Raw genomic sequence first — 72089 nt, forward strand, 5'->3', positions numbered from 1 at the left:
ACTGAACTGAACAATGAACCTCAGATCTTGGGATATGCTTTGTGGACTTACGTGACAAATACAACTTCTCCCTAACATCAGTTTTGTAGGAGCATTTGTTTCTGATTCTAAAGATGTCAAAGTCCAGGGAGGAAAATATGGATCTGTATCAGGCAATCTACCATCAAAATGAGGAATAAATTGTAGCAAAGTTCTGCATTTTAGAAGCACAGTAATGATATGCTCGGTCTCTGGGATCTAAATGTCAGATTCTTTGCAAAAAGAATTAAGATAGAAACATTCCAGTTTATAGCTGGCAAATCAGCAGGAAAGCCACAACTTTCCAGGATCTGTAATAAATGTGAATCTGGGATAAAACTTGGTATCTAAAATGTCTAATGTGGAAGATGCTCTTTTAAAGCAGGCATTTCTGATTATACAGCAAACAGAGTATATAGATTCAACATAATTTTAAAATGACCCATCTGTGATAAAACAAGACCTTAGGCAGAAACTAGGGATACAAGATTCTATCCTTCCAACCAGCCAGAACCAAATGATAAGCAGCATATATGGTTAAGCACAATTAAAGAAAAATATTGTCAGTGTCATGACTCTTGCTTCTAAGAGCTGCCATACCCCCTGCCAGAATCCCAACAATGAGAAATCCAGCTAAATACATATTCTTTTACTAGAATATCACCCCCAAATGCCTATTAATTCTCCTTAACTGGTAATGTGCATCAAAGAATGCTAGCCAAGTACCACTCTTAAACTGGGTCCACCTTGATTTCTGCATGATCTTCTACGTAAATCTTGTCTTTAAATAGCAAACATCTTCAAATCTCAAAATGAGAAATATTTCCTCCCTTGTGAAATGGGGCCATCAATAAAACCTTAAACCCTATTGAGGTTGTTTCTATGGCCTTGAGAACTGCATTTTGCCTTATACTCACGGGAGAACTCTCACTTACAAGTGCCTTGAAGGGTATGTACTGAGGAGAAAACCTACTGGCTCTTCTGAGGACAAAGTTTCTGAATCTGATGGTGAGCTTCAAGCAGGCCACATCACATCACCCTGAAAATGTATAAAAAATATTCAGTTTTTATACATACATGCTTTTACTTGTGAAAATCAAATTTAAAGACTTTGTGATCTGAAAAGATTAAAAGCTTCTGGTTAGAGATTAAGTACTATATAAGGTAAGAAATAGATTTCTGGATGGAGACTGGAAGCTTCCCAGGTGGCTCAGATGGTAAAGAGTCTGCCTGCAGTGTGGGAGGCCCGGGTTCGATCCCTGGGTTGGGAAGATCCCCTGGAGAAAGAAATGGCAAGCCACTCCAGTATTCTTGCCTGGAAAATCCCATGGACGGAAGAACCTGGCAGGCTATAGTCCATGAGTCACAAAGAGTCGGACAGGACTGAGCGACTTCAACTTGAAATACCTTCAGACTTTTTATTTTCATTTAACTTATTCCCATCAGAATGTTTTCTCATACTGTATGTAATGGAAAATATTATGCATTTCAAAATTATGTGAGCCTCTATTAAAAAAAAAATTGCTATGAAATTGTGGAAATCCCACTTTTATCACAGGCTTCCTGGGTACTTCATATGGTAAAGAATCTGCCTGCAATGCAGGAGAACTGGGTTTGATCCCTGGGTTGGGAAGATCCCCTGAAAAAGGGAATGGCTACACACTCCAGTATTCTTGTCTGGAGAATTCAATGGAAAGAGTAGCCTGGCAGGGCTATAGCATATGGGATCACAAAGAGATGGACACTACTGAGTGACTAACACTTTCACTTTTATCATATACACACATAGACAAACACAAACACACACACGTACACTGTTTCCCTCAGTTTATTTATTGAGTTTTCTAATTCTGCTATAGTTCTAAGTTGAATTTTGTGTCAGCTCTTAGTAGCATGGTAAATGAGTAACACCAGGGCCATTGAAGAAGTGGGAAATCCTAGTGTTATTCAGGTCTGGCCAGGCTGGGACACAGGACTCTACTAAGTTGCTGAAAATCTTATCTAATCTTTTTGGAGAGAAATGCCTGGCTGCATATGCCAAAAGGCTGATGCTTTTTCCTTCCTCTTCCAAAAATTAAAGAACAAAATATACTCTCGTCCTTCAGAACACATTATTTTGTGACGACATAATGTTCTGAACCCAAATGAAAAAAAAAAAAAATCAGATGCTACACAATGTTACATACAATTCTTTCCAGGTGAAATGTACATGATCTAGATAGTGGACTGATTTCAGAGTCTATAGCATCCATATATATATATATACACACATACATACACACACACACACACACACATAATGGGGATAATATAAATTTTGGCTTAACACAATGATGATGAGACACAGTGAAAATGAGAAGTCTTCCAGATCTTTGCTAATCATGTAATAAATTAATGGCCCCCATAGGACCATTGTTGCATTACTTGTTCTACAGAGGCACCAGAAAGTCCTGCATTTGGGGTTAAGGTCTTTGGCTCAGACTGTTGATGAGGCACCAACCTGAAGACCCCCAAAGCAACCTATAATAAAGCAGTCATCATGATTCATCACTGAGGAAAATAACAAAAACAAGACGTGAATGCCAGGATAAGAATTCTAAAGGATGAGAAAAGCACCAAGAGGCAGAATGTGAGACAGATTAAAATATGGATCTCAGGCAATGAGGTGTAATTGACATCAGGATGTCTGCAGCTTATCCTATGCTGAGTCCTGACCTACTGGTTCACAAGGATAAAGATACTGGGTTGAGCCAAGTATTATCAATAAATACAGATCACTATACCCTGTATTGTCAATAGTACCACCATATATCATGACTAACCTTCAGAAGGTTATTCAAAGTATGGGCTTATCTTATCTCATTTACTTCATGAATTCGGTGAGCCCCATATTATATGTGTAAATCTTGTTGAAGATGAAGAATCTCTATCCACATATTTAGGAAGTTATATATTCCAATGGATCTCATTTTTTTTTTTTAAGACAATAACCCAAGTAAAAGAAGAATTCAGGAATAAAGAGGTTTATATTTGATGATTCTTTTCAATATGCAAGTGAGTTTTCCCTGAGACATTTGAGATAAATTTACTTATTAACAACAACTATTGAACAAATACTTGGCACACATGAATTAATTCACGTTCTGTTCTGCATCATCTCAAAGTCTAATTCTTTAGCCAAGTCTATGCTAAAATTCAAAGTAATAATATGTTTTTTTAAAGCTATTTTGGAGTAGTGAGGAGATAAATACTGAGTGCTTGAGAGGTAAACTGTGTTATATATCATATCCTAAATATGCCAAGGACAAGTGATTTTAATTTGCTCACTTAGTAAGCTCTTTGGAATTTCAAATGTATTTTAAACAAGCTGGTGATTGAGAATATGCATTTTATTAGTGTGATTAAATATGACACTTTCATCTATTGCAGTTTCAGCCAGTCCTAGCTTCATGACTCATCTGTAAGAAATGGAATAATTGCATATACATATCATGTGCCCTGAACAATTTTTCCTATATCTCATTGAAATTCTGTCACAATTTATCAGTATTTAAATACCATATGGTAGTGGTACTCTATGAGATGTCTTCAAAGAAAAATAAAAAATGGGCTTAACAGCATGTATTCATCCTTGGGGAGCTCCACATCTCTTTGATTCAAGAAAGAAATACATAAATTTATGGAATGGACTAAAAATTCCATAATTTAAATCATTGGTTACATCATGTGGAAATAAAGTCTAAAGGTATTAAGCTGCTCACAAATCATAGGTATATATTTTATGTGGTCTGTCAATATGTTGGTAGTAAATCTTTACATGGAGAGGAAGTGATGAGGTGGAAATTAAAAGAAGGATAAAGATTTCTTGCTACTCTGCAAGTACCTTTGAAATTATGAAAGACATATTCTTTTGAATATCTCTTTTAAAAGCAGTTATCCACATCTAATCCACATTCTGAAAGCTATGATGGAATTTCTCAGAACAATCTAGATTCTAGTGTCTTTATCATTCCCATCTTTCACTGACGGTGGAGAATTTTGAATAGGAAAATCTGATTTTATTCATTAGTTAAAATTTTCCAGCACTAATTATTCAATTAATATTTAGTACTAGAAAAAGAATATTTCTGTTATAACAACTGAGATTATCTTACTGGAAAAAAGTTTTTAACTATTGAAATAATTACTTAAATTCATAATCTTTTAATATGCAGAAATTTGAAAAACAAAAGTCATCAAATCTGAAATGCATTACCAATTTCCTATAATATGGCATGTACTTTACAATGAACTATATAATGTGCTGTAACTTAATAAAAGAACTTTTGGACTTACATGTTGATCTAAATGCTTAAAACCATAATTTCCCTTTACAAAATAGGATTACTGATAAAGTGTGGATTTTTAAAGGCAAAAAAAGTAACTTCTTAATGAGATCCAATCTAATGAAATTACACCTATAGCAGAGGAAAAACATCGGTCTACATCTAGCATAATACCTAATTGAAGGTGATGTGCAGTTTTGCCAATAAATGTTGTTCCATTTACAAGCTTATGTAGAGAGAACACCCATTTTTCTCTCTCACCTATTTTTACAATAATAAAACCTCCTTTTATTTTCTGACAAAGAGTACTTTCTCCACTCTTGATTGGATCTCACCACTTATCCAAAGTCTCAAAGACCACTCAAAGTCTTCAAGTCTGTTAATCCTGCCTCTCTATATTACTATCATCATAATGTCATTGGACTGTTCCTAGATTATGGACATCAGCATTAAACTATGATCTGTTGTCCCAAACTAATCTCTTCTGTGAAAAACTGTGTGGCTTTGGATTTGGAAGGGATGGGAAGCATGATTTATATCACTGCTCCTGTTTTCCTCCTATTTCTCTGAATGTGTCTGTGTTGCTTACTGCTCTTTCTGCACAAAGCCTCCACATATCTGGGTTCCCCTGGATAACAACAGAAGTCTACTTCTTTCATCCCTGAACATTCTAGCCAGTGATATAAAAAGTTTCCCTGAATTTAGAGATCAACTCTCTGCTGATGTTACCCTAATTAATTTATCCATCCTGGAGTCCTCATATTGATGCTTCCTTTACATGTCTCCATGATCTTTCCAAAACAATCAATCTATTAGCAATTCTATTGATTTTATATTCAAAATATTTGTTTCACTCATCCTCTGTTACTCATCTTACATTCATAAATTTCATTCACACCACTATCATCTTTTACCTAAATTCTGCCAGTAGCATCCAAATTTCTTTCCCCAGCTCTCTTCATCTTACTTCCCAACATTTTTTTTTTTTTTCATCTTACTTCCTAACATTTCCCTCATTTCAGGCAGATTCTTTACTGTTTGAGCCACTAGGGAAACCCCGTACATACAGATTATCATTAGAACTAGTAGTGTTAGTGGCTCAGTCGTGTCTGACTCTGCGACCTCACAGATTGTAGTCTGCCAGGCTTCTCTGTTCCTGGGATTCTCCAGGCAAGAATACTGAAGTGGGTTGCCATTCCCTTCTCTAGGGGGTCTTCCTGACCTAGGGATGAAAAAATGGGTTTCCTGTATTGCAAACAGATTCTTTACCCCCTGAGCTACAGGGAAGTCCAACAATTTTTTATCCAGTTGCAAAAGCAAACTTAAGATATATATCTCACCATATTTTTTTTTGCAGGTTAAGTGTTTTAGTGATTGCCCATTATACTTAGAATCAAATCATACTACTTACTCTGGTCTAAAAATTCCTGCATAATTTCCCTATCATTCCAACTGTGCTTTAGGCACTCTAATGACTGTAGGTTTCTGAAATAAACAAAGTTCTTTCAACCTCAGGACACTTGCAAATGATGCATACCATAGCTGGAATGTTCTCTTCATTCCATCATCAAATCCATCTTCTAATTCACTTTCTGTCACACCTTATCTTTTAACTCTTTGAAAAGTTTGTCATGACCACTGTCTCTAAAATAGCAGTTCTTTCACCGTGATTATATTCTCTATTGAGTTTTGTTGTTGTTTTAGTTGCTGAGTTGTGTCTGACTCTTTTGTGACCCGTGGGACTTAGCCCACCAGGCTCCTCTGTCCATGGGATTTCCCAGGCAAGAACATTGGAGAACATTGGAGTGAGTTGCCATTTCCTTCCTGACCCAGGGATTGAACCTGTGTCTCTTGCACTGCAAGCAGATTCTTTAGCACTGAACCACCAGGGAAGCCTATATATACATATTTATCCCCCACTGGACTGTAAACTTTATTTTGCTGGGTACTAGATCTATTTCTGTTGGCTGTAAAAATCCCAGTCCCTAAGATAAAGAAAGCAGAAATTAAACTATACATAGAATATCAGCATTTCTTATTATTTATTTACATTATTATTGTTATGTTTGTTAATTCTAATGGACTATGTCAAAATAATCAATAAGCATTTAATACTTTGCATATTCTAGCCTATACTTTCATGGGGAAAGTATATGATTTTTAGGTATATAAGAAATATGAGTTGTCATATTTTAATAAATACATTTTGTGTGTTACATGTTTTGTTAGGATTTGATGTAAAAACCTGTCATTCTATAACTTGTTTAGCTAGAAAAGGTATATAGTGCTAGTTCTTTTCAAAAAGATATTCTGTATTAGCAAAAAATATTAACTAGGCTATTTTAAGAAGCAAAAGAATATTTTCATCTTTATTTCTAGAGTTGCATTTGGATTTTGGAAAATTGTTGAGTTTCAAGAACTAATATTTTAATTTCTACATTATAATAAAAGTGCTGAAGTGATGAATTTTGGTGCTTAAAAAACTCCCCTGTCTTTTAACCTCCTCATGTACCTTTTCATCTCTACCAACCTTGTACATCTAAGTTTAAAACACTCCCGTTTGGAATAACAATTTATGTGCAATATGTATGCAGTATTATGTGCAATATAATTATTATGCACAATACAATATTATATGTGTATTTTTGTTGTGTTTAGGATACAATAGACAAAGTAGTGGTTCCTGTCCTTGTGGATTTATAATCTTGGGGAAATCTGACAATAAAAAAACTAACTTTAGAAATGAATTAGTTGCATACTATGTTAGAAGCTAAGTGTTATGAAAAAATGTATATGTACAACAGGATAAGAGGAATCTGGAGAACTAGGCCTGGAGAAAGGTGGGCATAGCAATCCACTTTGAGAATAAAGATGTACTTTGAACAAATACTTGAAGGAGATAGGAAATTTAAAACTGGAAACATCTGTGGGAAGAGATGTTTATAGAGGTTAGGGAATAGCCAGGTCAAGGCTGAAAGGTGAGAACTAGCTAGATATTGACAGAACATGAAGGCCTGTGTGCTTGTGAGATGGGAATCTGAGTTCTTGTCCATGGAGCCAAAGAATGGAATCCCGGAACATGCAAACACTCTTAGTAACAAGCAAATAGGATTTATTAAAGAGGAGGAAAGTACAAAGCTCTCAGCATAGACACTGAGAGGGAATAAAGGGTCCCTGCAAGGTGGGGCTTACAGCAGTTTTTAAATCAGGTTAGCTTCCCTGGTGGCTCAGCTGATAAAGAATCCTCCTGCAATGCAGGAGATCCCAGCTCAATTCCTGGGTCAGGAAGGTCCCCTGGAGAAGGGAAAGGCTACCCACTCCAGTATTCTGGTCTGCAGAATTACATGGACTGTATAGCCCATGGGGTCACAAAAAGTTGGATATGACTGAGTGACTTTCACTTTCCCTTTAAATCAGGTTATTTCTAACCAATCAATTTAAAGGTCAAGATACTTAACATCTCTATGGCTTTTCTTGATCCTTGGATTAAGTCACCACCCCTTTTTCATGCCCCCTGGGCATTTTACCATGGACCAGATGTATGGGCTTAAGATTAATGACCACCAGTTGTTTTTCCCTCAGGCACATGGAACAGAAGTTAATTACTGCCCTTCCCTGGATCTGAATGCTGAAAATTTATCAGACCAAGGACACATCCCTGTAAGTCAGGACAATGGAGTGGGATGTTTACTGAAAACAAGACCCAGGTATCAGAGTTCTACACTGACTGCCTAGTAATTTCTACCTCACTTGGAATGCAGTGACTAAAAGAATTTCAGCAGATAATTTCAGAGAGAAGTTATAATCAAGGTTCTTAAACATTATTGTGGACTCTAGCTTTTACTCTGAGTAAATTTGAGAGCTTTTCCAAAAATTTATTGGAGGAGTGACGTGATTCTGTGCTGTGTGTACTTAGCTGCTGTCCCATCTGACTCTCTGTGATCCCATGCACTGTAGCCCGCCAGGCTCCTATGGCCATGGGGATTCTCCAGGCAGGAATCCTGGAGGGGATTGCCATGCCCTCCTCCAGGGGATCTTCCCAACCCAGGGACTGAACCCAGTTCTTCCACATTGCAGACAGATTCTTTACCATCTAATAATGTTTTAAAAATATCACTGAAGTGCCTAGTTGAGAATACAGTGGTTGGGGAAAATCAAATAGAATTGGCAGGCCAAATATAAAGTATAACTGTGATCCAGACAAGATAGAACTGTTTTTTACAATAGGGAGTTTATAGTGGATGTGAATAAAAGTGCTCAGGTTCTGAATATATTTTGTGGTTGTAATTAACAGCTTTCAACAGTATTTTCTGATACTAGCATGTTTCCTAATCTAGAATGTATAGTACCAGTGTATCAAGTTTCTTATCAAAATTTTGATCTGAGTAAGTGGAAAACTAGATTTGCAGTAAGTGAATTGTTATGGGAAAGGACGAAGGTGGAGAAGCTTTTGTCTGCTTGTGTTGGCAGGGAGAGTGACTTCATCTCATCTTTAGACATGTTGAGTTTGAGATGTCCTATTTGACTGCAGGCATGTGCGGGGGGCAACCTGCGAGCAGGACGTGCTTTGGGAAATTGCCTTGTTAATTCAAGGGTTAAGTCCAGGGCAACCTGGCAAGCAGGCTCTGCTCTGAGAGCTGGGGCTGCCTTTGTTAACTCAAGGGTCAAGTCCAGACATAGTTCTCTGTCCCGCCACCTCTTGCTGTTTATTAGGGAAACTTCTTGCAGCCTTCTAGAGCGCATCTGACGCAGGACAGATGGCTTTTATGACCTGAGTCCAGAGATACGACCTGAGTCCTAAGATACGGAGTCATGAGATCTTAATTGATAGCTTTGTGTTGCCTAGGTGTTACCTGAGTTTTGAGATACAAAATCATAAGATAATCATGGGATCTTGATTGATGGATTTATGTTACTAAGGTGATTTCTGATGCATGTTACTTAGGTGATTTTTGATGATGGTATAAGGGTATAAAATTCTGTGTGTAAAAATAAACGGGCATCACTGGCATTGCAGGTTGCAGTGATCCTCTCAACTCCCCGCTGTGTCTGTGTCTGTGTCTCTCTGTGTCTCTGTGTCTGTCTCTTTCTGCGCCGAAGAATCCCGCGTCCGTGCCTGCGTTGACTCGTCGGCTGGCTCCGACAGGCATGAAATTAAAAGATGCATGCTCCTTGGAAGAAAACCGATGACAAACCTAGACAGCTTATTAAAAAGGAGAGATATCACTTTGCTGACAAAGGTCCGTATAGTCAAAGCTATGGTTTTTCCAGTAGTCACATATGGATGTGAGAGTTGGACCGTAAAGAAGCCTAAACACCAAAGAACTGATGCTTTCAAACTGTGGTGCTCAACTCTTGAGAGTCCCTTGGACAGCAAAGATATCAAACCAGTCAATCCTAAAGGAAATCTACCCTGAATATTCACTGGGAGGACTGATGCTGAAGCTGAAGCTCCGATACATTGCATCTGATATGGAGAGCTGACTCATTGGAAAAGACCCTGATTCTGGGAAAGAAAGAAGACAGGAGGAGAAGGGGCTGACAGAGGATGAGATGGTTGGATGGCATTGTTCATTCAATGGACATGAGTTTGAGCAAACTCCAGGATACAGTGAAGGACATGGAAGCTTGATGTGCTGCAATCCATGGGGCTGCAAAGAGTCGGACACGAGTGAGCAACTGAACTGAATGAGCCTAAATCTATGCCTGACATATAATAAGCACTACATAAATGTTTATTACTTTTAACTTGAATTATTGGTTTCTAAACAATGAATGTCAACTAGCTATCAAATTGTTGCTGTTGTTCAGTTGCTCAGTCAAATTTAATTTGGAAATTTTCCAATTTGTTTTTGTTAGAATGAGAGCTTTATCCTCCTGCCAATTTCTATATCCTCTGCAGGAACCCTCTTTATTCTTAAAATATTGGATATTTTTCTAACTATGTAGGGAATCAAGTTCTATTTTAAATTCTGTTTTTTTATTTTTATTTACTTATTTTTTAATAAATTTGTTTATTTTAGTTGGGGGCTAATTACTTTACAATATTGTAGTGGTTTTTGTCATACATTGACATGAATCAGCCATCGGTTTGCATGTGTTCCCCATCCTGAACCCCCCTCCCACCTCCCTCCCTATCCCATCCCTGTGGGTCATCCCATCGCCCCAGCCCTGGGCATTTGTCTCATGCATCGAACCTGGAATGGTGTTCTGTTTCACATATGATAATATACGTGTTTCAATGCTATTCTCTCAGAACGTCCCACCCTCACCTTCTCCCTCAGAGTCCATAAGATTTCTATGCATCTGTGTCTCATATTCTGTCTCACATAGGGTTATCGTTACCATCTTTCAAATTCCATAGATATGCATTAGTATACTGTATTGGTGTTTTTCTTTCTGGCTTACTTCACTCTGTATAATGGGCTCCAATTTCATCCATCTCAATAGAACTGATTCAAATGTATTCTTTTTAATGGCTGAGTAATATTCCATTGTGTATATGTACCACAGCTTCCTTATCCATTCGTCTGCTGATGGACATCTAGGTTGCTTCCATGTCCTGGCTATTGTAAACAGTGCTGCGATGAACATTGGGGTACACGCGTCTCTTTCAATTCTGGTTTCCTCGGTGTGTATGCCCAGCAGTGGGATTGCTGGGTCGTATGGCAGTTCTATTCCCAGTTTTTAAAGGAATCTCCACACTGTTCTCCATAGTGGTTGTACTAGCTTGCATTCCCACCAACAGTGTAAGAGGGTTCCCTTTTCTCCACACCCTCTCCAGCATTTATTGCTTGTAGACTTTTGGATAGCAGCCATTCTGACTGGCATGAAATGATACCTCATTGTGGTTTTGATTTGCATTTCTCTAATAATGAGTGATGTTGAGCATCTTTTCATGTGTTTGTTAGCCATCTGTATGTCTTCTTTGGAGAAATGTCTGTTTAGTTCTTTGGCCCATTTTTTATTAGTTATCCATCATTCTGATTTTTTGTGTTTTATTCTCCCCCACTTCCAATAAAGGGTGAAAAAATATAGTCATCTTCATCTTTCCAAGCAAAGTCCACAAATATTGCCTCAAGAGAAAAGAATATTGGAGTTATGAGCTTAACTTTCAGAAGAACTTATACCCCAAATAGGCAAAAGTGATTACTTTGTGGAGTCCACTGAAATAATAGACTCTGTTTCACTTTTTATTTTTATTATTTTGTAGTGCTTGATTCTTTTAACATTGTGTATTATTACCACATGTTAGACTGACCAGGGGACCAAACTGAAAGTGTAAAACAATAAGTTAGAAGTGAGGTAAAGCAAAGTCTGAGGATTTACAGGAAAAAGAGACAACCTCTGAGTTTTTCCAGGGTTAAAATCCAATTATCAGAGGCAACAAGATAGAGTGATATCAATAATCATGAAATAGAGCTAAATAGGTTATTCAGGGATCAATCAGAGAAAACTTCAAATAGGAACATGAACTTAAAATGTACCATTTTATTATGTTTCTCATCTCTGTCTCCAATATAATACTGCATAATACTGTAAAAGCTATCTGCATAATGCAGGTTTGGGTACAAGTATTTTAGCATAAACTAGGGGAAAAAGTGTTGCTATTGATTTGTCATTTCATGATACTTAGCTAACCTTAAAATACATGAATTTTTGAACATGTATATAAAATATGCTGACAATAATAATTATCTTTGTCTTTCAAATCTATACAGAAAATTATTACCATGAGTATGTTACTATAGATTTAAGATGTTAGGCAATAAGACGTACTGTGTATCTATTTTGTATTATAAGTAGTCATGCTGGATCAATTGACCTAAAGTACTTATGAATAATGAACATGTATAGGAATAACTGAATCACTTTACTGTACAACTGAAACTAACACATTGTTAATCAACTATACACCATACAAAATAAAAAGTTTAAAAAAGAATAATGAACCAAGTTATTGTTTTTTTCCATCAACAATTTTAAATAGTACTATAAGATACTAGAGGTAATTATTGTTTCAGCCTTGAAAATTGCTAGCAAAACTAAATCAATGACACATCTCTACTTTTTAATAAACCAGAAATTAGTGCAGCCTCTATATAAATACTTTTTTATGATTACTTACACATTTAAGTAAGGGAAGGAACTATCAAATAATAAGCACAGATATGATAGATATTGCACAGGAAATTGAAATAACCATCAAATAATGTATTATATAGCAATTCTATTTATAACATTTTAGCATATACTAGAAACACTAATTCATCAATGTTGTACACTTTTTGAGAGCTCTGGCAGAGTCAGCAAATGATTAGAAAGCACATGTAATCTTACTGGATGAGAATTGAGAATGTGATATTTATGTTAAAATAAAGTATAACAGTTTATACTGTCTAGTTTTATAACATGTATGTTCATAATTATAGTAAAAGCTATTTGTTTGAGTCATTAGACTTCACATAAATTGATTGCAACCTGGGGACCAAAATTTTATGATTTGCTTGAATTATTATTCTATAGTTAGTACTGAGTGCTTAAATGAATCAGTGAGTCATAAAAATGTAGGGCTGGGAGCCATCTCAAAGTCACCTTTTCCAACCGTGCAGAAGCAATCGAAACAAATGGAGTCTATCTGATGGCTATCTGTCTTGTCATTAAAAATTTCCCTTAAGAGAAATTTACCAGTCTCCCTGGGTACATGGCTCTGAGGTCTGATTGGCCTGATTACCTTGAAACCAACTCTGCTTTTTGACTAAAAAAATAATGTCAAAAATATTTAAAAGCTTTCTGGAAAACTTGTTTCTTTACTCCTTTATATTTAGTATAACACTGGAAATAAAGAGAATGCAGCACACAAGATGGATGCACACAGGGCAGTGAAAATACTCTGTATGATACTGTAATCATGGGTGCATGTTATTAGAATTTTGTACAAACCCACAGAATGTACAACACTAAGAATGAGTCTTAAGGTAAACTACAGATTGTAGGTGGTTAGGATGTCAATGCAGGTTCATCAATTGTGACAAATATACTTCTCTGGTAAGTGATATTGATAACAGGAGGCTCTTCATGTGTGGAGGCTGGGGGTACAGAAACATCTGCAGCTTTTTTAAAATTTTGCCATGAACCTAAAACTGTTCTAAAAAATGTCTTTTAAAAAATGAGAGACTTTTTGTCTTTGCTTAAGGTCATCTCCACATATATATATACCGTAACCTCCATTCAACTCTTTCTTCTTTTCTCTCACACTGTATCTCTCCCCAAATTCCTTCCAATCACACTTTCTTCTCTGGCTATTTTATAGTCAAGTTTTTCTAGTCTCCAAAACAACTTTTCCTTAACCTATGGCAATCTTTAAAAGCTATAAGTCCTATCTATACTTCCCAGTTAATCACACCTTTATTTACTAAACTGTTCTAGAGATTGTATGTATTCAGCCATTCAGTCCTGGAGCCTGCCAGACTGGAACCACCTTTACCCATGGGATTTCCCCGGGCAAGAATACTGGAGTGGCCATTTCCTCCTCTAGGTGATCTTCCTGATCCAGGGATAGAACCCTCCTGCATTGGCAGGTTGCATTCATTTTCCTAATATCCAATCTAATTCTTAATTCTTTCTTATTTTGATCATTATTCACTCATTAAACAATCCTTTCTGAATTCTATTATGTTTCAAAAACCAACGGTGGCTGGAAGAACAATGAGATAATCACAGGTGGGAGGTAGCAAAAACAAGGTTTATCATGATTCTATTACAATTTTTTCTTTACAGGTCATTGATAATAGTATAATTGTTATGTCTAGCAGCCTTTATTCAGTGCACTGACTTGGTCTTTTTGGAACATGTGACCTAATTGACTCTTTCTTGACAATTTTTCCTGCCTTGATTTCCATCAATGTAAATCTTGTATGGACTGCAGGAAACATTTTGGCACATTGCATGCATAAGACAAAATAAAGTAGCTAATACAAAACACTTTGACTCAATTCCTTATCTGCACTGCTTTTGACATCTAGATTTTTTTACAAAATGACAACATCAAATGGTCTTTCTGTCTCTTGACACAACTCTACTGCCTGACAAGCTCTCAACTTGAATGCCAAATGATCCCCTTTATATTTTTATAATACTTCACAATCTAAACTTGTCTGCCATTCTCTGATCTTATAAATCTCTAGGACACATGGCCACAGGATTACCTTTAAGGACATTAGTGGTCATGTCATATACCTGCCTAACATTTAAATATTTTCCCAGTACCAAGAGGCTGTACTGCTGCCATTCTGTTCTGGATGAGACACTGGGAGATGCCAGACAAGCTGAAGCATTGACCCCACTGTTGTGTAAAAACTGAATAATCTTCAGTGTTTATTTATGTATTTTTATTCTTTATAACTTTAGGAGAATTTGTGAAGGCAAAAAGTAGTAAACAGAACCAGATTAAGAATGTGATTAATGAGCTCTTAATGAGAGGTCATAATAAAAACTTGCAAATAACAAAAAAAATGATTCTATATAATTTTTCCCTTTCTGACTTAAAATTACTTATTTTCACCTCTCTTCACACCCTCAATAAACAAAGAGAATGTTTGTTGGTATGCACAAACATATACATGCTAACACATACAAACAATAGCTCAGTGACAAAAAGGATGAAGTCTTGTTCACTCCTCTGTACCAAGACATAGCCCCATGGTTGGCATGTTAAATGATTAATAACTTTAGATTGCATGGATATACAAAGGAAACAAATGATGTTTTTGCATATATCTTCTCAGTACTTTAAGAAAAGTTGATAGTTTAGAAGAATGCTATCTATACAGCCCTGAGATTGTATAGAATATAGGATGCTATCTATGCAACTGAGTACTATTGATGTTGCTCATATGCGGGTCCAAACTAGAAGCAGAGCTCTTATTTAAATTCTCTTGGCTGAAGTAAAAATTCGGACTCAAGATCAGACAGTATTTCAAGTCTTTTGTTCAATGGCATTGATAAGTTTTATTTCCACATGAGATATCCACCCTCTCCTTTCCAGTCAAATTATTAGTTGTGATTTCTTTGGTGTTTTAAGTTCCAGCTCACATGTCCTCACACAATCGTCTCTTTAGATCACTCCTATGGAATTTTGTTTTTGCCTGTGTTGTAGAGAAATGAATAGATGCTTGAATTTGCAAAAGACATTTTTTTTTCATCACTTCTTAGTTGTGTTAATATAAAAAATACTTTTTTATATCATATTTTTACCTGCAAATTTGAATATTTCCTACTCTAGGTAAGAGTGATTGCAGGTGTTTTTGATTGACAGTCTGCATATGGACGCTTGGGGTGCTGTGCAGGGGAGAAAACTGTGCCATGTGGTTTCCAGATTATTATCAAAAATATATCTTCAAAATCTCTTCTTTCCAAAAACTATGAGAAATAGTATTGATAATGACATTCCTAAACTTATGCAAGTACTGTAGCTTTGAACACAAAAATGTATGCAAACAGATTTTGCACAGAAAGGTCTTTTTAGGGCATCTGCTCTCATCTCCAAGAGCTGACCCTTTTTCATTGATAAGGATGCATCAGTAGAAAACATACACAATATCTTAACAATGGCATCAAACATGTATTTAAGCTAAGTTTTTCCGTTACCAAATTGTGTCTTAAGAGTATGTGATAAGAATCAAGGGTGACTGTGAGAAAAGTTGAATAAATTCTTTTACTGCATTTATGCTCTAGAGTCTGTGATGGGGGTGTCTTTCCATGACTTCATATAATGTAGCACTTACATATCACATCAGAATAAGTTCCTCTCAAGCATACATTTGAAGAACAGGTCATAGATTCAGCAATATTTTTTTTTGAGGATGTTATGCACATCAATTTGAAGGCATTTCTAAAACAAGAAAACAGCTTTGAGCTCTTGCCTGCATGTTCAGTATGTCAGATCTACTTTCCAGCTAGGTGTTTGGACAGGTGTGTGTATGTGTGTGTTTGATATTATAATACTAGAGTATTATGTCAACATCTGAAAAGAGACTCAGAAGAGTAAACAAAATGTTATATATATATATATATATATATATACACATACATATATATGATATTATCAGTGAATGATGAAGGTAAAGTTATTTTATAGTTGCTTTATTATTAAAATATTGTAGTTTTAACTGAAAATTAATATGTATTCCATTAAAAAAATAAGTGGGATGATTTACAAATACTCCTTTGCAGTCTGGATTTTCAAAGAGGAACTAAGAAGAGAACAAGAAAAGAATGCATAGCAGAAGGGATCTTCCCAATCCAGGGACTGAACCTGGGTCTCCTGCATTTGAGGCTGATTCTTTACCATTTCAGCCACCAGGAAAGCCAACAGAAACAGACAAGAGGTAAAATTATGAAAGCAGAAAGAATATTCTCTCACATTTTTAATATTAACTGTAAGGTTTCTTTATTTATTTCTGTAAACCCTGGCCTTCTCCCCAAAGACTATAATTTATTTCTCTAAATTTTCATGGTATCGTTGTTAACCAAGTTAAAACATGAGGATTGACAAAGCAATTGTAAGCTTAAAGCTTTTGTGCTCTAAAAATTTAACTGCAAAAAAATTTGTGCATCAAAGTAAACACACATGCAATGCTATTTGTCCACATCTACTTAATTCCTTGTGCATCTTCCCAAGTGATTCTTTGAGACAATAACTTAAAGAAACCATGGAAGAGACTTCCCTGGTGGTCCAGAAGTTAAGAATCTGTTTTCCAATGCAGGAGACTTGAGTTAGATCCCTGGTCCAAGAACTAAGATCCCACATGCTGTGAGGCAACTAAGTGCTGCAACTACTGAGCCCTCAGACTGTAACTAGAGAGTCCATGCACCATAAAAAAGACCCTGTGTGCTGCAACTAAGACCCAACACAGCCGAAGATGAATATATTTTTAAAGCCATGGAAGGATATCTATTATCTATTATTTGTATGTTATGTGTGTGTATGTGCACACACATATGCATGTGTATCTCTATGTATGTATATAGATATGCAAGTATGTATGTGCATACGAATCTACATCCCAGAGAAGGAAACAGCAACCCACTCCAGTATTCTTGCCTGGAGAAGCTCATGGACAGGGGAGCCTGGTGGGCAACAGTCCATGGGGTCACAAAATGTCAGACACGACTGAATGACTGAGCACAAATCTATTTATATGGATATATATTGTTCAATTCAGTTCAGTCGCGCAGTCGTGTCCGACTCCTTGTGACCCCATGAACCACAGCATGCCAGGCCTCACTGTCCATCACCAACTCCCAGAGTTTACCCAAACTCATGTCCATTGAGTCGGTGATGCCATCTAACCATCTCATCCTCTGTTGTCCCCTTCTCCTCCGGCCTTCAATCTTTCCCAACATCGAGGTCTTTTCAAACGAGTCAGCTCTTCGCATCAGGTGGCCAAAGTATTGGAGTTTCAGCTTCAACATCAGTCCTTCCAATGAACACCCAGGACTGATCTCCTTTAGGATCAGCTGGTTTGATCCCCTTGCAGTCCAAGGGACTCTCAAGAGCCTTATCCAACACCACCGTTCAAAAGCATAAATTCTTTGGCACTCAGCTTTCTTTATAATCCAACTCTCACATCCATACACAACTACTAGAAAAATCATAGCTTTGACTAGATGGACCTTTGCTGGCAAAGTAATGTCTCTGCTTTTTAATATGCTGTCTAGGTTGGTTATGACTTTCCTTCCCAGGAGTAAGCATCTTTTAATTTCATGGCTGCAATCACCATCTGCAGTGATTTTGGAGCCCAAAAAATAAAGTCAGCCACTGTTTCCACTGTTTCCTCATCTATTTCCCGTGAAGTGATTGGACAAGATGCCATGATGTTAGTTTTCTGAACGTTGAGCTTTAAAACTTTTTCACTCTCCTCTTTCACTTTCATCAAGAGGCTCTTTAGTTCTTCTTCGCTTTCTGCCATAAGGGTGGTGTCATCTGCATATCTGAGGTGATTGATATTTTTCCCAGAAATCTTGATTCCAGCTTGTGCTTCCTCCAGCCCAGCATTTTTTTATTATGTACTCTGCATGCAAGTTAAATAAGCAGGGTGACAATATACAGCCTTGACCTATTCCTTTTCCTATTTGGAACCAATCTGTTGTTCCATGTCCAGTTCTAAATGTTGCTTCCTGACCTTCACACAGGTTTCTCAAGAGGCAGGTCAGGTGGTCTGGTATGCCCATCTGTTTCAGAATTTTCCACAGTTTATTGTGATCCACACAGTCAAAGGCTTTGGCATAGTCATTAAAGCAGAAATAGATGTTTTTCTGGAACTCTCTTGCTTTTTCGATGATCCAGCAAATGCTGGCAATTTGTAAAATCACTATATTTTTCTAAAATCTTATCTGAATTTTTTTAACTCTATTTAACTTTTGTTAAAGTTTTCCTTTTACCTTATCTACTACCATGTGTAATTTACATGCAGTCTCAGCTCACGAATAATTTTATTTTTTTCCACATTGAATAAATACAAACAAAATCTAACCAGTCAAGGAATAGGATTGTCAGTTTAGGAGGTAAGTGGGTATGTGGCTATGAAATGTCAATATGAGTTATCCTGTGGGGATGGAAATGTTTTGTATATGAATGTATCAAAGTCTATATCCTAGTTGTGGTTTTGGCAATACTTCTGCCAGATATTGCTTTAGGAGGATCTCCATAAAGTGTATAGGGATCTCTCCATACTTCTTCTTAACACTGCAAGTGAATCTACAAGAATTTTAAAAGTTTCCAAAAAATAAAAATAAAAAAAGATCTGCTCTAATACTATGATACTATCACATAGTCCCCCTCAAAACATAATTGGTTTGCATCATTCATTAACTGAGTCATCTTCTCCTTACCGTGTAGAAGCTAAATACATACACGCATACCCACATCCATTTATTGCTGGGTTTTCTAAGTGACCCCATAGATCTGCCTTTCTATCTTGTTATTGATGTCATATTTAGTTTTTCATTACAACTTACATATTTTGTTAAATGTAGGAGTAATGGAACTTGTTTCCAAATTTAAACTTTTGTTGTGTTTAATTGTATAAATACTTAATTATATAAATATTATAAATTATATACATTTGTAATATAAATTATATAAATAATTATACAAATACTTTAAACTATCTTTTAAAAATTGTTATTGGAATATAGTTGATTTATAATGTTGTGTTCAGAGAAGGAAATGACAACCCACTCCAGTACTCTTGCCTGGAGAATCCAGTGGATGGAGGAGCCTGGTAGGCTGTAGTCCATGGGATCGCAAAGAGTCAGACACAACTGAGTGACTTCACTTCACTCGCTTCACTCACTTCATATTTATCACTGGAGAAGGAAATGGCAACCCACTCCAGTATTCTTGCCTGGAGAATCTCATGGACAGAGGAGACTGGCTGGCCATGGTCCATCGGGTTGCAAAGAGTCGGACACAACTGAAGTGACTGAGCACGCATAATGTTGTGTTAGTTTCTGCTGTACAGCAAAGTGAGTCAGTTATGCATATACATATATATCCACTCTTTTAAAAATTCCATTCCCATATAGGGCATTACAGAATATTGAATAGAATCCTCTATACTATTCAGCAGGTTCTTACTAGTTATCTATTTTATATATAGTAATGTGTTTATTTCAATCCCATTCTCCCACTTTATCCCTCCTCTCCTTCCCCTTTGGTAACCATAAGTTTGTTTTCCACATGTACACACTTCAAAAATGATAACTAATATTTCTGATCCAGAACACCCATGCATATATTCTGAGTAAGGTTCAGTTCAATTCAGTCGCTCAGTAGTGTCTGACTCTTTGCGACCCCATGAACCGCTGAGTAAGGTTAATACAATAAATATTACAAAAAGCATTCATTCTATGTTGCCTGCAAATGCATCTGGGATCTGGATCATAAACACCTTTCCTGATTCTTTCTTTCCTTGAAAATTATTGTTCCCTTTTCCTGTAATTGGACTTCTGTTGAGAGAATAAAAATCAAGAATGATGCTGGGCACAAGTGATACAGAAATGATTGGTGTGTGGTTTCTATAAATAATTTAACATGTACTAGTGTGAGACAGCCATGCTAACAAATGAGTGCCAAAAAGTTCCTCAGACCCTGGTATTGATAGCAAGTATTTAGGAGGAAGTAAGAATACAGAGAGGTGGAAATTAAGTTAGACTTAATCTTGATGGGGATGAAAAGGCTTTATACAGGATGCCCATACACTGAACAAACATACTGTTAACTTGCTCAGTGTCGTGCACTGTTTTAGCTACTAGCTGTGCAAAGATAAAGGTGTATGTCTGCTTGCATTGCTTGGTAGAAGAGTCAAAAAGTAACATTAACTAAGTGCTGTGATAGGAGCAGACACAAGGCTATGTGTGAGAGATGGACAGATAAATATTTAGGAAGCAGAATTTTCAAGACTCAATATCAGCTAGAATGAAGGACATAGAGAAAAAAAAGGAGTTTAAGATGAGTATCTTTTCTGGTTTAGATGATAAGAAGAATGGCAAGTGTGCTAAGTTGCTGTCTGACTTAGTCGTACCCAACTTCTTTGTGATCATATAGACTGCAGCCCACCAGGTTCCTCTGTCCATGGGATTCTCCAGGCAAGAATATTGAAGTGGATTGCCATTTCCTTCTCCAGGGGATCTTCCTGACCCAGGGTTTGAACCCATGTCTCTTATGTCTCCTGAATTTGCAGGCAGGTTCTTCACCATTAGCGCCATATGAATAGCGGTGCCATTTAAAAGAAAAATATACAAGTAATTAGATCTAGGCGGCTGCAATGGCTCGGCGCAGAAGGGAGGTGGCTGCAATGGCTCAGCGCAGAAGTGAGGCAGCTGTGACGGCTCAACGCAGAAGCGAGGTGGCTGCACAAGAGAAGACTCTACACGTGGACATCACCAGATGGTCAACACCGAAATCAGATTGATTATATTCTTTGCAGCCAAAGATGGAGAAGCTCTAGACAGTCAGCAAAAACAAGACCAGGAGCAGACTGTGGCTCACATCATGAATTGCTTATTGCCACATTCAGACTTAAATTGAAGAAAGTAGGGAAAACCATTAGTCCATTCAGGTATGACCTAGATCAAATCCCTTATGATTATGCAGTGAAAGTGACAAATAGATTTAAGGGACTAGACCTGATAGACAGAGTGCCTGATGAACTATGGACAGAGGTTCATGACATCGTACAGGAGACAGGGATCAAGAAAATCCCCATGGAAAAGAAATGCAAAAAAGCAAAATGGCTGTCTGAGGAGGCCTTACAGATAGCTGGGAAGAGAAGAGAAGCGAAAAGCAAAGGAGAAAAGGAAAGATATTCCCATCTGAATGCAGAGTTCCAAAGAATAGCAAGGAGAGATAAGAAAGCCTTCCTCAGCGATCAGTGCAAAGAAATAGAGGAAAACAACAGATTGGGAAAGACTAGAGATCTCTTCAAGAAAATTAGAGATAGCAAAGGAACATTTCATGCAAAGATAGGCTCGATAAAGGACAGAAATGGTATGGACCTAACAGAAGCAGAAGATATTAAGAAGAGGTGGCAAGAATACACAGAAGAACTGTACAAAAAAGATCTTCACAACCCAGATAATCACGATGGTGTGATCACTCACCTAGAGCCAGACATCCTGGAATGTGAAGCCAAGTGGGCCTTAGAAAGCATCACTACGAACAAAGCTAGTGGAGGTGATGGAATTCCAGTTGAGCTATTTCAAATCCTGAAAGATGATGTTGTGAAAGTGCTGCACTTGATATGCCAGCAAATTTGGAAAACTCAGCAGTGGCCACAGGACTGGAAAAGGTCAGTTTTCGTTACAATCCCAAAGAAAGGCAATGCCAAAGAATGCTCAAACTACCGCACAATTGCACTCATCTCACACGCTAGTAAAGTAATGCTCAAAATTCTCCAAGCCAGGCTTCAGCAATACGTGAACCATGAACTTCCAGATGTTCAAGCTGGTTTTAGAAAAGGCAGAGGAACCAGAGATCAAATTGCCAGTATCTTCTGGATCATTGAAAAAGCAAGAGAGTTCCAGAAAAACATCTATTTCTGCTTTATTGACTATGCCAAAGCCTTTGACTGTGTGGATCAAAATAAACTGCGGAAAATTCTGAAAGAGATGGGAATACCAGACCATCTGACCTGTCTCTTGAGAAACCTGTATGCAGGTGAGGATGCAACAGTTCGAACTGGACATGGAACAACAGACTGGTTCCAAATAGGAAAAGAAGTCCGTCAAGGCTGTATATTGTCACCCTGCTTATTTAACTTATATGCAGAGTACATCATGAGAAACGCTGGGCTGGAAGAAACACAAGCTGGAATCAAGATTGCTGGGAGAAATATCAATAACCTCAGATATGCAGATGACACCACCCTTATGGCAGAAAGTGAAGAAGAACTAAAGAGCCTCTTGATGAAGGTGAAAGAGGAGAGTGAAAAGTTGGCTTAAAGCTCAACATTCAGAAAACTAAGATCATGGCATCTGGTCCCATCACTTCATGGCAAATAGATGGGGAAACAGTGGAAACAGTGTCAGACTTTATTTTTTTGGGCTCCAGAATCACTGCAGATGGTGACTGCAGCCATGAAATTAAAAAATGCTTACTCCTTGGAAGGAAGGTTATGGCCAACCTAGATAGCATATTAAAAAGCAGAGACATTACTTTGCCAACAAAAGTCTATCTAGTCAAGGCTATGGTTTTTCCAGTGGTCATGTATGGATGTGAGAGTTGGATGGTGAAGAAAGCTGAGCGCCGAAGAATTGATGCTTTTGAACTCTGGTGTTGAAGAAGACTCTTGAGAGTCTCTTGGACTGCAAGGAGATCCAATCAATCCATCCTAAAAGAGATCAATCCTGGGTGTTCATTGGAAGGTCTGATGTTGAAGCTGAAACTCCAATACTTTAGCCACCTCATGTGAAGGGTGACTCATTGGAAAAGACCCTAATGCTGGGTAGGATTGGGGACGGGAGGAGAAGGGGAGGACAGAGGATGAGATGGTTGGATGGCATCACTGACTCGATGGACATGGATTTGGGTAGACTCCTGGAGTTGGTGATGGACAGAGAGGCCTGGCGTGCTGCAATTCATGGGGTCGCAAAGAGTCGGACACGACTGAGTGACTTAACTGAACTGAATTAGATCTAGGTTTAGAGCTTAGAAGAGAGATCAGGGCCTGTGATAAGCATTTTTCTAGCGTAACCATATAGATGTTTCCCAAAAGTACCATATTTTCCCCTACTCCCTTTCTTTCATACTCAAAGCAGTTATAAAGACATCAATTATTCCTACTGATCAGGAACATAGACTAATAATCCTTAGTCTTAGCCCTCCAGGTAACACTATGAAATTATTAAATTTGACAGATAAGATAAAACCAATTCTTTTTCCCTTTTCAAAGTAAAGGAATGATTTTAATAACTGTCATGCAAATATAACTAGTAGAAATATCAGAGAACCTAAATCAAAATTTAAAGCATAGTAAAATTAGAGTTGTAGGGTAAAGGAGAAGTACTCTAGATCAAAAGTAAGTGAAAGCACAGATTTGAGTCATATTGTTATAATATGAATCATTATATACTGTAGTTAAAATCAAATCATGCAATCTTAGTATTATGAGAAAAAATATTAAGACAGGTGTCAGTAATGTTTTGTGACTACAGTCTTTTAACAAGATTATATTCTACTTAAAAAACATGATGCCTTGTATATTGCAAAATTAAGAAGGTAGTTTTCTAGCAAAGAAGAATGCTTTTACTGAGCACCGTGTAAATAACATTGTGTTAGTTAAGGTTCTTCAGAGAAACTGAACCTGTGACATCTACATCTACATCCATGCTTGCTGTCACTTTAGTCATGCGCAAATCTTGTTGACACTACGGACTGTAACCTGCCAGGCTCCTCTGTCCATGGGAGTCTTCAGGCAAGAATACTGGAGTGGGTTGCATTGCTCTCCTCCAAAGGGTCTTCTCAACCCAGGGATCAAACCCACTTCTCTTATGTCTCCTGCATTGGCAGGCAGGTTCTTTACCATTAGCGCCCCCTGGGACGCCCCATCTACAGATGTATCTGTGTGTATAACTATATGTACAATACAGAGATCTGTTTCAAGAAATCAGCTTAGGCGATTATGGAGAATGACAAAGGACAGGTAAGTATATTGGAAACTTTCAGACAGGAGCTGATGCTGCAAACGTGAGAAAGAATTTCTCTTCCTTCAAAACAAAAAACAAACAAAAAAGCAACTCAGTTTTTGCTTATTAAGCCTTTCAGCCAATTGGATGAAGCCCACCTACATTATCTAACTAATTTCTTTAACTCAAAATCAACAGGTGGTAGTGTTAACTACATCTACACACTATCTCCAAAACAACATGTGGATTGGTGTTTGCTTGACTAACAGGTAACATAGCTTAGTCAACTTGACACATGAAAATGACCATTGCAAATACTTTTGCTCACAATACAAAGAAATTGTCAGTTGTTTCAGTGGTCTCAGTGTATCCCTTGTTGTCTTGTAAACATGTGGGATTGATACAGGACATGATATTCAAGAATGTCTCTGACAGGTTGCTGATATCAGTCTTCTTTTGCATATTTGGGTTAAAACAGGGCCCAGAAACTTCGACCATGTCACCTACTTAAATGGGTCCCAAGGTTCAGTCAAGACCTGGTGGGAACTGTCATTACATGGCTCAGATACATGGTCCAGGGCAGACCAAATATAGCTCCTAGATGAAATGAGGATCAATACTCTCTTTCTCAGTTGAACCCTTGCTTCTGGGGAGTTGGAAAAAGTCAGCAGTAAGAACTGGTTTGTTTTTCCCAAGCCCCTCACCAATTTCTACAGAGGAAAAATGGAAGAGCTGAGATGGAGCCATGTCTGGACTCAGAAGAACAAACTTTTAAAGATGTTTGGCTTTTTTCTAATGCTTCACGGATATAATCTGATTTTTTTTTTTCTATTCTTATGGCTGTTTCATTAAATATAAACACTGATTTATTTCTCAAGTTGAAAAATACTGCTAAAATTGAGCACAAGTCAGTACAAAGTGTTTCTATGAAGATACAACATTTATCTGTATTAAAGATTTTTAAATGTTTTAAGAGGAGTATGCCAAAGGAAGGTAGGAAACAGGAAGGGTAATAGAAAGAACGGGAGAAAACAAGGAAGAAAGAAAAGCTATATATTTCCAGCTAGTTGAATTTGTTCAGTTCTCTTTATAACTTTCAAAGCTATAATCAAAGAGCAAATGTTATGTCTTTTGGCATAGTGCTTAAGTTATTAAGAGTAGGTGAAAACTGCTTTTCATCTTGTTAATTGAGAAATTTAGTTTTTAAAGAATTCTCCCTCAGGATTAAAAAAAAATTATAAAATAGTGTACATTAACTAAGTAGGATAAAAAGAACAGATCAGAACAGATGATAAGAAGGAAAAAGACTAAAAATGAAAACTGAGGCACTAATAATCATAATAAACATTTTAATTACTCTATCATGTTGAATAATTGAATATCTTAGCACACTTGGCACATTTTATATCAACAAAAGTGATACATATTATCCATATTTCTCAGCATTCCATGGAGAACCTTAAAGAAACAGTCCTCTCTAGGGAAGTTTGACCACCTGCATATTTGATACAAACAACACAAAACTTCCAAACAAAAACTGCTGTGAAACTGATGCCATTAGAAATTCCATATTTGACTTAAAAAACAGTATGAAGTATCCACCAGTTAATGTTTTTACATCATTTATGTAAGTTATTTTATAGCATTTGAACCTATATAATAAACCATTCATAACATACATCAAGCAGGATGTAATAAATAATTGTTGAGGACTTTGAGAACAACTAAACCAACTGTATTCTATAAAATTTTATAAAGCCAAAACAAACTACAGGAAAACTTAATTTCTAGTTGATTTTTACAAACTAACCCTTATTTAAAATATACTTATTTTCGGTAGATTTCAGCATCACTTTGAGGATGATGTAAAATTAACACTTTGACAATATTGCATTTGTGCTAAAGAAATATACTTGAAGAAGTCTTGCAATTCAAAATTTATATCATTCAAAGCTTATTTTTCTCCAGAGGAATGAAATAAATGAGAGCACATGAATCCACATTCTTTCTGTATGCGTGTGGGAATGAAATACCCCAGAGCACATGAATCCACATTCTTTCTGTGCTGATAATGGTGTGGACCTTGCATCCATATCACCAGTATTTTTTAAACACTCTTGCCTGCTTACATATAGGTTTTTAAATTATAAATATTTCTGCTTTGATGTCCTTTTTAAAAAATGCTGCATTACATCAACATTTTGTAAAGTATCCAATTCCAAATTAACCTCAGAGTGTGGCACATTATTTACTTGAGCTTTTAAAATTTTTAGGCAGTATTTTGTCATATATGATGATTTTAGGAATAATTTTTATTAGTGATGCTAACAATAATAAATAATGAATGCTTGGATAACAATAAGGAGGGATGTGAAGATATTTTAAATTGTAAAAAATAGGTAAGAGTAAAATAACTACACAGTAGGCATGGAAAATTACTCAGAAAAAAAAAAGAGTGCATTTAATAGAAAAATTGTAGTCAAGATACTGAAGTTGCTGTAGATATGTGTTTTCCTGGAATAAGTATATCTGCCACCTGGGCATGGCTAAAACAAAGTTCTTTTTCGTCAACTTTGAAGTTATGCAATTCTTGAATTTTTATAATTTACACGTCTTACATTATTTATTTAATTGTGCATTAAATGGAATTGTTAGATAAAATAGGAAAAAGGAGTCCAAAATAGCGGTAGCTAAAAGACAAAGAAGGGAAAAGCCTGAAAAAATAGAACAAAGGAAGGCCGAAAACCAGAGTGAGAACCTCAGGTGAAACAAACAGCCCTTCTGGCTAGCCCAATTTACACAGGGCAGGCTCAGGGGGAGGAGAAAAAACATATAAAAAGAGAAGCCAAAATTAAGCCTCTGGCCTCTCTTCTCTTCGGGTCTTTTGGATCGGCCTGCCCTCACGCCTCAATGATGTATTTTATTTTGTTTGACAAATAAAACTGTACTGTAACACTGGTTCATCCATCGCTTCAAACTTTTGCTGTGGTGAGACAGAACCAAGGAAATTTCAAACTCTCTCGACATATATGGTGCCGTTTCTCGGATTTAACCTGACTGAAACAACCTCGGCTCGGCCTCCATGAGGCAGAAGCCAAGCACAGCAGAAGCCCAACTCTGCAAAAGCTCTCATAGTGGAAGATGAACGCAAAGAAAACCCAGCACGGTGGAAGTGACAGGAAGCCCAGCGTGCTGGAAACCGAGACAGCAAAAACAAAGTTGGCAGAAAGCTCATGTGGCTCAGTCTCAGATACCAGAAGACATCCAGTTAAGGTGGGAGGTCCTCTCTCCTATGACTGGAAGGACATATGGATAACAAAATCTTAATTCCTTTACAGTCTCTCGTTTCTTGTTTCCTGAACCTCCTGCGAACAGGTGAGCAGCAGTGGGTGCAATTGAAGGACTCTGCCAGGGGCTACTAAGTAGCTGTTGCCCAAGCAGGTGGGGGTTCTTCTGTCCTTAATCGTCTTTGTGCCAAGGATCAGGCCAATGAAAACCGTGAGCACAGGTCAGGTATTTAGAAGATTTTCTGACAGGTTATGAAGGGGATTCCTGGGCATGTTTTTTCCCACTGCTTTTTCCTCCCATCCTTCACCTTCTCTCTCCCAGGACTTGAGCCCAGCCAAAACCCACAGTGCCTGACTTCAGGCCTAATGAAACTCAGGCTTTTGATGTCTCATTGCAAAAATTCAGTGAGAGACACAGCAATAGGTAAGAGGTGGATTTGTTTGGATTCAAAGAGAGGCACACTCCAAGAGTGTGGGCCATCACAGAGGGGAGTGCAGTGGCCATGGAATGTGGTGTGGTTAGTTTTCCCTAGCTGGGTGATTTCATATGCTAATGAGGAAGATCATTCCAACAATTGGCTAGCCACCCACTCCACTCCTTGGTCTTTTGACAGTGCCTTGAAACTGTCCTGGCACCTCTGGGTGTGTCACTTAGCATACAGATTGAGGATCAATGTTTAGATGAATTTGACATCATCTTGGGCCCATCTGATTTTAATCCATTTATGTTATGCCCTTGGGCAATACCATTCTTTCAAAAGTTGTGCCCTGCCCCCTTCCCTCCTGTTTCATGCTCTTTTCCTGAGCCCTGTCCGGGCCCACAGCGTTGCCCCTACAATCTTCCAGAGGGACAACCAGAAAATAGCTGGCCCTTGGGAGAGAAATACTGTATAATATCCAATCTCTGTAGATATTCAGGCCTTCATCTTACATGTTTCCTACAACATGTTCAACAACATCATCTTTCAGTGAACCTGCTAGGGAAGGTGACAGACACACAATGCTTGTTAGAAGTCCATCTGTTGGTGTCATCCCTTCAAGGGCAACTGGACTTCCAGGGATAATATTTGCCGCTTTGGGAGTTAGCCTTGCAGGCCGTTTGGGCCCAAACCCTTACCACGCTTCTCCTAAAGTTACAAACATACCCCTGGATCAAATCTCCACTCCACTTTTATGGAACATATGGTCTGTTGCCTCTTATCAATTTGTTCTTAAACCACTTACTAACTCCTACAACCAGGACCCTGCCCCCTTGTAGGCAACATTGTTCTACCCTGCTTATTATTAAAATACTCTCAATACCTCTAATAGGACCTGATAACCCACTCCTTTGTCATTATTTCTGCTATTACTGAAAGTGGGTCTGTGACAATGAAGTGTTTTCCACTGGAAACACCCTAAACTGCTCTTATGGAGGATCAGGAGAGGAAATCAGTGACTTACATTCCCTCAGAGCAATAAGAGGATAAGGCTTATGGCTGGTTCACCAGGTTCCCAGTCTCAGGGCACAGACTTGGATTGCTTTACATCATGATATTTATTCTCATCCATGGTAGACAAATCAGCAATGAGTTAAGATTACAACCCCTTAATCCTACCCAGCACTGGTCATGCTGGAAACCTTGGGGATGCCCAACTCCAGCCTGGGGGTCCTAGGAGGTCAACCTGCGTCAATTTGCCTAGGGATCTGGTCCCTGGGAGGTTGTCCCACCTAAACTTGCTCAGGGATCTGCCAGTGTGGGGGTCCAGGAGGTTAACCTGCCTTGACCTGCCTAGGGATCTCGTCCTCGGAAGGTTGTCACACCTCAATACTGTTCCAGGATCCACCAGTCCGGGGGTTCCAGGAGGTCGTCATGCCTCAACCTGCCCAGGGACCCAATTCTTGGGAGGTTGACCTGCCTTGACTTGCCCGGGGATTCGATCTCCAGGAGGCTGTCATGCCTCAGGTTGCCTGGGGATCTGCACCCTGACCCAGAGACACCCAGCTCTAAGGTTGCAACAGTACTGGGTAGGATAAGTTTCAGAAAGACTCATCCTTAAGGAAGTCCACACATAAAAATAGAAGGAAGCCTATTAGTTGTGGGACTATGCCCAGGTCTCAGCAATAACTTAGGAGCCCAACAAGAACCCCATTGCCTTTCTGGAAAAGCTTAAAGAGGCCCTCCAAAACCTTACCAATCTGGACTTAGACTCTTACGAGGGACAGGTGATTTTAAAGGACAAATTCCTGTCCCAATGTGCATCAGGCATCAGGATAAAGTTACAACAACTACAGCAGCAGAACCCTGTTGCCTCTTTAGATGAGATGGTCTAGACAGCCACCAATACCTTTTATAACAGAGAACAGGAGAGGGAAGCCAAGGCCCAGGAAAAGGAGAAAAGGTAAGAGACAAGTCATGCCCCAATGCTGGCCACCCTCCAGGGAAGCCCTATAGCAAACCCTGAGTCCTTGAAGGACAAGGTATGAGGCAAATGCCTAATCTATAAACAGGTGCAGCGTTGAGCCAAAGAGTGTCCAAACCATAACAAGTCTCCTAAAATTGCTTGCAACAAATGCCATCAATTGGGACATTTGGTGGCACTCTGCCCTCGGGGCCTAAGAGCCTCAAGGTCAATCGCCAAGCCTTCCCTCAGGATGATTCGACAAGACTGAAGCCCACTCCAGCCAGCCTGCCTGTCAGAGATAACCATCATGGGACTGGAGCCAAGGGTGCAACTGGATATGGCAGGTAGGTCTGAGAGTTTCTTGGTTGACACAGGGGCTACTTACTCTGTACCGATCTCCTACTCTGGAGCCTTCTCCTCCCAAACCTATACCATTTTGTGTGCTACAGGAAAAACAATTACAAAAAGATTCACCTGAGCACTTCTTTGTTTCTGGGATGGAGAAATATTTTCCCACTAGTTTCTGGTGTTCCCTGAGGGTCCTACTCCTTTATTGGGAAGAGATATACTCACTAAACTAGTGACCACTCTTGTGATAGGAAGCTTTTCAGCCCCTAGAGCCCTACAACCTCTGATTACTGCTGAGGAACCCACTACACCCTCTCCAATAGGAAGGAACCAAAAACTATGGGAGGACAAAATCAATCCCCAGTTGTGGGACTGGGGGATTCCTGGATGAGCCCACCAAGCTGAACTGAGATCCCACTTGGTTTCCAAACTGGAAACAATACCCCCTCAGGAGAGAAGCTCCGGAAGTACTACAGCCTCTATTAAATAAATTCCTTGCCTGTGGGCTATTGGTCACCACCAATTCTCCATGTAACACCCCAGTTCTCCCTATAAAGAAAAAGGACAGGACCTGGTGACTGGTTCAAGATCTCTGGATCATAAATGAAGCTGCAGTTCCCCTCCATCCCACAGTACCCAATCCCTATGTAATCTTGGGAGAAATCCCGCCCAGTGTCAAGTGGTTTACAGTCCTGGATCTCAAAGATGCATTCTTTTGCATACCACTGGTTAAAGCATCCCAGTATTTTTTTGCCTTTGGGTGGGAGGCTCCAGGATATAAAAAACAACAGATGACTTAGACAGTATTACCTCAGGGATTCAGAGATAGCCCCCACCTATTTGGGCAGTCTCTTAGACGGGATTTCCTAGATCTGGACCTGGGACCTAATGGGAAAATATTGCAATACGTAGATGACCTACAAATCTGCTCTCCAGATGAGAAAAATGCCCAACAACAAGCAATTCAGGTTCTAAACTTTTTGGCAGAGAAGGGATATAAAGTCTCCCGTGCTAAAACACAGATGGTCGAGACAAAGGTCACTTACCTGAGAGTTCAGATTACACACGGGTCTAGGAGGCTGTCCTCTGATTGAGTACAAGCAATCCTCCAGTTACCCTCCTCCATGACTCAAAAACAATTGCAAGCTTTCCTGGGGTTAACTGGGTATTGTAGAATCTGGATACCCAACTATGGTTTAATTGCCCAGTCTTTATATGAAAGCTTGAAGGACGGGTTGATTCAATCCCACTTATTTGGGGAACTCCTCAAAAGAAGGCAGAAGCTACACTAAAACAAACCTTAACTCAAGCACCTGCCTTGATGTTGCTAGACCCAGAAAAAGCATGCCACGTTATGTCCACAAAAAGGAAGTAATATCCTTGGGAGTGTTAGCTCAAAGCTTGGGAACTGAGCCCCAGCTTGTAGCTTACTTTTCCAAGAGGCTCGACCCAACTGCCTGAGGCTGGCCTCCCAGTCTTCGAAATCGTGCAGCTATTGCAGTCCTGATAGAAGATGCTTTAAAGCTCTCTTTTGAGGGCAAACTAACTATTTTTACCAGCCACCGAGTGAAATAACTCCTGAATGGAGAGGTCATTTATGGATGTTTGATCAAAGAATACTCAGATATCAAGTAGTGCTGATGGAAAATCCAGGCCTGACTATATCCGCTTGTGAGGTTCTTAACCCAGCCACCCTCCTGCCTTACCCCCAAGGGCTCGCTCCCCTTTCACTCTTTCCTAGAAAACTTGGACCACTGGAAAAAACCCCAAGAGGGATCGTCAGAAGATCCTCTGACCAATCCTGAAGAAATCTGGTACACTGATGGAAGCAGCTGTGTCTTGGATGGAAAAAGATGAGATGGACATGCAGTAGTCTCCAATTTTGAGACCATAGAGGCTAAACCTTTGCCACCAGGCACTTCAGCCCAATTAGCTGAGCTCACAGCCCTGACTTGAGCTTTAGAGCTGGGAAAAGGGAGGAAGAGTAGCCATTTACACTGATTTCAAGTATGCCTTTCTGGTGCCACATGCATACACCGCTATTTGGAAACAGGCCACTTCACCACCCACAGGCACCCAATCAAATATAGTGATAAAATCTTTAGGCTCTTGGAGGCAGTCCATCTGCCCACTGAGGTTGCAGTCTCCCATTGTAAAAGACACCAAAAAGGGAGCACAGAAGTGGCATGAGGGAACCAAGCAGCTGATCAGGCAGGTAAGAGAACAGCATTACAGAACAATGACCTAATAGGGGTTGAGATCTTAGTTCCATAGGCTAATTTGCCAGAAACTCCTTAAATGGAAATCCACTCTTGCCTGGAAAATCCAATGGACAGAGGAGCCTGGTAGGCAATAGTCCATGGGGTCACAAAGAGTTAGACACGACTAAGCGAGTTCATTTTCTTTCTTTCCTTCATATACTGAAGACGAGATTCTTAAAGCTAAGAGTGAGGGCTTTCAAGATCATATGGGGGTGGTTCCAAAAGGAGGGACTCCTTTTTCTGCCTGGGAACCTCCACTGGAAGTTGGTTAACTCCTTACAGGCCTCCACTCATTTAGGGGAGAAGGCCCTCCAAAGATTACTAGAAAGGTACTTCAGAGGAACATGCCTCCAAATGACTATAAGACAAGTGGTCTCCTCTTGTCCCACTTGTAAATTAAACAACCCCCAAGGAGCTTGAAGACCCCAGCTGGCCCAGCCTGTCCAACGACATGGGATCTACCCAGGAGAGGACTAGCAGAGGGACTTCACCCAGATGCCAGTTTCTCAAGGGTATAAATACCTTGAAATTTTATACTATATTTTATATTATATCTTAGTCTGGATAGATATACTCACAGGTGGATTGAAGGCTTTCCCACCAGGACTGAGAAGGCTGAGGAGGTGATAAAAAAACTGCTCCATAAAATCATTCTGAGATTTGGCCTGCCCAGGTCATTACAAAATGACAATGGGACATCATTTACTTCTAAGGTCACCCAAGGAGTCTCTAAAGCTTTGGGCATTACTTATTATCTCCATTGTGCCTGGAGGCTTCAGTCTTCAGGAAAAGTAGAAAGAGCCAACCAATTCTTAAAATCAGTGATAAAAAAGATATCCCACGAGACCTCCCTGGGATGGAAGGAGGCTTTACCAATAGCTCTCCACCACACCCGTATTGTCCCGAAGGAACAGGTTGGTCTTAGTCCTTATGAGATGCCATATGGGAGACCTTTTGTTTATGTCAGTGATCTCTACCTAGATCCAGAGGCTCAGACCCTCTGGTCTTATACCATGGCCATTGGGTAACAAGACATACACTTGTGGGGTGTCAACCAGGACCCAAAAGATTCTAAAGAGCCACCACTATATGCTCCAGAGATTCAAGTCCTAATTAAAGTCTGGAAAGATGGGTCCCCAAAGGATCAACCCCAGCCCATATGGAAGGGCTCCTACCCTGTAATACTTTCTACTCCCAGAGCAGTTTTAATAGGACACGACTCCTGGATTCACTACTCATGAATCAAGCCATGGAAGAAAACAGAAGAGGACGCTCAATACATCTGTGAGCCCCTGGGAGGTCTCAGATACCTACTCAGGACTACAAATGGGTGACATTCTAATGAACACCCCCAAAGTTAAGTTTCTGGGGATAAGATTTCTCATGATAGCTCTAAAGAGCCAACACAGTTTGGCAGGGGGTGTACTCCAAAATTGACAGGAGATAGATCTCCTGCTCTCTGAACAAGGAGGGACTTAGGCCATCTTGAATGAGACATGTTGTTTCTGGGTAAAAACCTCCAGCTAAGTTAAAGAAAGTCGCCCAGTCTTCAAGAAAATCATTCAGATCCTACAGGATCTCAAAGAATGAGCTGGGGAATTCTCAGAGTGGCTAAAATCTCTCTTTGGAAGATCCTTCTCCTGGCCAGTGGGAATTTGGAGTTGGCTAATGCCCCTACTAATCCTTGTTATCACCATATTGATGCTGCTTATGATTGCTCTATGTATTATCAACTGTCTAACCCATTTTGTCTCTGCCAGGTAAACAAGCTACAACATGCAATGCCAGTTCAACAAGGATATATAAAACTACACCCGACCATGAAAAATATCACTCACCCTTGAAGTGAAGTGAAGTCGCTCAGTCGTGTCTGACTCTTTGCAACCCCGTGGACTGTAGCCCACCAGGCTCCTCCATCCATGGGATTCTCCAGGCAAGAATACTGGAGTGGGTTGCCATTTCCTTCTCCAGGAGATCTTCCCGACCCAGAGATTGAACCCAGGTCTCCCACATTGGAGGCAGACGCTTTAACCTCTGAGCCACCAGGGAAGCTCACTCACCCTTGCTGCTGCTGCTGCTAAGTCGCTTCAGTCGTGTCCGACTCTGTGCGACCCCATAGACGGCAGCCCACAAGGCTCCCCCATCCCTGGGATTCTCCAGGCAAGAACACTGGAGTGGGTTGCCATTTCCTTCTCCAATGCATGAAAGGGAAAAGTGAAAGTGAAGTTGCTCAGTCGTGTCCGACTCTTAGCGACCCCATGAACTGTAGCCCACCAGGCTCCTCCATCCATGGGATTTTCCAGGCAAGAGTACTGGAGTGGGGTGCCATTGCCTTCTCTAGGGGATCTTCCTGACCCAGGGATCAAACCCGGGTCTCCCATATTGCAGGAAGATGCTTTACTGTCTGAGCCACTAGGGAATCCCTCTTGGAAGGAACGTTATGACAAACCTAGACAGTGTATTAAAAAGCAGAGACATCACTTTGAAACGTCCACACAGTAAAAGATATGGTTTTTCCAGTAGTCACATGGATGTGAGAGTTTTTCTATAAAGAAGGCTGAGCGCCAAAGAATCAATGTTTTTGAACTGTGGTGCTGGAGAAGACTCTTGAGAGTCCCTTGGACAGCAAGGAGATCAAACCAGTCAATCCTAAAGGAAATCAACCCTGAATATTCATTGGAAGGACTGATGCTGAAGCTGAAACGGCAATACTTTCGCAACCTGATGTGAAGAGCTGACTCATTAGGAAAAGAAACCTGATGCTGGGAAAAATTGAAGGCAGGAGAAGGGGATGGAGAGAATGTGATGGTTAGATAGCATCACTGACTTAATGGACATAAATTTGAGGAAACTCCAGGAGGTATAGAAGGACAAGGAAGACTGGCGTGCTGCAGTCCACGGGGCTGCAAAGAGTCAGACATGACTTAGCAACTGAAAAACAATAGTGGGTTGTAGCCACATAGCTTATACATTCCAGAGATAAGTAATATCACCTAGTTTATGCCTTGCTTTTAACTTATTTGTTAATCTCCCTACACAAGTATGAACCTAAAGTCTAGCTTACCATTGCCTCAGGATCTACTTTGAGAAATTACTTAAATTCCCGATGTCCTAGTTCCCCATCAATAAAAATAATTATGTTAAAATTTACCTAATAATTATGTTAATGATTAATACATGTAGGTAAACCCCTTAGAAGAAAAGCCTAACTTATAGTAAGCTTCTAAAAGTATTTTATTTTAAGCAATTTTTATAATTATTATTTCCTATTAAATTTCCAATTCATTGATGACCTACAGCTCAGAAATCTTTAATTGAATATACTACATGTGCCATTCATATAAGCTAACTTTTTAGAGTGAATATTGATTTCAATACATCTTTAAAAAATAGTGTGAGTTTTACTGTGTATTAGCTCTTTAAATCAGACATTTTTGTCTATAGTGTTATATACTGGTATCTTTGTATTAAAAATGTTGGTCTAGGTTTGCCCAGTCTGCTATAGCCTCTTCAAGGTTTCTCTATCCCAGGGTGTACTTTATAGAAATCATTTTTATCATACCACTTCAAATAGATTGCCTATCTGTCACTGGCTCCTGCTAAGGCTGACTTATGGGAAAACCCAGAAGATTTTTCCTCCTAACCTATGACAGGAATTCTGTCCATGAAATTCTGCAGTCAAGAATACTGGAGTGGGTAGCCATTTCCTTGTGAAGGGGATCTTTCCGACCCAGGGATCAAACCCAGGTCTCTTGCATTGCAGGCAGATTGTTTACCATCTGAGCCACCAGGGAAGCCCTTATATTCTATCTTTGACTTCTGCTAAGGCTGACTTATGGCAAAACCCAGCAGTTTGTTCCTGCTAACCTATGAAGAGGTCTGTCTCTGAAGTATATCTTTCCTAGCTTAATTAAGTGATATAAATATTGGCCACCACCATACACAAAATACAGTCTTACTAGTTGCACCATTAAAACTAAAAGATCACGAGAATGCCATTCCTCACCTTTCTCCAGCTGGTACTTTGGGGGTTGCAAGTTCTGACAGCAGTCTCAGATGCTGGATATTAAAATGCTTTGCATGGAATAAGAAGCAGGTATCCTTTTCTTAGAAAGAATAATATTTCACTATTTCAATACAACTGTACTAAGGTACAAGTGTTTATATACCTTAATCTTTTATAAAGTTCAATAGAATGCTAATAGCCACAAAGTATTGGGATCAGGGATTTAGGCTTCATTATGGTGGGACCAAAATGGCATGCAGGAAACCCTAACAGTCCTGTTCAGTTTTGAAATACTTGGCATACCTTGCAGATGGTTTCCAGGAACTCATGTAATAAAAAATTAAGGAAGAATTAAGCAGAGAGCAAAGTAATAAGCATATTGAAATTATTTTTTCTCAAAACTTTAAAAATATTCAAGTCTTCTTTAAGAATCTTTTGAAATTGTTGTCATAGATCTGAAACAAATTAAAATCAACCCTTACCTAATCTCTGTTATATTTAAATTTTTTCAAAGTAAAACATCAATACCACAGTATAAGTATATGATGAAGAATATAAGAATAACCTTGAAAATATTACAAATCTCCCTGTCTAGCTAATAATGAATTAATATTTTGAAGTCAAATTATTCAAGACCTAAAGCCAAGAATATCTAAATAAAACTTTAACAAAATTCCCTATAGAATTTGTAAAGCATCAATATAAATATACCACAATCCCCTTGTGAGTCATAATTTTGATCAATATATCTTTGAGAGCATAAATATGTGTAAAGCTTGTATAGGATTATGAAATTAAAAGCTTGTGCTACTGGAATAAAATTGCCTCTGCTTCTCCCAAGAGAAGCCCAGGAATCCCCAGACCCATTTGATTTTATATTCCTTGTGAACACTACTTAGTAGCTCTGGCTTAGTTGAAAAGAATCTGCCTACAATGTAGGAGACTACCTGAAATGCAGGAGGCATGGGCTCAAACCCTGCATCAGGAAGATCCCCTGGAGAAGAAATGGCAACCCACACCAGTATTCTTGCCTGAAGAATCCCATGGACAGAGGAACTTGGCAGGCTATAGTCCATGGGGTCACAGGAGTCAGACTTGACATAGCAGCTAAATCACCACCTTGATCCGTATTGTTCACTAGAAATGTAATGTGAACCATAAATGAAAAGCAAAAATATATGTTAAAATTTCTAATAACCACCATAAAAAATGTAAAAATAAAAATAAAATTGATTTAAAATATAGTTATACTTAGACCAATCTATCCAACAAAATAAACATAAACTATTAGGAAGATATTTTATATAAATTTTCATACTATTTCCTCAAAATTTGGTGTGCAATTACACTTACAGCACAATTCAGTTTGGACTAACCACATATCAAGTACCCAGTAGTTGCATTACTATATCAGACAGCTAATTCTCAATCTAAGTTTTTAGGTGCCAGCTCGATATGTCCACTTACATGAAGTATGGGCATCACAAACCAAACTGGTCATAAACCTATGAGTATTCAATATACATATAAGTGTATATACATATTCCTGCTCTTCCATTGGTTGTCAACATCATGATAAACAGTTGTGCATTTCCAGGTCCATTCTCATGCTCTCTTTCTCCTGGTTTGATTCTGTCAATATCTGATACCAACATAAAAAAGCAAGAGGAAGCAGGGGAGAGTCAATGTGTCTATCATTCCCATAGCTACTGCTCCTTGGCAGGTTGCACTCTGACAGTGACTGAAATCTTCTACCTAAGATCCCCTGGAGAAGGGAATGGCTACTACTCCAGTATTATTCCCTGGAGAATTCCATGGACAGAGGAGCATAGTGGGCTATAGTCCATGGGGTTGCAAAGAGTAGGCAATGACTGAGCAACTAACACTTTCACTTTCACATTGTCCATATTAATATGTAAAAGCTGACTTACACTCCATACTCAGAGTTCTTTGACCTTCTTAAAATCCCCCTTCTTTTTTTTTTTTTTTAATTTTTATTTTTTTTATTTTATTTTTTTTAAATCCCCCTTCTTTAGTTCAATCCCTTTATGACAACCAAACTCCATGGGTATATGGAGTTATGTCACAGAAGCACAAGTTCCATGTCTGGTCTATTCACACAACCTAACACCCTCTTACCTAAACTACCGTCATTCTACAATACCAACAGCCTTATTGTCACTACACTTTTCTTTATAACCAAAACTTTAGAATATCTGTATTCCTATGGGCCATCGACCACATACTGTTTTTAATTATTTCTCTGTCCAGCATGGACTGTACATTTATTTCCCTTTGCAAGCTTTCTAGCTGGCACTTTTAACTTTATCAATCCAGCACCACAATGTAAACTTCTAAACCTTAATGAACCAAGATTAAATGTTTTCTTTGCTTGTACAGCCAGATTTATGCAGACACACAAGACATAGATGTACACATACAAAACAGCAACCACAATCTTGCATATTTATTGTTAACCAAAATTTCATAAATGGAGACCTGGCTGAAATGAAGAGGTGTCTATTTCAGGTTTATTAAAACTACAGCACAAGGGATACAGATTGAAGAAACACTTGAATTGTGTTCTCCTGGGCTACAAAATGCAGGAAGCTTATAACAGCAAAACCTGCAAGGCTGCAATTATATGGATTGCTTATCAAGAATTATAATTGGAGTAAATATAGGAGTAGGAGATTAAGAGGTACAGACAGGTATAAATAAGTTATAAAGATATAATGTACCACACAGGGAATATAGCCAATATTTTATAGTTCCTATAACTGGAATATAATCTTTAAAATTGTGAATCACTTTACTGTGTATCTGTAACATATAATATCATATATCAACTATACTTCAATAACATAAATTCTAATTGAAGCTGACAAGAAGTAAGGGTGCTTGTTAAGCAAGGATTTTTTGGAGTCCGAGATGGTTACACAGTTAAAAGGGGGTTGACCTTGAGACCAGTTGTAGCTAGCGTATGTTGCTTTAAAAATAACTGGTGTCTCTGGGTTTGATACAGTCACAGAAAGTTCAAGTTCTCAGTGTCTCAGTGGTGCAGAGACATGCTTGAGACCAGATCCTCAATGCCCACCAGACCCCATTTTGCATGCCTGAACTATGATTATTATGATTTCAATCTGTCATCATTACAAATCACAAAGTTAATACTGCCTGTTTGTTTCTCTACATGGTTTTAGATGATGCATGAAATATTCAAGTAGTCTAGTTGTTGATCTCTCATAATCCTCCCTGCTCACCTCTGATAATGACTTTCTACCCAATAGGAGCTGACACAAATATACATAAACTGCCTCACTTCTTCCCCATTTACTTACATGTCTTAGGCCCATGCTTACCTTCTCATCTCCTGTCTCTAAAGAATAGACAGCCCCATTGGCTACTTCATCATTGTGCATCTTAGATACCATGATTTCATTTCTTATCTTCTGCTTCAAGCCTTCCTTTTCCTTCAAATATCCATTTTCCCTCCTCTAACCTTCTAATGGACATTGTGCTAAGCATATAACAGAGTTCAATGTTGTTCCATTCAAACACAAACAAGACATGAGCAAATAAGTCGAGTAAGAAAATGAAATAAACAACTTCTTATGTCTCATTTTTTTTCTGTGTCATATTTCTGGAATTCATCAGTAACAAAAAAGAGAGGAGAGGAGTTTGAGGCGTCAATACAAGGTAGCAGTAGAAAACCTTCTTTTTCTATCATTGTCTAAATAAAAGTCTGGTGCCATATGAGTTAGGAACAAATTCCAGCTCTATCACTCACAGTCGTGTAAAATTAGAGAGAAGCTGACTAATTTGTCTAGACTTTCTTCTGGTCTTCTTATTGGAAAATGGGAAGAAAATGTAGCTAAATAATCATGGTGATTATTCACTACATTAATGTGTAGGACAATATTTATCATATCTTAGCAATCAATGACTGTCATCTATCATCATTTTCACTTTACCCAGAGAAAATGCTATTGAATATGATCATAGCATTTATAACATTTAAGAAAATAATCTAGAAGCCTCCTTCTTCCTGCATTTTATAAATTAATATATTACATTAAATAACTACTTATCATTTAGTCCATAAATCTATCCCATCTAGGCATTAACAATGCAATCTCAATTGCAGCATTTTTATAAAAAAAAAAGCATGTTGGATATATTTTCTAAAATTAAATGCCATATTTGTGTCCAAAATTGCCTCATGGCAAGTTTTTGATTATGTGTTTAGATTTGATAATCAGTGGTACTCAATCCCTGTGATTAAAGATGACAGAAAGACAGCTTTGATTTGCCTTGTAAGGATTTTTCAGTCTGAAAGAATACTGCAAAAACATCTAAAATCAACACACTTATTTCCAGTGATTGATAGATAAAACAATAGGTGATAGGAATTACCTTGAGGCACTAGTTTATTTAAAACATATCATTGCAGTTGGCAGGACCTTGGAGGGCCGTGAACACTGTTTCCTCAAGGTATTTAATCAACTAGAAAATAGGAGCCAAAAATGGACTTTTAGTAAATGTCAATCCTGCCACACCTCTCTGATGAATTTCACTTAGAGTGTGACAAGAGGACATGAGAAGCCCCTAAAAAGACCTTTGCTGTGATCTTCTATTGATAATAGAAGAAATGCAAACCTGCCAAAAACCTTGATTTTAGCCCATAAGATTTTCAGATTTGTGATCTATAGAACAATAAGATAATAATAAACGTGTATTGTTTAAGCCACTATTTTGTGGAGAACTGTTAACAGAAGCAATATGAAACTAAGAAACTGCTCAAAAGAAATGTATAGTCAATATATTATATTGACAAATTATTCAATAATTACAATACAATATCTAGAGTATAATAAAGTTTTATTGACACCAGTAGAAAGACAGTATCACTACTCGTTCTTGAAACATGCCACTCAATGCCATTTTTTTTAAATAAAAATCTGATCACATTATTCCCACACTTGTCCCTCAGTAGGTTCCCATTACCTATAGTTTTGATACGTTTTTTAATAAACAAATTCCCTTCAATTTATCTGTCTAATCTCTCACTTTACTAAACAATAGGGAAGAAAATAAAATAAAGGCACCACCTTCAACGCTTTGCTTGGAGATCTCCTTTGCTGTATAATCAACTCCACCACTTATCAATTTTGCTTTGCACGTAACTGTAGGAGATATTTTCCCTAAGTTGTCAGTATGAAACATAAATCCATAGCCTCCAGTTTCCAATAATGTGTTCCTCTGAGTCCTTAGTAGTAACAAACTGTAGTCTTCTACTAACAGCCTTTTTCAAGGTGATTTAGGCTTTCTCTACCATGCTCCTCAAACACCCTCAAGTTTCCATCCGTTTGCAAGTCCCAAACCCTCTCTGACACTTGTAAGTAGTTATTATAGAAGCACCTTACTTCTGGGACAAAAACTGATGTCAGTTTTCTATTGCTTAGCAACAAATTAACTCAAATATACTGACTTCAAACAGCACACATTTATTATTACTTAGATTCTGTACGTAATCTGTTCAAGCTTGGCTGCATCCTCTGCTAAGACTCTCTCAAGGCTACAACCAAAGTATTTGTGTTTCCATCTGAAGGCTGGATTGGAAAATAATCTGCTTTCAGATTCATTCAAATTGTTGGCAGAATTCATTTCCTTTCAGCTGGCTGTGGGCTGGAGGTTGGTCTCAGGTCCTTGAAGCCAACAACAGTTGCACGCCTTGTGGAATTTCTCAACATGGATACTTATCTCACCAAGCAAATAAAAAGAATTTCATGCTCCAATCAGTTAACATGAAAGTTAATATAATGTAACATAATCCCAGGGACAGTACCTCATCACTTTTCCTATATTCTATTGCTTCGAAGCCACAGACTTTTGCCCACAATCAAAGGGAGGGTATTACACCACATGTTGACACAACATTTGCTAAGATTCCTTGGACTGACTTCCTCTCAAGTGTCAACAAGATGATTCCCCATCGTGTTGTTTTTTTAATTGCCAAAATACTGTTTAACTTAGAGTCCTCAATATTTCCATTAACAATTTCAATGTTAGATGAGTATATGTGTGTTCTTGAGTGTACAGTGGCAAAGTAATGTGGTAGACATAGGTTGGATTATGAATTATTATGTGGATTACTGACTTGTTTATAGCTTCTTTTCATATTCTCATATACCATGAACCAAACCATTTTAAGTCTCTGAGCCTAAGTTTCTTCATTGGTATAATCAGGATAATAATCAACAAGTAATGAAAAATTGTGTGTATGTGTGTCTATATGTGTATATATATGTGTGTGTGTGTGTGATATAACCATACATATGCATATATATAATGTATATATGTATATTAATACACATATCCTTTGTAAACTGTAAAGTTCTATGTGGATATTGATTCAAATAATATTTGTAATCATGATATTACATGTGAATGCTGTGTCAGTTGCTAAAGTCTCAGGAAATTCTAAAAAGACAAACTAGCAAAGTGCTTAGTTTCATTACTTTATTATTATTATTATTATTATTATTGTTATTATTATTCTGTCTCATTACTTTTCAAAAAGATTCCATTCCATAATCATCTGTTTTATACAAACGTGTTTCATCTAAACACAATGCCTCCTCTGAGTCTTTTGCCCAACATCCTTTGGTTTTCTCTGATTTTCTCCTAAATATGCAGTGATATTAATGGCCCCTATTCTCTCTAAATGGTAATTTACTTTAATAGAACTGGTTTATAGATACTCCAGTAAAAATATTTTTTTCTTTTATCAGCCTTTCAGTTCAACCTAATCTTCAGTCTTTATGTGTTTTGTTTAATCATTAGTTATATTCTTTGTCTTAGAATAGAATTTTTTTTTTTTTTTTTCTGTTTAGCTCTTCAACTCAAGCCCATTGTCTGGAGTTAAAATGCCTAAGGGTATTTAGCTAATAGTACTATAGGTTTCAACTATCTTCAACTTTCCATTACATTATTATATTTTAATTAAGATGATAATAATAACTATACACATACTAATAAACACATATTTTTTTAAATTTTTATTTTAAAGAGTGCTATCTGAAAGAATTGCCACAGCAAAAAAATGATTCCAGATGGCATAAAATCAGATTTTTTTTGTCATACAGAATAAGTCAATTAATTTCTAATGAGTAAAAATTTAGCCCCCAAGAAAATGGAACTTTTCAGAAAGTAAAATGGTAGGTCTCAGGAGGTAGAAGTATTTTTATCCATATTAATGGATTTTCCAAAAGCAATACCTGAAGTAATTTTAAAACTTCATTTATAGATGTGAATAGTTTATTTTATAATAAAATTAAAAACATGACTGTGGAGTTCTTATTTGTTTAATTGAAATGTATAGTCAATTCCCTATTAAAGCCTTACTTTTGGTCTTTCTAAATATATAATTTCATTTCTGTGTTAATAGAAATTCTCGTAATTTATTCTCATCATTTATTTATTATTCTAATTTTGTTATTTCTTTTCATTATTATATTTAGCCCAGAAATCTACTTAAAATATAAAATTTATATAAATAGTAGAACTAACATTACTTTCTCCCCTTATTTTTATTTTCTGATTTGAAAAATATCAAAGGAAAATACAGACTTTTGATACCTTTGCATACAAAGTCATGACCTCTCTATGAATTCCTAAGGAATAATGACAAGAAAAAGAACTGGTAAATATTTGGTTTCTGAACTCTTTCAACTCTAAATGTTAAGATAAGTATTTTTTAAAATGCTTGACAAGTATTTTAAAATTATATGGCCCTTGTAAGATACTGTAATGATTATTAATGACTTTTGGCCCTCTTCAAGTAGTGGGGAATTCTTCACATTAAAGTTTTAATCTTAATATGTCAAATATTTTCCAAAACCTTTTTCTCTTGTTTAACATTTATGGGACACCTGTTACCTTCAGGCAGCTAGGAAATCAGTTCACTTGCAAGACAGGAAATAAATCAAAAGATAAGACAGCTACAAATGAAATGGTGGATTCAGAACAGAACTAGTAATAATCAGCTAATTTTCCACTTATACTGTTACTTAATATTTATTAGCAGGTATTTATTCCTTGGGTCGGAGAAGGCAATGGCACCCCACTCCAGTACTCTTGCCTGGAAAATCCCATGGACGGAGGAGCCTGGTAGGCTACAGTCCATGGGGTCGCACAGAGTCGGACACGACTGAAGCGACTTAGCAGCAGCAGCATTCCTTGGGTATTATGAGCTAATTGTTCCACTCATATTTTTAGCAATAAGATATCTTTTTGTCAATTTAGTATATTTGATTATAGAATATATCAAGTAGTAAATCAGTAAATATGTATTTATTCAATAAATATTTGAAGAGATGCAAACAATAAGATCAGAAGTAAAGATGAATAATATCCAGTCTATGCTCTCAAGGGATATGTAGCCTAGTTCTGAAGACATCTATGCATAATTACAATAAACATCAAAATACCATTAGTATGGTGGTGGTGGTGGTAGTGGTGGTGGCTTAGTTGTTAAGTCATGTCTGACTCTTGGGAGCCCATGAACTGTAGCCTGCCAGGCTCCTCTGTCCATGGGATTTTCCACACAAGAATACTGGAGGGGGCTGCCATTTCCTTCTCCAAGGTATCTTCCTGACCCAGGGATTGAACCTGGGTCTCCAGCATTGCAGGCAGATCATGTATTGTGAGTCGAACTTACTAAAAAAATAAAACTAAATTGATATAAATAAAATCATGGTTATTTAAAAAGAAGGACAAAAAACTCTTTTGCCCAAGATCAGAGAAATCTTCTTGAGGAAGGTGGCATTCAGTTTTGCCTTGCATGGTAATAATTTTGTTCTTTTAGACAAATGTCAAGTGATACTGATCGACGTGACCAGCTATAATGTCAGAGTTTGTGTAAAATAGGAAACAGAGCTGACACTTACTGAGCATCTTCAATGACCAAATGCTGTTTTGAGCTTTTTATTCGTTTTTTTTTTTTTGGTAGTATAACAAATTATCACAAACGTAGTGTCCTGAAGCATTACAAATGTATTACCTCACAATTCTTTTGGTCAATAGTCCAACCTGGTGGCTGAGTTTCTCTTAAGATATCACAAAGCAGAAATCAAAGTGATAACTGGGCTGGGTTCTTATCTATAGGCTCTGGAAATAATCTTCTAAGCTTATTCAGACAGGATATGGGCAAATCTGAAGTCCCTGTTTCTTTGCTGCAATCAGTCAGGGGCCACTTTCTGCTCTTAGAGACCTTCTGTATTCCTTCTCATGTGGCCCACTCCAAGTTCAAAGCAGAAACAGGGTACTGAGCCCTTCTCATGCTTTAAATCTCTGACAGCCCTCTCCACTGTATCTGTCTTCTTTTTCTGTCTTAGTCTTCTGCCATCATCCAGAGGAATCTCTTAAATTAATGGCTTATGTGATTAATTTAGACCCATCTGGATACTTTCTGCTTTATTCAGATAAATGGTGCCATGTAACATAACATAATTATCATCTTTACAGGTACTGAGAATGAGGACTTGTCAGATTCCAATGTTCAGGTTTGAAATTCCACTGCCTATAAATTAGTCATGTTCAGGGTTGTGAAAATTATGTAAACCCCATACTTACCAAGTCAGAAACACTGTAGTTATTAAATAAACTGTTTCAAAAGAAAATTGTGGTTCTTAGCTCCAATTTAAAAGTACCTGATGATAACACAGTGAAGAAACTCTCCAGAGAGAGACACATCAAGTAGAAAATAGGCACTCAACGGGGTTCATGCTAGATGTACCAATGAAGCCCTCTGTTGCCCAGAGAAACAGAGGGGCACCCAGGATTCTCAGACCCATTGTTTTATCCACACAGGCAATTACAACATGAACATGATACCAGGAGACCTAGTTGATCACAATTTCAGGACCTTTGATGACCATAATGGCCCCGGAGAATCTTTAGTCAGGCCTTAATCAGCTTGGATGATTCCAGAATAAACTTAATACCACACGATCCAGCTTGTCTCACACCAAAAAGAATAAAATACTTAAGAATAAACTAAACTCCACAAAAAAAGTGAAGGACTTGTACAATGGAAACAATAAAATGTTACTGAAATAAATTAGAGAAGGTACAATTAAGTGGAAAGATAACCTTTGCTCATGGATTGGAAGATTTAATATTATTAAGATGTCAATACCACTCAAAGAAATATACAGATTTAATGCAATCCCCTTAAAAATCTCAATAGTGTTTTTTTTTTTTTTTTCAGAAACAGAAAACTCCATCTTAAAATTCATGGACTCTCAGGAGACCCTTAATAGCCAAAACAATCTTGAAAACAGCAAAGCTAGAATTATCATATTTCCTGATTTCAAAATTTAGTACAAAGCTACGGTAGTCAGTCAAAATGGTATTGGCATAAAGATGGACATAGAGAACAATAGGAAAAGATAGAGAGCGCAGATGTATGCCCTCACATATATGTTCAAATAATTTTTGACATAAGTGAAAAGACTGTATCTTAAAAAAATAGTGTTGGGAAAACTGGATATCAATGTGCAAATGAATGAATCTGATTCTTACTTTAAAATATGTAATAAAAATTAACCCAAAATGAATTAAATTCAAATATTACCTCTAAATCTGTAAAACTCTTAGTAGAAAACGTAAAAAATGTTTTATGACTCTGACTTTGGCAATGGTTTCTTAGTGATAGGACCAAAAACACTGTTAACAAAGGTAAATATAAATAAGTTGGACTGCATTAAAATTAAAAGGACACAATTAACAGAACAAAAGCGCAACCAACATAATGGGAGAAAACATTTTCAGATTATTTTATACAGGTTAATATCCAGAATAAAAGAACTCCTATATCTCAACAAAAACAAAAACACAAACAACACAATTAAAAGGTCCATATAGTCAAAGCTATGGTTTTTCCAGTAGTCATGTATGGATGTGAGAGTTGGACCAAAAAGAAGGCTGAACATCAAAGAATTGATCCTTTCAAACTGTGGTGCTAGAGAAGACTCTTGAGAGCAAGAGGACAGCAAGAAGATTAAACCAATCAATCCTAAAGGACATTGACCCTGAATATTCTCTGGAATGATTGACGCTGACGCTGAAGCTTCAATCCATTGGCCACATGATGCAAAGAGCCGACTCATTGGAAAATACCCGGATGCTCGGAAAGTTTGAGGGCATGAGGACAAGGGGGCAACAGAGGAAGAGATGGATGGATGGCATCATCAATTCAATGAACGAGAGTTTGAGCAAACTCTGGAAGAGAGTGAAGGACAAGGAAGCCTGAGGTGCTGCAGTTTATGGGGTCACAAAGATTTGGATACGACTGGGTGAATGAACAACAAAAAGCTCTTGAGTAAATGTTTCTCCAAAGAAGATATAAAAGTGGCTAACAAGCACATGAAAAGATGTTCCACTTCACTAACCATCAGAGAAATGCAAATGAAAACCAAAATGAAATACCATCACATACCCAATAGGATGGAAACTATTAAAAGAACATAAAATAAAGAGGGTTAGTGAGGATATGGAGAAATTGTAACACTTGTGCACTGTTGATAGAAATGAAAAGAAGTGCAGTCACCATAAAAACAGTACAGTGGTGATTCAAAAAATGAAAAGTAGAATTTCCATATGATCCAAAAATTCCATTTCTGGCTATATACATAAAAGAATTGAACACAGGAACTTGAACAGATTTTTGTACATCCATAGCAACAAAGAATCCACCTGCAATGCAGCAGACCCTGGTTTGATTCCTGGGTTGGGAAGATCTGCTAGAGGAGAGATAGGCTAACCACTCTGGTATTCTTGGGCTTCCCTTGTGGCTCAGCTGGTAAAGAATGTGTCCACAATGTGGGAGACCTGGGTTCGATCCCTGGGTTGGAAAGATCCCCTGGAGAAGGGAAAGGCTACCCACTCCAGTATTCTGGCCTGGAGAATTCCATGGACTGTATAGTCCATGGAGCTGCAAAGAGTTGGACATGACTGAGCAACTCTCACTTTCATAGCAGCATTGTTCACACTAGCCAAAAGTTGGATACAACTTAAGTATTCATCAGCTGATGAATGGATATGCAAAATGTGACATATACATACAGTGGAATAGTATTCAGCCTTACAAAGGAAGAAAATTCTGCTATACATTACAATATGGATGAAATTTGAGGAAATTGCTCTATATAATAAGTAAGTCACAAATAAGGTAAATACTGTATGAATTTACCCAGAGTAGTGTGATTGATGGAGACAGACAGTAGAAGGGTGGTTGTCAAGGGAGATGTGAGGAATGGGGATTAGTTGTTTAACTGGTGTAGAGTTTCAGTTTCACAAGATGATAACTGTTCTTGAGATTGGTTACAAACAATGTGAATATAGTTAATATTATTGAACTGTATGTTAAAAACTGGTTAAGATAGCAAATTTTATGTATTTTGCCACAATTGAAAAGTATATGTGATTGCAAAAACAGTCCTTAAAGATTTTAAGTAGAATTTTTCCACTATTATTCTGTTGTCTGAGGAAATGTGCACATACACACACAGAAGAGTTGAATATGAAGTATAAAAATCAAAAAGAAATCTCTTCTTAGTTTATAAAAGTATCTGAAAAATTTTGAGTGTAAGTAAAAGTTAAATTCATTCAATATTGCTTTCATATAAGCTATCTATTGATTTATATAAACATCATCCAAATATTTACTCATGTGGTACCAAACACCTACATATTTGAAAGCATGCCACACACAATTTTTTTTCCCTCACTCTCCTTGGGTTGATAGGTACACAAAGCACATTTCAGTTTTCTCTGCAAGATTTTGCCAAACTATAGTAGGAGACCTATATTCAGAGTATTTACATTATATTTAAATGTAATGAACCTATTTCCTTTAATAAAAGGTTATTGATCCTTAAGAAAATGTAATTCTGAACCAAATTAATTTTCATTCAAGGACAGAATGGATGTGTATATAAGTTTTAGATGCATTAAATTATTTGAGAGGATACTGTAATTTATAATTATTTAACATTGATTATCTCAAGAGAAAGACATTGAAAATGTTGGATCGGGATAAAGAGGCATATATTATTCATGTTGTCATTATATACCTTTGTTATTATTATTAATAAGTATTAATTTTTTAAAAAATCCATCACAATATAAAAAAAAACTTATTCATAGTGTCCTTTCATCAACACTATACTTCTTTTTGATAAAAATGTCTATATTTTCTGGAAGAAAAACTTGTCTTTAATTCAAATGCAGAAATCCCTTAACAAGATCTTTACAAGTAGAAGACTTACATAATTTTTATACTTTGGGTTATTCTTCTACAAATGAATTGGATCTGTTGCTATTGTAGTGGACTTCAATAAAGTATTTAATCTGAAACTCAAGAAAGCTCAAATGTATCAGTAAGTAGAAATTCTGAGTAGTTAACAACTGTTTGGGCCTCCCTAGTGGCTCAGTTGATAAAAGAATCTGCCTGCAATGCAGGACACCCGGGTTTGACCCCTGGGTCGGGAGGATCCCCTGGAGAAGGAAATGGCAACCCACTCCAGTACTCTTGTCTGGAGAATTCCATGGACAGAGGAGTCGGGCAGGCTACAGTCCTTGAAATCCCAGAGTTGGACATGACTGTGCGACTAACTTGCTTTCAACAATTGTACTGGCCTTAATTTTAGCAGGATTAAGGGCACCACAAATCTAGTCATTAATAACGACAACAGTATTGTATTTCTGAACCACTTTAAACTTTACAGAGTTATTTATTTTTATTGTGGGCATAAAATGATTCTTGAAGTTTCTGTCATCTGTGTCTCTGTGATGAAAAAAATGATAAGAAGATGTTGGATAATTTGCCAAAAGTCAAAGCTAATGTGTGGCAAGGTTGAGAAGCAACTCAGAGGTATCTGAGTCAAATTTTAGTTTCTTTAACTTGTTTCTGTCATATTTCAAAACAGCATAGGTGTCCATTTGTTGAGTTCTTGTAACAATCTCTAATGTGCCAGGCTTTCCTTGATACTCTCTCTAGCCCAGAAAAGGAAAGTTGCTCTTTCTTCTGACAAGGTGGCATGCTGCCATTACAACATCCTTTAATAAATAAACACATCTATTCAATGTCACAACAAATTAGAAAGTACTTATTTCTGTTCAGTGAGCCGGATGAAATCAATAATCACTGGGGAGTTGTCACTATAATTCATTAGAGCCATTCAATGGGCCTTAGTAATCAGCTCAGAGAATGGAGCCAAAGTCTGGATTCACTGGGGAGAGAAGGTTAGGATCAAATGTCTCAGCTCAAGTGAAAATAGTATCTAGTAATCATTGCATTACAGCCTTTTACACTTCAAAGAACTGAACTTCCTTCTCAATAATGGAAGAAATGGTTTCAGAATCACCCATTAATTTTGAGAATGCAACCTAGCATTTTAAAAAATAAAAAGAAGTAATGTAAGCCAAAAGAAATCATGGCAGTGATTTTCAAGAAGTGTTATGACATTCTGGTCTTTTTGGTTCCCCAAGGCCACATCACAAAAAACAAAAAACAAACAAACAAAAAAAACCTCACCGGCTCCTCACTTGTGTATTTCACGACTTACTACAATCAGTTTCCTGCCTCAAAGTCCCCTTTTCTCTTCTACTTCAATCTTGGAGACTGCAAGACACATTCCTTGGTTATCTTGTCCTCTCTATATTAAAATTTATTTTTCTAGTGACATTATTCTGTTTTCCAGCTTTAAATAACTTTCAAACCTCCAGGAACCCTGGATTTATGTCTCTACCCTAAATTGTTTGGTGAGCTCTTGACTCAGATATCCAATTTGACAGAACAAATGGGCAACTCCATTTGGACATCTAAAAAACAATTTTAACTTTTCACATCCATATCTGAATCCCTCATTTCCTTCCTAAAACCACTCTGCTCAACCCACCTCGGTTGACAGAAATTCTGTTCTTCAGTTGCTCCATCTCTGAAATTTGAAGTCATACTTCATTTCCCACTTTTTCTTAGACCTGATTTCTGTCCCAGGAAACCGTATAATCCTTTGAAAATAAAAATCAGATAAAGTAAGTACTCTGTTTAAAATCTTTTAGTGGTTTACACAGGATAAAAGCCAAGGTCCTGAAAAAGACCTGCAAAGCTCTGTAGGATTTGGCCCACATTTACCTTCCTATTCACTTGCCTCCACATCCTAGCCTCCTGCAACTCCATGAATGCACCAGGACTCCTTCTGCCTTAGAGCCTCTGCCCTGGCTGCTCCCTCTGCTTGCTGTGCCCTTTCTCCTCCTATCTAGAAGGCCATCTCCTTCAAATCTTCATTCAACTTCCATATGCTCAGAGATCATTTTTAAAATCACAGCTTGTCATCCAGCAAACTCCACTTTTCTAGTTTCATTTTCCCCCATATTTTATATGTCTTCTCAGTCAATTCAATTAAGTCATCCAGTCATGTCTGACTCTTTGCGACCCCATGGACTGCAGCACACGAGGCTTCCCTGTCCATCACCAGCTCCTGAAGCTTACTCAAACTCATGTCCATCAAGTTGGTGATGCCATCCAACAATCTCATCCTCTGTTATCCCCTTCTCCTCCCTCCTTCAATCTTTCCCAGCATCAAGGTCTTTTCCAGTGATTCAGTTCTTCACATCAGTTGTCCAAAGTATTGGAGTTTCAGCTTCAGCATCAGCCCTTCAAATTAATATTCATTGTTGGTTTCCTTTAGGATTGACTGGTTGGATCTCCTTGAAGTCCAAGAGACTCTCAGACGTCTTCTCCAACACCACAGTTCAAAAGCATCAATTCTTTGGGGTTCAGCTCTCTTTATAGCCCAACTCTCACATCCATACATGAATATTGGAAAAACCATAGCCTTGACTAGAAGGATCTTTGTTAGCAAAGTAATGTCTCTGCTTTTTAATATGCTGTCTAGGTTGGTTATAGCTTTTCTTCCAAGGAGCAAGCATCTTTTAATTTCATGGCTGCAGTCACCATCTGCAGTGATTTTGGAGCCCAAGAAAATAAAGTCTGTCACTGTTTCCATTGTTTCCCCATTTATTTGCCACGAAGTGATGGGACTAGATGCCGTGATTATAGTTTTCTGAATGTTGAGTTTTAAGCCAACTTTTTTACTCTCCTCTTTCACTTTCATCAAGAGGCTCTTTAGTTCTTCTTTGCCTTCTGTCATAAGGGTGATGTTATCTACATATCTGAGGTTATTGATATTTCTCCTGGCAATCTTGATTCCAGCTTTTTCTTCATCCAGCACAGCATTTCACATGATATACTCTGTATATAATTTGTATGAGCAGGGTGACAATATACAGCCTTGTTGCACTCCTTTCCTGATTTGCAACCATCTGTTGTTCCATGTCCAGTTCTAACTGTTGTTTCTCGACCTGCATATAGAATTCTCAGAATGCAGGTCAGGTGGTCTGTTATTCCCATCTCCTTAAGAATTTTCCATAGTTTTTCATATCATCTTCTAATCTATCATAAAATCTACTTGATTATTGTTGTTGTTCAGTCACTAAGACATGTCTGACTTTTGCAACCCCATGGACTGTATCATGCCAGGCTTCCCTGTCCTTCACCATCTCCTGGAGTTTGCTCAAACTCATGTCCATTGAGCTACTGATGCATCCAATCATCTCATCCTCTCTTGTCTCCTCTCCTCCTGCCTTCCATCTTTCTCAACATCAGGGTCTTTTCCAGTGATTCAGCTCTTCACATCAGCTATGATCATATTTGCTATCTATCTTTTTCTGTTAGAATGCAAGTTCTATGAGGGACTGGATAATTACTTTGTTCACAGTTGTGTAGTAGCCACCTAAAGTGTCTGACAGATAACAGACACTCAACCATGTGGTAAATAAATACTTAATTTTTTTTTAATTTGGCTGAGCCAGGATTTTTAGTTTCAGCATGAGAACTCTTAGTTGTGGCATGTGGGGTATTGTTCTCTGATTTGGGATCAAACCTAGGCCCCTTGCATTGGTATTGTGGAGTCTTAACCAATGGACCACCAGAGAAGTCCCAATAAATACTTTTTCTAAAGAAAGTGGTTTCTTTAAATTGTCACAGTAAGTGTTTATCTATATGTCCTGTAAAACACGTATGCATATATACATACAAATGTAATATATGTGTATGTTTTCATTCGTTATTTCTAATATTTTAGAAATAGATGATTGTGTCACCATCTTGAGTAAAATTGGTCAGTGACCAAAACATATAGTAGCTCACAGAGCTAACCCATCTCATGTCATTCATCAGGTTCATTATTCAGTGAGAGTGACAAGGGCTTTTGGTAAACAGAATAATGGCATCACCAATGTTTGCATTCTAATCTCAAAAACCTATGAACATGTTGCCCTACATGGAAAGGGGATATTACAGATATGAAAATGTTCAAGGTCTGGTAATGAGGAGATTATCTAGACGTGATCATAAACTAAGCCCATGCACCACAACTATTGAGTCTATGCTCTAGAGCCCAGGAACTGCAACTATTGAGCCTATGTGTCACAATTACTGAAGAATGTGCACCCGAGAGCCAGTGCTCCACAGTAGGAGAAGCCACCACAATGGGAAGCCTGCACACTGTAATGAGGAGTAGCCCCTCTGGCCACAAATAGAGAAAAGACCTGAACAACAATGAAGACCCAGCACTGCCAAAATAAATAAAACTATAAAAAAAGAAAGAAAAAATATTGATTAAAAAAAAAAGTCTTATAGGAGGGAGACAGGAAGGTCAAAGTTACAGAAGGGAATGTGACACTCAAAGCAGAGATATTTTCATCCTACTCTCCAGAAGTTGTGAATGCTCGTGCCAAAAGTGACTTTGGATAGGTGATTATATTAAGGATCTTGAGATGATGGGATAATCTGGGGACCCAGGTGGGTCCAAGTAATCAAACAAGTTTTTACAACAGGGACTCAGAAGGAGTCAGAGGAGAAGCAGATGTGATGATGGGAGCAGAAACTGGAGTGACCCACTTTGAATATGGAGGAAGGGGCCACAAGGCAAGGAATACAGGCAGCTGTTAGAAACTGAAAAAGACAAGGAAAGATATTCATCCCTGAGAGTCTTTAGAAGGAACAAGCCAATGCCTTGACTTTAGCTCAACGAAACTGATTGTAGACGTCTGACCTCCAAAACTATAAGAATAAACTTGCGTTGTTTCAAGCCACTAAATGCATGATAATTTGTTACAGCAGCAATAGAAAATTACTACAATATGTAGAGAAAGAAAAGCATTTGCCAAATTAAGAACTATGTAATAAGTGCCAGAGAATGTATGTATTTGTTCTTAAACCAAAATCTTTTCTGCTGCAGCAATTGCAGTGCAAGTCACCCACGCATAAAGTTTATAATTATAAATGGTTCATTTTTCTTCTACACAGGCCAAACTGGTGAGCTGAGGGGACATGTGGTAGCATGTGTGCTAAGTCGCTTCAGTTGTATCTGACTGTTCAACCCTATGGGCTGCAGCCTGCAAGGCTTCTCTGTCCATGGGCTTCTTCAGGCAAGAATACTGGAGTGGATTTCCACGCACTCCTCCAGGGGATCTTCCTGATCCAGGGATTGAACTCCTGCGTCGGGTTCTTTACCACCAGCACCACCTGGGAAGCCTTTTTCTTACCACAAAAGCCCTTAATTCAAAGGTTATGGAATCAAATATGAAGATTTCACCAGTTGTCCACTATGTCCCCTTCAATTTTACACCTGGAACTGAGGAAATAACCACAGAATGTGTTCAGAAAACTACTGAGTACAGTAGGCTTAACTAGAGCCCAAATTCCATTGGTCACCTGACCATCAGCCTCTACTCTAACTAGTAGTCACTGTTCTAACAGTGAGTTTGGATCTCTAGGACTTAATTTAATTTCTTATCCAGTATTTTACAATCTAAAATGTCAGATTATGCTTCCTTCCTTAATTCACAGTTATACTAGAAAATGGCTGCAGTTCTCTTTAAAGAAGGCAGGGAAGAAAATTAACAGTATAAATTTTTGACAGTGTACCAGGATTCTTCCTCAAGAGGACCTAGGGTTACATTTCATTCAGAGAGCTCTAAGTCTGTGAATTGGTTCAGATTAGGGAATTAAATGAATGAGGGGCCATCGTTCTTTGACTGATTGGTTACTCCAGTCACTCTGTTCACTAGACCTAGAGCTTTCCCATTTATACAAATCAGGTGAGACTGTAGTTTCTACTCATCTACTTCACTCTAAGGACACCAAAGATCAACCAGCCAACACCATATCTCTGCAGGTCAGAACATTCAGATGAGTGCTTTGACTTTACTGTTCATTGCAGTAACTATGAGCATCTTGTCTTTGGCTGTTAAGTGCTGCCACTTGGCCCCATACCCTGGGATTCTATCATCCTCATTGAATTTAGGGAATCCCAGTTCCATGGCAGCAGTTCTCACTATAACGTCTGACTCCAGAGAAGAGTGACAACAGAGCTCTTAGTGATGCTGAGGCTCTTTTTACAATTGAATTCTTACAGGTATGGTGAAGAACATATCCTCGAGATTTCCATGAAGGCAGGTTAGCAATCTTGTGTAATAGATGCCCTCTAGCAGTTTAACCTCCCTAAGCCTGCTGACACCTTGATCAATAGTACACCAAAGAAGTTCTGGCATATTGGATTAATTGGTGTAAGGCATCTTTGTGGTTGTATCTGTCTTTAGTGAGTGTAAGGCATATTTGGATCCTTATTTCAGTCAACCAAACAAGCAAACTATTAGAGTCATTATTAACCTTCTCAAGTTAAAACATTGATTCTGAAGCACAGCTTCATATTTCTTCAGCCTGTACCCTCTTCTCTTAAGCTTCATTGTTGTTTTTCAATTGCTAAATCATGTCCAACTCTTTGCGACAACATAGACTGCAGCACATCAGGATTCCCTGTCCTTCACTATCTCCTGGAGTTTGCTCAAACTCATGTCCACAGAGTTGATGTTGCTGTTCAACTATCTCATCCCCTACTGTCCCCTGATTCTCCGGCCCTCAATCTTTCCCAGCATCAAGGTCTTTTTCAATGAGTCAACTCTTTGCATCAGGTGGCCAAAGTATTGGAGTTTCAGTTTCAGCATCAGTTCTTCCAGAGTATATTCAGGGTTGATTTCCTTTAGGATTGACTGGTTTGATCTCCTTGCTCTTCAAAGGACAACATTCAAGAGATCTGTGTGCGCACTAAAATTAACGTCCTCTTTTCTAAGGGTTCCATAAACAGACTTCAAGGAGGCTTAAAAAAACATGCAAAAAATCTGGTTAGTAAATGTACATAAGCAAGGTTATAATTACAATATATTATCCAAAGCAACACACTTTTAACAGTGAAAGGTCCCTGATTAATATTTTACTAGGACACAGACATAAAGTAGGACTATCAAAGGAACCAATACAGAGAGACAAAAGATAAGAAATATTAACTAATTTCCCCCAAACCAGATGGCTCACTTGTATTAAAAAAGAAAAAAAATGATGAAGTGGTTTTCCTGGTTCTAGTGATCTTGCAGTTGCTTCATAATCTAAATAAGATCCCTGTTCATCTTCATTGCAAATGTAGAGTTTTTCATACCATTATATAGTTGGAATGAATAATGACCACTTTCAAAAATAAAGGAATATTTTCCTTTTCCTTATAAATTCTACATTGCAGACTCCAATTTGGAATTATTTTTATCCTACTTATATCTTTAATTGCCTTGTGTTTCTAACTTGAATTTTGAAAATGTAAATTTCTAGAAGTTAGAAAATAAACTCTTCAGAATTTTTCCTAGCAACTGTAACTATCCTAATGATATGAAGACTTTACTAAAACTTCAATGTAACCCTGATTTTTCTTTTCATGTGATGCATTTATGCATCACATTAACATAATTGAAATGCAATTCCCACTGATTCTAAATTATAAGAGAATGAAAGTTTACACTTTCAGAGGATGATCTCAATTTTTATAATCTTCATTTCTCCTACAACATGCTAGTACCTGTTCTTTCAAGTAGATGTCCTTCACTTTATCTTAGTCATAATGATTCTTACTCTATCTTTGTGTCATGTGAGTTCTTGATAAAGAAATAAGTTATAAGAAAAAGAATAACATAGAAAGCATTCTCTTGACAAAGGATAATATACAGATATACAGAGAATATATTCCAAATATATGCAAAGAACTCTTAAAACTCAATAATAAGAAACAACCAATCCAATCAGAAATACAGGCCAAAGGTCTGAACAGATACCTCGCCAAAGATTTACAAATAGCAAACAAGCATATGAAAAAATGCACCACATCATATGTCTTTGGAGAAATAAACATTAAAACAACACTGCAACTGAAAACACATTGATGGAATAGCCAAAATATGGAACACTGACATCTTTAAATGCTGATGAGAATGTGAAGCAATAGGAACTCACATCCATTGCAAAAACTTTGGATGACAGTTCAATGGTTTCTTACAAAATGAATCATACACTTACCACAAAATCCTGCAGTCAAGTTTCTTGATATTTACTCAAAATAACTGAAAACTTATATCAATACAAATACCTGCGCAGAGATGTTTATAGCAGCTTTATTTGTAACTGCCCCAAACTTGGAAGCAACCAACATGTCCTTTAGTAGGCTAATGGAAAAATAAGCTAGGGTACATCTAGGCTATGAAATATTATTCAGTGAAAAAAAAAAGAGCTATGAAGTCATGAAAAGAAAAGAAGGAATTGTAAATGAATATTACATGTGAAAAGAGTCAATTGGAAAATGTTGCATTGCAATTCATTCCAGATTATATGACATTTTGCAAAAGGTAAAGCTATGGAGACAGTAGAAAGATCAGCGGTTGCCAGGGCCTAGGGGCGTGGGTGGGATGAATAACTGGAGCACAAAGGATTTTAGAGCTGTCTGGTGCTGTAATGATGGATACTTGCCATTATACATTTGTCCAAACCCACAGAATGTATAATAGCAAGAGTAGAATTGTAACACAAACTATGGACTTTGGGTGATTATGATGTGCCTATGCATAAATCATCAGTTGTAACAAAGGAATTACTCTTGATGAGGTTGTCATTAATGGGGGAGGGAGGCTATACATGTGTGGAGGTGGGGGTATATGGGAAATCTCTATATCTTCCCTTTGATTTCGCTGGGAATCTAAGACCACTGTAAAAAGTAAAGCAATTAAAGAAAATTTAATTGTTCCTTTAAGCTCTGTCCTAAGGTGAAACATTAAATATCACACATGAAATAAATACCAATACAATGTACTATATAATATTCTTCCAAGTTTTCTGATAATAGTAAATTTGAATCACCCTACAAGAATGAATATTCATAGAGAAAATAGAAATACACCCTCAATTTAGCAGTCTGTCACATGTGAAATGAAACTTCTGAAATAGACAGGAAAATAATAGTTATTGAAGCACAAATATGACACCATCTATGCAAACTACAAATGATAGCTACTTAGCCATTTCACTGCTTATTTTTCTTACGGATCATTTTTAAAGAAATTCACATAGAATATGCATTATATAGAAAGTTAAGTAATAAAGTGATCTTGTTAAAAGTTTTTAATGTCATGAAATGAAACCTCTATCACGTTTAAATAAGCTTGATTAATATTTTAAAGTACTAGTAAAAATAGGATTTATTATTTGAACTACTCACTACCTAACCTAATCTGGGGTATCTTTAAAGTTCTTCTTTATTTTTAAAATTCTTTCCAATTTGTTGTAAATTTAAGGTCACTTATGCACATTCACTTATACCAACTTTGCTTATTAATATACCAAGTTTTACACGAGTACCGGCTGATTTAATAGGGCTGTCTTTAAAATGCCTGTTTCCTCTTCATTTCTCTTACCTCTCTCTTCACTTCTGTGCAAACCAAATTAGTAATGGAATCTGCTTTAGTTCCACGTTTTTCTATGTGTCTACTTAAATCTATATATTTGTAAGAGATTCTAAATTCTTTGGGGGCCTTATTCTTGCCCCAAAATACAAGCATGACATATTTTTAAGCACCTTATATTTCTTTCAGTTCAGCTTTTAAATACTTTGAAAGTCAACTGTTAGAGCTTAAAGTATTTTAATGATTACATATTAGCTCATGGTGCACATATGGCATAACTTGATAGATGATCAAAATGAATGATAGGTTTGTATGTTGTTTCTACAAAAATGTTGCAGAAAATGTTCTTATATGTTCATCTTTGTGTTCTCATGCTTTAGCATAGATTTGTGTAATTCATTTTTTTAGAATAATACATAAATAATTTAAAATGTTAATATGTTTTTCCAGTTTGCTTTTCAGTGTATTTATAATTTTGCATTTTACAACTCTCAGTATATGATAATACCATTTTCCCACCTTGCTAGTTGGCAAAATCTTTTTGCATTTTTGAAATACTTTCCAGTTTGATGCATGTAAAACTACTTTAAGTTATCGAAATTGGCATTTATCTTACCATTAGTGAATTAAATAATTTTTCTCATGTTTGTTAGTCATTTGAATATGTTCTTCTCACAATTTCTTATTCAAAATCTTGGTTTAATTATTCATTGAGTTGCTTGCTTTTACCTTGTCAATTTGTAAGTGCTAAGAACTTTTTGTGTGTTCCAGAATCTAGACTCTTACCGTTTGAATATTTTTCTGAATTGAGGACAGTATAGATAAATAATTTCTCCAACTAGCATGCTTATATTGTTTTTTATGGTTTCTAAAGTTCTGCTTTTGGTAAAAAATGTTTTCATGTCTTTAGATTGTAACAGGTATTGATTTTGATTTTTCTAAGATATTAGTTGTTTTTTCACATGCATACTTTTGTTGTCAAAAAAATCTTTCATCTGTGTTATAAGGTAGAGACAAAACTTCATTTTCTTCTAGATCTATCATTATTTAAGCCAGATTACTTAACAAATAATATCAATACATCTCTTTCCCAGTGAATTGAAAGGTATTATACTTTTCACAGAATATATTCTTGTATACTGAACTGAAATCTATCTCTGTATATCAGGTTGTATGGTTCTATTCTATTCATCTATGTCAACTGTTGGTACCAAATAATATTGACGTTATCATGCTTATATTGATAGACAATATGATACTGACAATTTAGGGCTTCTTGTTTTTAAAACTTCAAGATATTACTTTGTAATATGAATGTTTGAAGTTAGTTTATCCAGGGGGCATAAGAAAATTGTTTTGAAAATGTAAAAGTAATTGGAGAATTCACATCTGTAAGATACTAGTTTCACAACCAAGGATATTTATGTTTTGCCATATGTTTAGATCTTTTACATATTTCACCAAGATTTTTAATGTAATTTCTATATCATCCTAAAACACATTTCTAAATTTTTAAACTTTATGTTTATTGTGAATAATATTTTCCCAATTTTTACTACTGGAAGCATATTTACAACTGGAAGCTGGCATAAGTAATAATTTACTTTACATGCTAATATTGTATACAACTAAACTATCTCTTTTTTTCTTGGCAGTTTTTTACTAGATGCTCCCAGGTTTTTGAACCATTCAATAATAAGGAATTTGATGACAGTAAAGAAGCTAAACTTTCTTCTTATTTTCCAATGTTTATGTTGCTTATTTACTTTCTCATCTTAGAAACTCTAAGACAATATTAAGCAAAAATAGGTGATATCTATTAGCTGGTATCTTTTGCTAGTTCCCATTTTAGTGAAAATGTTTTTAAAGATTTCCACATTGGCATAGTATTTTTATTAAGTAAATTTAAGTAGTTTATATTATTTATATAGTTTTCTTCTATTATGTATGTTTAGTGTTTGATTTACAATGGTAGTGAAATGTTTTCAAGTGTTCTACATTTTATTGTGCTTACCTTCATATTTTTCCCCCTTATGTGTTGATACAACTGATTATGTATGCATATATAATTGCACTGAAGCCATTTTTCCATTTCTGAAATTAAACTTATTTGGCCATAATGAATTAATCTTCATGTATGATTGAACTGTAATGCTAATTAATATTTAATTCAAAAATTTTGCAACTATTTTCATAAGTGATAAAATCATGTTTATAAGGTAAACAAAATGTATCTAACAATTTCTTATTATATTGAATGCATATGTCTTGAACTAATTTACTGAAATAAAATATTCTGACTTCAGTTTTACTGAGACCATGATAACAAGCATTACAGAAATCATTGAGGTAAAGAAAATTTGACACTCCTTGATTCTGTATTTGGTGGTTTCTTAGCATATAATTCCAGCCCCGATGCATTTAAACCCACAGAAATCTAAATTTCTTAAACTTCAATAACAAAATAGTACCAAATTGTTCAGAGACAAATCAGCCAGTGAAATGCATGTAATTATACATTGAAAGTGAAAAGTGAAAGTGCAAGTCACTCAGTTGTGTCTGACTCTTTAGGACCCCATGAGCTATACAATTCATGGAATTCTCCAGGCCAGAATACCGGAGTGGGTAGTCTTTCGCTTCTCTAGGAGATCTTCCCAACCCAGGGATTGAACCCAGGTCTCCCACATTGCAGGTGGATTCTTGCAACGTAATATAAGTATAGATTCTTGCAATGTAATGTAATTATACATTACTTTATATTAATGGGCTTCCCTGGTGGCTCAGACAGTAAAGAATCTGCCTGCAATGCGGGAGACCAGGTTTATTCCAGGGGTTGGGAAGATGCCCTAGAGAAGGGAATGGCAAGCCACTCCAGTATTCTCACCTGGATAATTCCATGGACAGAGGAGCCTGGCAGGCTACAGTCCATGGGGTCACAAAGAGTCAGACACGACTGAGTGACTAACATTTTCATTTTGTTTATATTTATATAAAGCTTTATTTAATATATTTAATAGCTGGCCCCAGAAAACAACAGCTTTATTCTGATGTGATCTCAAAGGTGCAGGAAACCCTTCCATGCTCTAACTGTTGTTAATGTTTTGAAAATCTTGCATAGTTATAAACATACATTCTGAAAGTATGTTTTAATAAGAAATGTTTAAGAGGGCATAAAGACATTGTATAGCTTTTAATATAAAAGAATACTTATAAGTCCAGGAGGTAGCTGAGGTACATACGAAAGTGAAGGATTGAGTTAATATAAACTGATAGTAACTCATCCCTCAGAGTCTTTTTTGCTCACATCTGCATTGTTAAGCATACCTTTCTATCTTGACACTAGAAAACCGTATGAAGGGACCATGTATCTTAAGCCATTGACTAAGGAAGACAATTCACCTATTTCACAGAAGGAAGAATCCCAAGGTAAGGAATTATACATGGCCATAATTAGATAAGGTTTAGATAATCTTCCTCTTCTCTGGGAAAAAAATGGCACACACACATATAGCATCTTTCAAAGATATTCACTTTTATCCAATTAAAATTAGTACATACATAGTTTTCACTTGCAAACATATATGTGTGTGCACGAGGGCAGTTACTCATTCATGTTTGACTCTTTGTGACCCCATGGACTGTAGCCCATCAGGCTCCACTGTCCAAGGAATTTTCCAGGCAAGAATACTGGAGTGGGTTTCCATTTCCCCCTCCAGGGGATCTTCCTGACTTAGGGATTAAACCCAGGTCTCCTGTGTTGCAGGCAAACATACATGTGTGCTAAGTCGCTTCAGTTATGTCTGACTCTTTGCAACCCATGGGCTGTAGCCCATCAGACTCCTCTGTCCATGGAATTTTTAAAGCAAGAATATTGGAATGGGTTGTCATTTTCTTCTCTAGTTGATTTTCCCAACCCAGGGATCAAATCCATAGCTCTTAACATCTACTGCACTGGATGTTCTGTTCTTAATTGCTCAATCGTGTCTGATTCTTTGCTACCCCATGGACTGTAGCCTGCCAGACTCCTCTGTCCATAGGGATTCTCCAGGCAAGAACACTGGAGTAGGTTGCCATGCCCTCCTCCAGAAGATCTTCCCAACCCAGGAATTGAACTGGAGTCTCCTAAATTGCAGGTGGTTCTTTCCCTCTAGCGCCACCTCACTAAATAAAAAAGGATTTTAGCTGTTAGTTGTCTTATTATCTGAAAGTGTAATAAGAATTTTTTAAAAATTACTTTCCTAAAAGTTATCAGCTGTTGAGTTCATGTAACAATTCCAAAACTGAGATCATTCTAAAATAGAATACAGAGTCTGCTGCTGCTGCTAAGTAGCTTCAGTCGTGTTCGACTCTGTGCAACCCCATAGACAGAAGCCCACCAGGCTCCCTCGTCCCTAGGATTCTCCAGGCAAGAACACTGGAGTGGGTTGCCATTTCCTTCTCCAATGCATGAAAGTGAAAAGTGAAAGTGAAGTTGCTCAGTCATGTCTGACTCTTCGTGACCCCATGGACTGCAGCCCAACAGGCTCCTCTGTCCATGGGATTCTCTAGGCAAGAGTACTGGAGTGGGTTGCCATCGCCTTCTCCAATACAGAGTTTATGCTATTGTTAATCCTGATTTAAACACTAATTTTCCCTATGGAAAAATAAGGTTAGTTGACTGTGAAAGATTGAGACCATCAAGAAGTCTGAAGGAAATCTTATACTTTCTTTCCTCAGATAAATATCTGAGACACTGGCAAGGAGAAGGGAGTGTTAGCTTGAGCCCCACCACCTGTGTAAAATTCTGGAAGTATACCAGATACCGAAAAGGTTCCGGCAGATCACAATGAGCTGTCTGAAAGCCCTTTTACCTCAGGACGAGTAATCGGAATGGAAGAAAAAAATGTAATATTAAGGAAGAGGGGAGAAAAAACACAGCTGTTTTTCTTATTTCTTTAATTTGGGCCAAACTGCCAAAAAAAAAAAGATATGGATCTTCCTCAATCAACAATACTGAATCTTTGGGCTTTAAGGCCACAGCTATGCATAGGTTAATAGATTTTTCAACAACAGGAGAGAAGCTGTGATCGATTAGAGCACTTCATCATGTCAAAGCATTTTTTGTTGTTGCAAGGAAGGAAGGATAATGATCATTTGTCACTAGCCCAGCCATTCCTCAGTAAGAGAGGTTTTTATGAACAGTTGAGTTCCATCTTTAAGATGAAGGCTAGCAACCAACAGTTTTTATATTAGAGAGAATTGAGAGGTAATCATTTAATCACGTTACTTGTTAAAATGTCTGGTTTTTCATTTTGTAAAGTGAATTGCATCACTTGGCGTATATTCCACACAGTTTGCACACAAATGTCAGTATTGATTTTATTCTATCCTAGTACTGTATGGAATCAGTAGAACATACATAGTTACTGGACACAAGAAACATAAAAATGAAAGACTATAAATGAAAAGGACTTCTTTTGTTTCTCCATTAGGGTGTAGATTAGAAAAATAACCAAAAGTCATTTTCACGAGTTCTAATGAGATTAATTCTGCATTCCAGGTATCTCATGACTTCATACTTTTGCATGGCATCTGGTCCCATCACTTCATGGCAAATAGATGGGGAAACAATGGAGACAGTGATAGATTTTATTTTCTTGGGTTCCAAAATCTCTGTAGATGGTGACTTCAGCCATGAAATTAAAAGACTTGCTCCTTGGAAGAAAAGCTATGACAAACCAAGACAGCATCAAAAGCAGAGACATTACTTTGCCAACAAAAGTCTGTCTAGTCATAGCTATGGTTTTTCCAGTAGTCATGTATGGATGTGAGAGTTGGACCATAAAGAAGGCTGAGTGTCGAAGAATTGATGCTTTTGAACTGTGGTGTTGGAGAAGACTCTTTAGAGCCCCTTGGACTCCAAAGTGATCAAACCAGTCTGTCCTAAAGGAAATCAATCCAAATTTTTCATTGGAAGGACTGAAGCTGAAGCTGAAGCTCCAATACTTTGGCCACCTGATGTTAAGAGCTGACTCATTAGAAAAGAACCTGAGGAGGAGAAGGGGACGACAGAGGACTAGATGGTTGGGAGGCATCACCGACTCAATGGACATGAATTTGAGCAAGCTCTGGGAGATGATGAAGGACAGGGAAGCCTGGCATGCTACAGTCTGTGGGGTTGCAAAGAGTTGGACGTGATGAGCAATTGAACAACTAATGAGATCTAAAAAAACAGGCATGTGAAGTACTAACCAGTATGCCTTTTTTGGTGGAAGCAGTCCGGAGTTGCAGTGCTTGAACATGCTGCTTGGTTATCTTCCAGTTTAATGTTTGTCTCCAACATCATCTTCACCTATTGGTGAAGCTAAGTTGGTTTTAGACTTGCTTTCTGTGTGTGCTTAGTATTGAAGAAAAGACACAACAAAGTGTATTGAGGATTTAGAGAATTTTCATGGGGACCTTGTAAGATAAGAAAATTTAATATCCAAAAATCAGGATAAACTTTTTGATTCTGAGTTTGTTTCTTTTTTTTTCCAGAAAAGAGAGTGCATAAGAATTATATCTAAGAAGAATAGGTATATATGGATATATATATATATATATATATATATATACACATATACATATATATATGTATGAACTTTTCAAATTGCTGTCTTTAAACTCCTAGGTTTTTGAAACACACAAGAACATTTACAAATGATATATTATGACAATGTTCTTATCATACCATTATATCCCCTCCCTTCACCTGAACTTAACTAAATCATTTTTACACAATGCAGATACCTTTTAAAGAATTGGATGAACTCCAAAGTGGAAATTATAAGACTTCAAAAGATTATTTTGACTGTCCTTCAGCTAGGATGGAAATTCTATGAGAAGCTCCTTTGTGACAGGCTGTGACATGAGAGCCAGAAGAACCTTGAAATATTTGTATGATGCTAGAGACAAGATACCAAATATAACTAAATAAATACTTACAAAATTATAACATTGACTGCATCGATTAAAATATTTATATTTTTGAAAAAAATTAAGTCAGTATTCAACTGAGAAACTAGATTAACAAGAAAAGAAAACTAGACAATCTAGAAATAAAATAAGAAAAAGCTTAATGAAATATTAAAGATAGGCTAAAAGGACACTTCCTTGAAACAACTAACAAAATTGGCACATGTCGGGCAAGGTAGATCAAAGAGAAAAAAGTGATATGGAAAATAATATTAGCAATAAGACTTTGAAAACTATCATTCCATGATTTTATGAAAATACAGATGCTGTTGTTATTGTTTAATAGCTCAGAAGTGTCTGACTCTTTGCAACCCCATGGACTGTAGCCTACCAGGTATCTCTGTCCATGAGATTCTCCAGCCAAGAATATTGGAGTGGGTTGCCATTGCCCTCTCCAGGGGACAGATGCTATAAATTTGACAATAAGCAGAATGTACAGCTTTCTAGAGACATATCTTAACAAAAATTAGTATAAAATTTGAAGCACACACTGTTTTATAAGTATTAAGTAATCAAATAAATATTTAAAATTCTCCCTCAAGAAATATCATCAAACTCAGCTATTTTTATCAGAATTTCAAGCAATAGATGTCATTAATCTCATGCAAACATTGGGATAATAGAAAAAAATAAAATGTCCCTGGTTTAATTACATAAAGCAAGTACATCTTTGATGAAAAAGTAGGCATCAATCATGTGATAAATTAAAATAGCCGTCCAATTTCACAAATTATCAAAAATATATTGTGACTAAAATAGGAGCAAACTGAATGCAATAACATTTCATAAAATAAGTATACATCATGATCAAGTTTCAATCTGTCTCAGAAATGCAAGTATAGTTTATAATTAGAATAAATACATTTTATTAATATATTAACATTTTAAGGTTACACGTGTATTATCAATTCAAAATACAAAGACTCTTATTTCATTAGAACATTGCAACAGCTTATCAAAAGAAGTGAGCTTCTATAATTTATGAAAAGATTTAGCACAAAGTAATAGAAATGTATTTTAACTTTAGAAATTAGGAAAGGACTCCTAGTGAGAGATAAAATGCAGACACTACATTTATTAAAACATTAATTTTATGTTTGGAAAGAAAACACAAAAGAGCAATTATTTTATTTATGCTCATTATTATTTTCACAAGAATGTCAAGTAACTTTGTAGAGAATATTTACAATATGGAGATCATACGATATCTGTATCCAAAATTTATTGTGCCTCCAACATTCAGAACAGAAATTATTTACATCTATATCATGTACAAGAGCAGAAAAAAAATTAAAATTTTAAAAGGTCTGGCACAGAATTTTGATAAAAGATATTGAAGAACTTTTCAGAGAAAGGTATGAAATATTCATCAAAAGACCTATAAGAAGATCTAAACAAATGTAGAAATATATGTTCTATACAATTTTATTTAAATCCTCAAATATTTTTTCATGAACTGACAAGTTGATTCTAAAAATTGCTGAAAAAATAGTGGACCATTAAGAACAAAAAGAATTGGAAGAAATACTAGCTCCAAGGACTCATTTTTCCAAATATCTGTAGGCATCTTTGCCCAACAGACCACTGTAAACAAAATCACATATATAGGAAAGCAAGGTATAGGACTGAGGAGGCATTGCAGGGAATCATTGACCATGACAGACTTTTCAATAAGTAGTGTTGTAAAAGTTGTCTATTTGTATGTAAAAAAAGATAAAATAAAATCCCTAGCTTGGACAAATAAAATATGAAAAATGTAAGGATTAAGGGAATGAATATGAAGAACAAAATTGTATAATTATTAAAATCAATATATGCTTTAATGCCTAAAACATAGTTTCTAAGATATAAATTTGTATGTAGAGACCTTTTTTTATTTTTCTCCATTTGAAAGAATTTAGCTGTTGTCTTCACATAGTTGGCTCATCCACAGGCAGAGAATTGAACACTTAGAGGAACATTATCAACAAACTCTTATTGCATATCTGGCAATGCTTATTTTTTTATAAAAAGAGCTAGAAAGGATTTTATGTGTTGTATGAATACACACTGTGAATTTGGCAAGTATTTCTGTGAAGAAATGATGATTGATGATTGCTTTTCAGGTATAGATGGTATTGTTGCTGTTATTGTAGTTCAGTGACTCATGGAATTTCCCAGGTAAGAATACTAGAGTGGGTTTCCATTTCTTACTCCGGGGGATTTTCCTGACCTAGTAATCGAACTCATGTCTCTTAGGAAACCCTCATGTTTCATAGGAAACCCTATGCTGGTAGGCAGATTCTTTTTAGTAAAAAGCCCCATGTTTGTGTCACAATAGTGTTTCTTCTATTGGGCTGATAATCTCAAAAGTAAATTTGCATGCAATGTATAGAGGATAAAAGAGAAGCTATTAGGTCCAAATGAACCCAAACGAACATTCAGAGTATATCTGCTCAAGCCTGCAAAGTTATCTAAGTAAAAATTACACCATTTGTAAAGTAGCTTAAATTTGGGTACTGTATTAGGATTCTCTGGAGAAACAGACCCAATAAGATAGAAATAGATAGAGATAGATCTAGATATCTGTATGTACCTATGTATTTACATACTCTTATAGGAAATGGTTTATGCAATTACAGAAGCTGAGAAGTCCCATATCTGATGTCTGGAGAACCAGGAAAGTGGGTGGTGTAATTCAGCCCAAGTCTAAAGGCCTGAGAACCAGGGAAGCCAGTGGTTTTTAAGTCTCAGTCCAGTCTAAAGGCCTAAGGCCTAAGCCTGGGGAATGAAGAGAAAGGGAGGATAATGATATAAGTCCCAGTCCAAGTCTGAAGGCCAGAGAACTAGGAGCACTTATGTCAGAGGAGATGATAGATGTCATCTCAGGCAAAGAGCACATTTTCTCTTCCTCCATTTTTTTTCCATTCAAACCGTCAGGGCAATGGATGATGCCTACCTGCTCTGAAGAGAGCAGTCTTTACTCAGTCAGTCTATAGAATCAAATGCTAATCTCTTCTGGAAACACCCTTACAGATACACTTAGAAATAATGTTTTGCTAGCTATCTGGGCATCCTTTAGCCCCGTCATATTGACATATAAAATTAACCATCATAGGTACTATATTTCACCAAAACCTAGATTATCCTAAGGAATGCTACTTGTCATTTTCAGAACAGCAACCTGCAGTAACTCTTAACTGGAAGTTATATTTCAAAATCAAGATCATTTTTGTTCAATTCTGCTTGCCATATTTTAAGCACAGCATGGACTAACATGCATTAAGATGCTTAACCAGATAGATAGCAGGCCTCAAATTAATAAGATATTGGAGAAATGTTGACTACTCAACTTGAAGATAATGCTTACAGAGCTCATGACTCATTTACTCATTCATTAATTCATTGAAGTTTAACTTACTGATAGCCTGTACATTTTAATTTAATTATTTGCTCCGGAATTGAAAAGATGATTTAAACAATGTTTCCACACTCAAAAGGCAGATAGCATTGTGGGTAGAATAAGATTAAATAAATAATTACAATAAATTATAATAGATATTATACAGCATGCAGAGAACTACAACTTTGTAGAAGTAATGATTAACAGAGCCAGGGTTTGTGGTTTGCAGAATTTTTAGATAGGCAGGTCTCAGTTTATTCTTGTAGGATATGTAAGAATTTAAGAAAAACAAGGCTTAGATGGGCAATTGAAAAGAAAAAGCAGTACATGAAAAGCATAAAATCATTCTCTTCAAATATTTTTAAGTGCTGTCACATGGAAGAGAGCACAGAGTTATTTTGCTTTGATCAGAAATATCAGTAAGGGCATTTTCTGTGGGAGACTGAACAGAGGATGTGTAAAGGCAGTCATTTTCATGGTACTAAAACTGGACTTGATAGATGAACACAAAGGGCTTTGGGAAAAAACTGAAAACTCCAAAAGTGGTTTCCTAGATGACACCAATCGAGTCAAGCAGAAAAGTAAACCTGGTCATTCATCAAAAGAGCCAGGCAAATGCTAAATATAGAGACATGTTTGTAGAAGGAGAAGCTGAAGAGCAATTTATTTTAACAGCAAGATCAAGCAGATAAAGAGGGGTTGGTCTAGATTAATTCTGTACAATGAGTACCAGAGTGGCTTTGAAATACCGCCAGCTAGACTTGGGTAAACAATTGGTCCTCACAAGTGTGACGCATAAACAGGGAGTTTGCAGAGAGAACTTTTTTTTTTTCAGTATAAAACAGAGCTTTTAATTTTTTTTAATGATTTTTCTATATTCTTGTAATAAATTCCTTCCTCTGAGAGGTTTAATTGTATCCCTCAAAAAAGATATGTTGTAGCCCTAATTCCCAATCTCCTGATATCTTTGATTGTGACTTTATTTAAAAGGAACTTTACAGAGGTAATCAAGTTAAAATGAAGTCATTAGTATTAGTCACTCTGTCATGTCTGACTCTCTAAGACCCTTGGGATGTAGCCGGCCAGGCTCCTCTGTCCATGGAATTCTCCAGGCAAGAATACTGTCATGGGTTGCCATGCCCTTCTCCAGGGGATTTTCCCAACCCAAGGATTGAAATTGGGTCCCAATATCTTTGATTATGGCTCTACTTAGAAGGACCTTTACAGAGGTAATCAAGTTAAAATGAAGTCATAAGCTGCTGCTGCTGCTGCTAAGTCGCTTCAGTCATGTCCGACTCTGTGCGACCCCACAGATGGCAGCCCACCAGGCTCCGCCGTCCCTGGGATTCTCCAGGCAAGAACACTGGAGTGGGCTTCCATTTCCTTCTCCAGTATGCACTGGAAAGGGAAAAGTGAAAGTGAAGTCGCTCAGTCGTGTCCGACTCTTAGCGACCCCGTGGACTATAGCCTACCAGGCTCCTCCATCCATGGGATTTTCCAGGCAAGAGTACTGGAGTTGGGGTGCCATTGCCTTCTCCGGAAGTCATAAGGCTGGACCCTAAATTCAATATGACTGATATATCTTATAACATGTAGAAATTAGGACACAGGGCAGAGAGGCACACCAAGAACCATGTGAAGGCATGTGAAGATAAAAGCAGAGATTGGAGTGAAGCATCCACAAGCCAAAGAATGCTAAAGATTGAAAGCAATTCACCAGAAATTGGGAAGAGGTGTGAAAAACATTCTCCCTCATAGCCCTCAGACAGAATCAACCTTACCTTCATTTTGACTTCAGACATCCAGATTTTCCAGATTTTGAGACAATGAATTTCTATTGTTTAAACTAGCTCAGTTCATGATATTTTTGTTATGGCAACCCTAGGAAACTAACATAATAATAATTTGTTGGAAATTTAACACATTACAGGCTCTGTTGGGGTTTTCCCAGTGGCTCAGCAGTAAAGAATTCACCTGCAATGCAGG

This window comes from Giraffa tippelskirchi, chromosome 1 (assembly GCF_054371585.1).
Source record: "Giraffa tippelskirchi isolate mGirTip1 chromosome 1, T2T-mGirTip1v1.2.pri, whole genome shotgun sequence".
Taxonomy (NCBI): domain Eukaryota; kingdom Metazoa; phylum Chordata; class Mammalia; order Artiodactyla; family Giraffidae; genus Giraffa; species Giraffa tippelskirchi.